The 60,948-nt window shown below is 39.1% G+C and overlaps 1 protein-coding gene and 1 long non-coding RNA gene across 4 annotated transcripts; one reads left to right on the top strand and one right to left on the bottom strand.

Annotated features, from left to right (window-relative positions):
- The first annotated feature begins 13,095 nt into the window (after positions 1-13,095).
- On the top strand, positions 13,096-30,779 carry hic1 (hypermethylated in cancer 1). Of its 3 annotated transcripts, none has more exons than XM_007245897.4 (2): positions 13,096-13,233; positions 21,034-30,779. In XM_007245897.4, the coding sequence occupies exon 2, from the start codon at positions 21,051-21,053 to the stop codon at positions 23,256-23,258; it is 2,208 nt and encodes a 735-aa protein (XP_007245959.2). In that variant the 5' UTR covers positions 13,096-13,233; positions 21,034-21,050; the 3' UTR covers positions 23,259-30,779. The 3 variants fall into 3 exon arrangements, with proteins under 3 accessions (XP_007245959.2, XP_022526296.1, XP_007245958.2); XM_022670575.2 differs by lacking the exon at positions 13,096-13,233 and adding an exon at positions 13,347-14,271; XM_007245896.4 differs by lacking the exon at positions 13,096-13,233 and adding an exon at positions 15,041-15,476.
- LOC111192677 (uncharacterized) lies at positions 16,207-34,496 on the bottom strand. The gene is made up of 3 exons (XR_002650082.2): positions 33,918-34,496; positions 32,420-32,564; positions 16,207-19,446 (listed from the first exon to the last, which is right to left on the bottom strand). It is a non-coding gene; the product is annotated as an uncharacterized LOC111192677 (long non-coding RNA).
- Positions 34,497-60,948: the final 26,452 nt, after the last annotated feature.

Raw genomic sequence — 60,948 nt, 5'->3', positions numbered from 1 at the left:
TCAGCACTGGGACAGTCCCTGAAGAAAAGCGAGCAGTTTGTGTAGAGTCCGTGATCCCTCCAACCCCGCCCACCAAGCACACTTTCTGATTATCCAGGTGGGAGTGAAATCTGAAAAACCTAAAGCACTTCCAACCTGCTCCCCTCACCCCCAGAGGGCCTCCCAGCATGCTTGTCTGCTGACATCACTGCACAGAGACCTGGCAATGCAGTCTCTCTCTCTCTCTCTCTCTCTCTCTCTCTCTCTCTCCTTCACTCTCTGTCTTTCTGCTTCCTGCCCTCATGATGTCACGCGCCATATGGTTTTCAGCGAGAATCAAGCCGGAAAAGAGATTTAGTCGGTGAACTGGAGAGGAGAGAAAAGGAGGAGGTTCGTCAAGGGGTGTGCATAGGACACTGAAAACAAAAGGCTGCTCTTCCCTCTTGCATGTGTGTGTGTGTGTGTGTAATTGTGTGTGTGTTGGGGGGGTGGGGGTGAATGGAGCGAATGGCTGGTGTGTGTACGGCTAATGAGGAGTGAGCAGGCAACAGGCATTAGAGACCACTCAGCGGACGAGCATGTGCTGCACAGATGCCCATCTGGCACCTCTGCACACACCCAGAGAGCCAGCAGCCATCATCACCACCGTCATACTTCACCAACTCTGCACCAGGTCCTTTTATATATATATATATTGCCTCGGATGGTGTCCAGCATGTGTGGCAGTGCTCTGGTGAGGAGTACTGTTGCTTGTCTACAGTCAAGCATGGTGGTGGTAGCATCATGGTCTTGGCCTATGTAGGTGCTGCCAGGACAGGGGAGTTGAATTCCATTATGTACTGTGACATTCTGAAGCTGAGCAACACACATCCACGATGACAACTGCTTTGCTGACGAAGCTGAAGATAAAGGTGATGGACTGGCCAAGTACTTCATTTTTTGCACTATAAGGCTCACTTAAAATCCTTTAATTTTCCCAAAAATCATCAGTGCATCTTAAAATCTGGTACACCTTATGTATGAATTTTACCGGTCAGGTTGTAAGGAGCAGTAAAGCTGCTCCGCTGAAGTACAGCGTTAAACAGGAGTTTCAGTTTAGTTCTCCGGCATTATTGACATTAGCGGCTAACCACACAAACCGCTAGGTCTTTGGCCGTCCGTTCAGAGGTGAGTATTATCAGCCCGTAGCCTGCCACTAACCCTGGCTAGCATTGCTAGAGCAGCATTAGCTTCACCCGCTAACCGAGCTAAGCCCTAGCTCTTTGGTCATTCAGAGGTTAGTATTATCGGCCTGTAGGCTGCTGCTAACCCCGGCTAGTGCTGCTGAAGCAGAATTAGCATTAAATAATCGAAAGTGCTTTGCTCACCCAAATAAATTGTTTACAGGAGAGAAATCTGTTCAGATTAACATCCAGCGCTTGGTTAATTTGTCCAACTCATCTGAAATGCTTTACAGGTCTCGCCCCCTAGCAGTGAGACCTGCTGAATTAGAAGAAAAACATGGCGACACCCTTGTTCTCACTGGAGTCACATAAAATGCGCCTTATAACCCGGGTGTGCCCTATGTATAAAAATAGACCAGAAAATAGACATTAATTTAAAATTGTACGCCTTATAGTGCGAAAAATACAGTATATCTCTAGACTTAAACCTAATTGAGCACCTCTGGGGCATCCTCACATGGAAGGTGGAGGAGTGCAATTCTCTAACATCCACCAGCTTTCTGATGTTGTCATGGAGAAGTGAAAGAGGAATCCAGTTGCAACCTGTGAAGCTCTAGTTAACTCCAAGAGAGTTAAGACAGTACTGGTAAACAATGGTGGCCACCAAAAATATTGACACATTGGGCACAATTTAGCCATTTTCACTTATGGGTGTACTCACTTTTGTTGCCAGTAGTTACATTAAAGATATTAAAAGCTGTGTGCGTTGAGTTATTTTGAGGTCATATCAAATTTACACTGTTATACTGTAGCTGTACACTGACTACGTTACATTGTATCAAAGTGTCATAGCTTACTTGTTTGCCCATGAAAAGTGCCAGACATAAATTGTGGCAGGAATTAACTGTAGGTCCCATGATGATATTCTGGGTTGTTGGAAAGTTCCCTGCTCATCTTTTGGTCTGCTCTCCGACTGAACTTGCTAGGACGTCTTGACCTGGCCATGTTGTCCACTTGTAAATTATTCTGCAGACAGTGGAAAGGCTGATTTCTAACTCTTTTGAGATCTTTTTAAGTCCTTTCCCAGACCTCCCCATCTCTATCTACATCCTTCATTTGGAAGGCCTAATAAGAGAGAGCTACCCCTGTTTACACCAGTTTTTTTAACCACCAAGTGCCAACCAACCTCTAAATGTATGCAGGTTTAATAGACAGGCCATTTGCAGCTGATGTAGAATATCTGATGGGACTGTCCTTTTTTATCCTAACTCACAATAGGCATTTTTATGTATTACTTTTCACAAATGATTGTTAAAAAACATTTTGTTACAGATTTATTTGTGATTTGTGAATAGAAAAATCAAGTCAGATTGAACTCTTTTCTTTAGACCCTAATTTCATGTTCAAAAATAAAATAATATAATTAATAAAATACAAATTAATGCACAATTTCTTACCTGGTTCATTTATTCTGTGTATTTTTGTATTGTATTTTTTACTCTACAGGGTGAGTCAACCATCCTTTTACTTCAGAAAAGAAATATGGCGGCTGTCAAGATTTCGGTCATGTTCCAGATAATAACCTAAAAGGTAGGCCCCCATCACCCATTACTTGCTGAGATATTCAGATATGTAACTTTACCTTTTGTTATTTTGCCTTTCTTTTCTGAAATACAAGGGTGTCCTGTGACTTTTTACTATAAGCACAGCCGGTGTCAAGTTTGTCACATCCCTGAACAATTTGTACTACGCAGTTTTTCCTTCCCATTTTTCTAGAAGTCATAAGGAGTGTTACTACTGCAGAGTTTTTGGATCAGAATATTTGGAGCAGGCACCAGGGGGATTACTTAACTGTAATGTTCATGCCTGTATCTCTCTAGTCTTCCAAACTATCTAAAGATCCTGAACATCCCTGAGGTTTTCAGATTGAACTTAACTGTTAATTCAGTACATTCCACACAGCATTCCAAAGGAAACACGCAAAACACAATGACATTTAGGTTACCAACAAATGTCAGCCTTTAAGACACATTAACAAAAAACTCCCTGCTTAAATCTAATGAGAAGAATTTCTGATACATAAAACTATAGAAGTATTGTAAGTGGACTTAATCCAACAGAGACTGTGGTGACATGTATGTCCCAGACTCTTTAAAAATGGTGGGAAGTTTCTTACAGGGCTTTTTTTTTCTTTATGAAGTAACATACTGAGGATGCTGTTCCAACCATTTTAACAATTGAAACGCTTTAATAATAAAATGTTTTACGTTTTATTGAACTAGTTCTGACATGATTTGTAGATCAAAATTCTTGTTGTTCATTTACGTTACATTGGGTTTTATATGCAGTCATGTGCCCTCTTTATCACATTAAGAAAATAAACATAATGAGCTGATTAATTCATTTAACTTATTCATTTCCGAATCTTGTATCAAAATTCAGAACTGGGCCTGTGCTCTTATGAGTTGGGAGAAAGAAAAGCCAAGAAAAATGTAGAATATGGGCTCTTTAAACAAGCCCCAGTGACACCCTGAGACCAGAAGGCCTCGTTTCAAAATGACATCTGGTAACAATAGATAGCGAAGGAATTTCGAGACAGTCACACCACTGGCGAGTGGTGCACATGCCTTTCCTCCTCCAGTCCCAGTGTGCCCGGTTAAAGCTCGCGCTCACAGAGAGTCGCTATCAATCACGGCCTCTCAATTTAGGCTTTCATCTCCGGCAGACGGCGGGGACTGCCAGCACGGGACGAAGGCGGGCGTCGGCCAGCGTTTGCGCACAAAAGGCTGGGGCGATGCAAATGATCTCCCTGTGCGTGCCCATGCACTAAAGCTGTCTCACAGCATCTCATTACTGTGACTTAGGACAGGGTGTGTGTAAATGTTGGGCCTACTGCTCAATTTCTGGTGAGATGTTGGTTCTCGGGGGGCGTGTCTGGCAGGCAGCAACAGGACGGTGCTCATGTGGTGCTCAGCGCTCCTGACCACAGGAACAGACAGAGTGCTCATCTCACTGCCAGGGAGATTACACTCTGGCCTTAGAGTGGTTAGAACTGCCAAGCCCACCGGACAGTAATCCAGGACATTTTTGAGAGGGGAGGGGTGTATTTACTGCTGCTGATAATCAGACTGATGATGTAGTGCAGTATCAGTGGTGCAGGACTCTGGTGCTATGATAGTACAGCACTGTGTACACATTACCTGCATGTATATCAAATATTAAATCTGGAAATGGTTTTGGCTAGTGCGTGAGGGCAGTGGACATTTATAAAACTGCTAATATGGTCCTCCAATAATAACTTCCTACTTAGATTAAACCATAGTGTGCATTGTCTTATCTGGATGGGATTACTCTCTCAGGGGGTTCTCTTCAATGGGGGTTCTCTGTGATTTTATTCCTGTCTGGAACTCCATGGTCTCCTGGTAGTTTCCACAAAGACCCATGTAAACACAACAGTGAGTGGAAATGGAGGAGCTACTGAACATGATGTCATGTGACTGATAAGGCCAAAAAACTCTTTCAATTTTCAAAAACTTTTTCAATTGCAGTCCAGATGCAAGAGTAGAAGTGTGAAATATTTTTCACAGACGTCCCCCTGAGAAACTAATCCCGTCCGGATAGGGCTTTAGTTGCTAACACTACTGCCACACAAGTGATATTAGTTGAATGGCAACAACATCCCCTGATCAAGGATTAAGGATCAAGGAGAATTTATTGTCCTTCGCATCACATGTGGTACATGAGGTGGAACAAAATTGTGATCTCACGGTCCAGTTAACACCCAAGAGCTGTTGTTAAAATAGATAAATATAGATAAAATAGATAACAAAATAAAAGAACACAATAAAAATAGGTATAACTACTGCCAGACTCCCAGTTCAAAAGCGTGAAAAAACAGCCACAATTTACTGACAATAAGTCGTTTGTACTGTAAATTGATCATGAAGTTTTACCTCAGTGATAGCTCAAAGGATATCTTGTGAGTGAAGTTAAAAACTGGCCTGTGATTCAATAGTCACAATAGTAGTATATTACATGTACTAATATGAATAATAATATTACAGCTACTTTTTAAAGGTTATATAAAAGCCTCTTACAATAAACTATTTTAGATTGTCTTTATATACAGAAAAAATTGCGATTATATAATGATATTTGTTTGGTATTTTCCTTAGAATAATGATTATATAACAGCACAATAAAGCAATCATTCATTTTAAAATGCAAGGACCTTTCAATAAATTAAAATGATATGTTGACAAATTGATATACCATCTCATTTAAGCAAAAATAATTGGAGCCATGTGCATATATTGTTTCATGACAGGCCTAGTTATATATTACATTTCTATTAGACAAAATGAGTGTATTCATCATCTGTAATTTAATGCTTGTGAGCTGCATAACAGGTACAGAATTGTTAAGATTGAAATTTACTTTTGGATTCAAAAGAAAAAAAGGAATACCGAAAAAGGTATTGGAACTGAATTCTCTGGTTCACACTGTTAATCAATTATGAAACCAAAAAAAAGCGTTTAGTTCAGAGGTAGTCCAAAAGAAATCTGTAGTAATCAGATTGTGTTACTCCTTATAAGATTACTAATAATATCTTTAGTCGTGTGTTTTGTGATCTGCATCACATTACAAGTCAGATGTCTTCAGTAATTTAGCAGTCCACCCAACATTAGTACACCAACACTATGACTATGAACTGTAAAAATTTGCTTTAATTCCGGGGGGCCTTGAGTCTTGAAGCCAATACTTGAGTGTTGGCAACCTTGGTGGTGGGGGGGGGATGCGGGGGAGTGTATGGAGCGTCCAGATCCCCCTGTGCTCTGCAGTTCCCAAGCTTCTCTGCCACGACTTCAGGCTCTCGGCCAGGCTCTAATGGAGCAATGATAACTTGATTGGAATGTTATTAGTCACTCCCAGGGCATATTGAAGCTAAATGCTGTGGACCTCCGAGCCCAGTGACCCACAGCAGTGTGAGAGACGAGCGCTACAGCAGAATAACGCACGTTACAGTGGCCTGCAGCACACAGGCAGCAGACGGCACAGCAAATATTTGTGCTTACTCTCTACACAGCCCTCCTCCACCACCTCCCGTCTTCTCCCACCCCGCTTTCTGTCTCTCACTTGCACAGACTCACAACACACACACACAGGCCCACACAAATAAACAAGAGGAGGTGTGTTATTTAGGAGGTGAGGCCTGACTGTTTAGTGCCTGTAACTGTGCGCAACCTGCCCAGTCTCCAGCTGGTTTCCAGCAGCAGGCCACGGGGAAGTCGCTCAGGGCCCTCGGCTTTGTGTTCCAGCGCAATTTTTCATCCACTTAATCAAATTACGGCTTACACCATCAATTTGGAAGCGCCTAACTGTTGTCAGTTCATTAAGAGTTCATCGCTTCACACCAGCCTTAACCCAGATTACATTAAAATGTGTTTTGACAGGTTGGAATTAAAGTCCACAGGACAGTGAAGGCCGCAGGAGAGATATTGATAAGTGCGATAATACTCAGCTGGAGATGTGGCTACACTCTTAAAAAATGTGAATGTAAAAAAAGCTTATTTTCCAGCAGCAGGGGTGCCAGAGAATAATGATTTTTACATTCATTTATCAAATACTGATTTTTTTTTACATTTATTTGTTGCCAATTCTAGAGTTTATTAATTTGGAAATTTGTACTAAATATCACCTACTTTGGCACACTAAATAAGGTAATGTCTACCTAGCATTACTTAGTACATCACACCAAAAATACATCTTACGTTTAAGCTCATGGCATCAATTATTAGAATGCATGGCAGTGTTAAATATTGTCTACCAGGACTTCTTTCCCTTGGGTATTAAATTTTATCTAATATAATACTTGACTGTCTGGTGTTGTAGGACATAAGAGCAAGTTACAATTTCCTATATTGCAAAGTGTGACTTTATGCTTGCAGAAAACTGTACTGAGGAAAGTCTGTGCTGGATTAATTTTCATTTTAATAATTGTACCCACTTTTCTTAGTGTTAACTGACAATACCCCAAGGAAGGTAGGCCAGGTTGGCAAGACTGCACACAGATAGTGAGTCATTATGAAAATAAATGATGCAGGGAGCCAATTGGAAAAATGTACTTCTTGTTTATTGTACTTAGAGATGAACTTAATCTTTACTCCTAAAAAAGTAAAAAGATTAACCCCCAGAGTGTTACCAAAAGGCAGAATTAGCTGTGTACTTCAAATAACGGAATAAACAGTACTTCTATGCTTTATGGCAGTCAGAAACTGTATGCTATTATAGTACATACACAGGAAAAAACGGCTGCCAGAAAATAACATTTTTAAACAGTGGTGCAGCACTTTTTTTGCATATGTATTTTCTTGCAGTTATAAACTGCATTTAACAGTGATTATATCTGCATAACAGCAATTTTGTGTAATATTACAGAAAATGTTGCTATCAAACATTTAATTCTACATTTAGTTTTATTAAACTTCCATCTAAAAGTAAAAAAAAATAGATTCCACTGATACTGTCTTTTTTTGTAAAATCACATGACCTTTTCAATAAACCAGCTATTCTTTAAGGTGATCACACAGAGAAATAAATAATAGTTTTTTTACTGTGCAAGCAGAAAAAAAGAAAAGTGCAATCCACACGCTGGTTAAACAATTACCATGTATTCCAAGTACTCTGTTAATATGTATGTTCCTGTATTTATTTGATGAAGTGGTACTTCCATAACTGTGGTTAAAACAACAATACAGATTGTTCTGGCTATCACTGTCTGAAAAATCAAACAAATATGAAATGAAAATGTCTGTTCTGAAATTTGTGTTCCTTTACAGATCCCCTCACAAAAAAAAGTAATTGGGTTTAGTTAGTAAAGCAACTATTAGTCACAGAATAGAAACAATAAGGGGAAGTTACATATTGCCTATAGATTATTTAGTGGATCTTTTATCGCTCGTAAAAACAACCCATAAACTGACTGTAGAATTAAAATATTTGTCACAATCTATAAACTGACTAAACATCTATATAATGCATGTAATTTTGCCATATAGATTGGATTTGAAAAGTTAAATTTTTTATGTAAAAATCATAACCCCCCATTAAAAGCCTTTGTCTTCCTTGTGATAAGGTAGGCTACCCCTGCCTATCACCACTACATTAAAGACATTTTTATCTTTAACACCTTAAGACTAATAATACATTTTATCTGATACTTACCTGTGTCCTCGGGGAGTGGCAGCATGCGGGCCACACAGCTTTTGTAGCCTTAAGTGAGCTGGGGAAATCTGGGGGGGGGGGGGGTGCAGGGGGGGGGGGTCAGTTAACCTATAAAAAAGAAAGAAAAAATTAATATATTGTAATATGTCTTTTGTGATTTATACTTATCTGTTCTGTCATAGGATTGCATTTTCTATGATTAACTGGTTATGTAAATAGTTGATCGCATTGAATGTTTTGTATTGTTCTGGTCGAGTTTACCCAGGGGTAAATTCTTTTGGTTTAGTCTGGTGAGGCTAAAGGGGAATATAAGGAGGGTAAATTGACGTGTGAGGCTGGATAAGTTTGCCTGTAAACTGTTTACTGAGCTGATGAGCTTAAGAGGAAATGCTATGGACTGGGTGTGCCCTACTGTACAGTATAGCTAGTGGTATCCCATATTCCAGCCGACTCCGAGATCATTTCAAGCTCATTTGAGTTATAATCTCATGGAAAATAAGAGTTTGGAAAAATGGTCAAAAGGTAAGACTATAGCCTTACGTATTTTGCCAATTTTGGTGAAAAATAAAAACAGTTTTTAATTTCTTATTTGATTAAAACTGGTCACAATACACCATGTCCAGGCAATTTACAAGTCATTTGAGTTATATTCTAATGGAAAATAAGAGTTTGAAAAGTGGTCTAAAATGACACCAATATAGCCTTACGTATTTTGCCAATTTTGATGACGTGATTTTTATTGGTTATTTGATTGAACCTGAGCCCAATACACCATCCCTTTGGTGTCATTTTGGACCATTTTTCAAACTCTTGTGTTCCATAAGATAGCTCAGATGTGATGGGAATTTTCTGGATATGGTGTATTGTGTCCAATTTCAATAAAATAGGCAATATTTTTTACCAAAATCATGCAAATTACATAAGGCTATAGTCTTACCTTTTAGTGTCATTTTGGACTGTTTGTGAAACTCATGAGGGTTTTCATGAGATTATAACTCCAATGACTTGGGCATTGTGTTATGTGCACAATTTCATTCAGTCAGGAAATATAAAAATAGCTTTTTATTTTTCACTAAAATCGCCTAATTACGTAACCTTACCTTTTGTTTTTTTTGGACCATTTAAACTCTTCAAACTCTTATTTTCCATGAGATTTTAACTCTAGCCTTAGGTAATTTGGCAATATTGGTGAACAATCTGAATGTACAATGCCCACACACAATGCCCAGTCAATTTCCAGCTCATTTGAGATACTGAGTTATTTGAGTTGTGTTGTCCCCAGTTTTATTGTTTATTTTTTAACAAAAAATGGCAAAAATGCATATTACATGCAAATATACAGGAAGTAAAATTAAACACTGACATGCCATAGTTAAAATTGTTACCTCTGGGAACGGCTTGGCAATGCCCTCACATGTTTAAGTTGTGAGGTGTTATCTTGTGAGTGATGTTGAGCACTGGGTAGCATGCTCATGGTAAGATAACATGAATTAATATGAGTATGCGTGAGGGACATTACATTACTGAAGCTGTGTACAGACACAGTGTCACATCTGTACCAAAAATACGTCACTGAAGATTTCCCTTTAAACTTTGCATACATTTCATTTAAAAAAACAGACCAGACCAATAAAGACATACATGGAATGTACGTCTACTGATTTTTTTTTTTACCGCACTTTTTATGTTAAAAGTGAACTGAAAAACAGCCAGGTGCTGGAGGGCCCACATCTGTCCTTTGTATAGCTCTGCCTATCTGTGTCGCTGAGGTTATCAGCAGTTCATCAAGGGAAACTGGAAGTGAAAGACAATACCTCGCCTTCTCTTAAGCTGGACTCCTGTGACTTTGACCACTCTAATGAAAGAACAGCATCTCGGGGTTTGGAGGGAAAGGCCCTGGAACGGACGCCACTCAGCCGTTAAAGTGATTCAAAGGTCAGGGACTAGTAGTGACAGGAAGAAGCATCTGCCAAGGTGAGTCTCTCTCACTCTCTCCGTCTTTCTCTCTCTATCTCTGTCTCTTATCTTAGTGCAGAACCACACACTCTACACGGTTAAAAGGAACAATAAACCTTCAAGTATAAAAACATAACAAGTGCACAATAAAGATCGCTTTTGTGGGTCGACAGAAGCCTGTCTATCAATTTTGGAGCTGAAGCATCGCTGTGGGGATTTGACTGCATTCATTGACAAGAACATGAGGGAGGTCAAGATGTTGGATGATCACAATCCCACCTGATATCCCAGAAGCACCATTATTCCAGAGAACACAGTTCAATTGCCTAATGCTGGAGGGTGTATACTGCTCTAGCCATTGCCTGCCCAATGCCTGCCCAATCAGGGATGCCTTGCAATAGGCATGATGCCAGTATTTTCATGTAATGTGATTTATTTTTACTGTATCTGAGGTTAGTCACACACAAAACAAACATTTTTTTTGCAAATTCCAGAGCATAGTTACTCTTTAACTAACCTTTCATAGCCTAAAAATAATCTAATCATCAGTGTGCTCTTTGTAAAACTTGCACGTCCTTAATTACAATTCAGGGGAACTGTAAAAGTCAAGATGTGATCTGGAAAACCAAGGAAAGTTACAGAAAGAACGGTTTGTTTGCTTGTAGAATAAACCCTTCTACTTTGACTGCCAAGAAACTCCATGACAATTTTCGTGGAAGAGTAACGAGAAGCAAACCTCACATAGGAAATTAGCCAGTGTTAAATCAATGCTTTTAATGTTACTTTAACATTTGCAGCAACTGTGTACCAGACACTTTTCTACAAAACTCAATATTTGAAGTATTCTTCAGGACATCCAGAAAAGCCAGATGTGTTTTGGAAACATGTGCTGTGGAACAATAGTAAACGAAAGTGAAGCAGAACTATTTGGCCATAATCTGCGTGATATCATGAACCAAATCATACCTCAAAACGCACACAGTGTCCTGACCCAAACCTAAAAAATAGAAATCGACAAATTGTGAATAGACAATGCACAAAAAAATGACCCAAGAATATCTCAGAACGAGAAGCTTCCCCCGCAGACACGTAACAGTATTAGACGTTATACTGAGGTCATTTTTATCTCATCTGACGTCATGACCAATATTAAACCTGAAATTAACTTCTATTGACGTTGGTGGTCAGCTGGGTTTGTACAAAGGAGAATTGGAAAAAATCCGAATACTAGAATTGGAAACTTTAGGCTGATACAAAAAAAAAAAAACATTTTGTAGTTGTGATTTCTGCTAAAGTGAAGAGTACTTTTGCACAGGCCACACTGATTGATTATTTAATTAATTTGTTAATTTTGTAATTGTGCATATACTATATTAAAAATGTTCTGTGTAACATACAGTACCAGTCAAATGTTTCTTTATTTCTTTATTGAATTTATTTTCCACATTGTAGATTAATATTAAGGACATAAAAAAATTAAGGGAAACATATGAAATTACATAGTAAATTAAAAAGTGTTTGGCCTCCACAATTCCCTGACCTAAACCTCATCATCTGAGATGGTGATTTGGGATGAGCTGGAGCATCACAGCATGAAGGATAAACAGCAACTATTGTTCAGCTCCTCCAGAAACTCCTTCATGACTCTGAAAAAACTATTCCAGGTGACTCTCCCTCATGAAGACACTGAGATTAAAATACCAATATTGTGCAGATCTGTACTCAAAGCTACATGTGGCCTAGAAGAATCTACAGTATAAATTATATTCTGGTTTGTTTAACACATTTTGCTTACAAAATAATTCTGCAATTCTGCATAATTAATTCCTGTATAGCTTTATCATCTTCAATATTAAATTTACAATGTATCGTAAAAAGAACAAAAAAAAAAAAACTCATTGAATGAGAAGAAGTATGTATACAGCTCTAACAACAAAAAAATGAGACCACTTAAAAATGATGAGTTTCTTTGATTTTATCAAATTGAAAACCTCTAGAATATAATCAAGAGGAAGATGGATGATCACAAGCCATCAAACCAAGCTGAACTGCTTGTATTTTTGCTGCATCAGGAGTGGCATAAAGTTATCCAAAAGCAGTGTGTAAGACTGGTGGAGGAGAACATGCCAAGATGCATAAAACTGTGATTAAAAACCAGGGTTATTCCACCAAATATTGATTTCTGAACTCTTAAAACTTTATGAATATGAACTTGTTTTCTTTGCATTATTTGAGGTCTAAAAGGGTTTTATTATTTCAGCCATTTCTCATATTCTGCAAATAAATGCTCTAAATGACAATATTTTTATTTGGAATTTGTGAGAAATGTTGTCCGTAGTTTAAAGAATAAAACAAAAATGTTCATTTTACTCAAACATATCTTTAAATAGCAAAATCAGACAAACTGATTCAGAAACTGAATTGATCTCTTATTTTTTAAAGAGCTGTATAAATATTAATTCACTATTCAAATTCACTGCTTCAAATCCCTGTTCTAGATCTCATATCTCACATCATATCTGATGTGTGTGCACTGTAGTGATGTGTCAGTGGTACACTAGTGACCCCAGAGCCCGTTTGCTCACCGGTAGGTGTCGCTATCCGCGTGCTCTGAAGCTGCAGCTCTGCTCTTTCGGTAGCGCCGTGTGCGCTGCGTCCCAACACGAGCACGAGCGACTAGGACGCGCTGCAGCACGCGCGGAATAAACACTTCCGAGGGGGGAGAGAGACCCTGAGAGAGAGAGAGAGAAAGAGAGAGAGAGGGGCTGGGGGCGCGGGGCTGGGGTTGAGGGGGACGGCGCGCGCGGACAGGCTGCCGGCAGAGAGCTGGAGAGGAGAGAGAGCTGGATGGGGGGAGAGTCGCGCGGAGAGAGAGCAGAGGAGCGCGCGGGACATCAGACATGAGTTCGAGGTGCGTAGCTATAGAACTGAAGGGGGAGTGGGGGAGGGGGGTGTATTGTGGGGGGCTGTGTGTTACCTGGGCTGGGTTCAAGTGCGGTGCGCACGCGCACACACTCAGACACACATGCACAACAAGGATAAATACACAGGAAGATGGAGAGAGTTTGTTTGTTTATTAATTTATTTAATTACAAGGTTGTGGGCATTTTTAATATCAGCTTTGTAACCTAAACAATAATACATTATTATTATTATATTGCATTATTATAATAATTATTATGCATTATTATTATTAACAATAATACTACTAACTACTAATAAAAATAATAATTGTTTTAATGATGACAAACAAAAAAAACAATTAAAACAATACTGTATGGATTTCGATATAAACTCTAAAAATAAAAATACAAATATAAAAAGTTAAACTAATAATCAGTTTTAATTAATATTTAACTAACTACTTTAATGTACAAAGAGCTGTTCTGCACTAAACACTATTGTATATACATACTAAAAAAACATACTAAACAATAAATCCTCAGCTAAGGCCTAATGAAGTTAGAGTGAAAGAATTCCAAATTTAATTCACTGTATTGAAATTGAACTCATGTAATATATAGACTATACAGTGTAGATCACAGGTTGGGTCACCAAAACAACCAAACAAAAAAGTGAAAGAAAAAAAAAACACAGTGTGTCCATTGGACTTGGTGTACAGTGACTAGTCTTATAAACACTAACTGTGTAATGTGGATCAGAAGGAGTTCAACCCCAAAATCTAGAAACCCAAACACTGGAAGTTTCCAAAGTGTGTAAATAAACCATTACAGGAGGGGATGAATGGAGTGTCACAGCAGATGTGACGAAAGGCCTGTATTTCAGCACGGCTCACCTTATTCATATTCATACAGCGCCTTCACAGCCCAGGATGTGTCAGAGAAACACGTTAATTTATACATCTAGCTCTCGAGTGTGCGTCTCCCACTGGAAACGTCCAACAGCCGCCGTGGACTTTGACTCGGTCAGTAGAGGAGAGGGGGGTCAGGTGAGTCTGAAATATTAGCCTAATCCTGCTGACTTGTTTTTATATTAGTCCACAGTAAGAGCGCACATTCTGATAGACATTAATTATATATTTATCTATTGTGTATCTTTTTTTTTTTTTTTACACACGAAACAGACGGATAGAGAATTGCGTGGTGTGGACGTGGTGTAAACTTTTAGAGTTTAGCATCAAACTTAGTTTGATAAAAGTTAACGAACGTGTTTTTTTAGTTTGAATATAATAAATGAAAAAAAATAATAAAATAAAAACAAATACTTTAAAGTTGTATTTGTATTTAGTTTTTTTATTTCAAACATTTAATAAAGTTAACAAAAGTTAATAAAGTAGTTTTTATTACTTTTCTTTAGAGAAGACGTGTCTGACGCGGATTTAACATAACCACACTTGATAATTAAAATAAGATAATTAAGTGTTTATTGTTTCTTTATAATAAAGCAAAAAGTGATGGATTTATTCGTAATTCGCATATGTATTAGGCAGGGAATCCTCACAGAAATACTGAAAATACTCAGTGACAGATTAATAATAAAACATACAGGCATCTGCAGACAGGGCTTTCATTTTTTTTTATTTAAGATTTCTCCACGCTCTTCTGTTTTGCCCTTGTAAAAGCCGAGGCCTGTGATATACACTAAAACGCCTGTCTCTTTAAGACGGAGCGACGTGTTGTGCTGCAGTTCAAGTTGGGGTCACTGTAAGTTCCTGCCCTCGATTTTACCTTTTCGTTTTATTATAGCCTGACATCACACACAGGGGCTGAGTCCTCCTCATCTCCACTCGCCTCTCAGGGCTTCCACACCAGCGTTCAGCCAAGCATAATCACAGACATATAGACAGAAATCGGAGGAAACTGATGCTGGAGTCAGCACGCGTTTTTTATAGGAGGAGTGAGAGAGTGTAAAGAGAGGCAGAGAGCGAGAGAGAGAGAGTGAAGGAGAGGAGGGGAGAGAGAGAAAAGGAGGAGGAGAAGAAGTAGGAGGAGAAGAAGAGGGAGGAGGGCGAGCAACCAGAAATTCGTAGCAATTAATAATAAAAAAAGAGTTGGCAGTCGTGCTCGGAAAACTGGCATGGGTTTTTGGAGGCTGGCAGTTCAAAGTTGAGACGTCAGAAATGACTGCAGAAGAGAGCTGAGATGATCATGAAGGGAGACTTAGAGCGGATGGCAGAAGAGTTCGGGCATCCAGGTAAACTCGTACTCGTACCGCACTTTTAACACTGTTTACTACAGCGAGGTGATGCTTTAACACGTTTCCGATATTTCACATCACTGTACGAACGCTTTTATTAACGCGTTGACTTTGTGTGATCTGTATTTTATCGATAAACTCGCTAGGTTATAACTGCGCCTTTTCGTGATGATGATCTTGATCTTGATTTGTTTTCTGTTAAAGCCTGATCTCGATTATACTATATATACAGACAACTGCAGCTTCGTTATTCAGCTAACTGACATTTCTCAGCTGTTATTTTTTTTACACCAATTGGTTAGATAGCTGCTTCCTAAAAGCTTCTTTTAGATCAGTTGAAGTTGACTTTCTAAAGCTTTCTTGTTTCCGCATTTTATTTGTTTTGAGTGCAGACTGAACGCTGGCGTACCTCGTTCCAGTCAAATGGTGTGACTGGTTTATGGTTTAAGATGATAATTGGTTTAGTGGCCTCCAGCTGATTGAAAATGAAGGTGTGGAGAAAAGAAACAAGCCTCTTTAAAGCAGCTTTTTGTCTCTCTCTCTCTCTCTCTCTCTCTCTCTCTCTCTCTCTCTTTCTTTCTCTTCTTTTTAGATTTTACATCTCTGGGTGTATGGGTTTTATATACAAACACACATATAAACACACATGTTCCGGAGGGGTCTAGAATTAACTTACGTTTGGCTAATGGTACTTTAAAATGTTCAGTCAGGATGCTGACGATTGCTGTTAGTTAAGTTGGCTAGCTCATGTGATTTTTACAAAACTAACTTGTTGAACTAGATTGCTAACAAACTTTTTTTTTGTTAACCAAGAAATCTGTACCAAAAAAAAAAACCTTTTTAGACACCATGTGAAAAGAATGATTAAAACTCTTAGTGATTCATAAGATCATAATATAGAAGTTAATCGTGTTTTTTTTGGCAATCTATTTTCTATATATATATTTTTTAGAGACCGTGTGGTAAAAGTGCCCATGTGTTTTAATTCTAAATAATATTTTTTATGCTACGCTTAAAGTGTGATTTATAGGCCTACATGTAAAAATTAGGATTGTGAATTATTTAGCTGATGTGACAGTGAACGTCTAGAAGGTCAGCATGGCACAAAAAGGTCAACTCTCCTGTCAAGAGACAGGTTTCCTGAGACTTAACGGCGGCTGAATCTTCTGTTTAGCTTAGTGGAGAGTTTTAAATCGCTGAAATTAGCCCGGAAAGATCCGCTGGAAACACATTCATCTCCTCACGGGTGACTGCAGAGAAAGTGTGTGTGAATGACCCGGTGCTCTGCTCTGAGAGAGACAGACAGACAGACAGAGAGAAAGTAGATCTTACTGCTGTCTATTATATAAACGGCTGTCCGAGTATAAGATGAAATGTGTTACCTAGTTATAGCTAAATGAAGTGAACATAAGATAAAAAACTGTGTAAAAGTGAGTGTTTGGGGGTTTATTTATATTTTGAGCGCTTGTTACAGCAGTTTGTAGTATTAAATCAGAAAATACATCACCACAGCTTAATACTAATCTTAAATTAAATAATCCTGGATGGATAAATAGTGTTTTAGTTTTAATTCACAAACAAATGCTGCGAATGTGCTTTAAATCAGACTTGTTAGTCTGAGTGAGTTTTTGTGGAGAAGTTTATGTGTTATGTGTTAGGTAGCCTATCTAAGCACAGTTTGGCCGTTTATCTAAGCACAGTATTAACGCTTAGATTGATTTAGTCTAATACGCTTTACTGCATGTTCTAACAGGACATTTATTACAGATATTTCTCTTTAAATGTTTTTTTTTCTAATTTAAGCTAATTTTACATATTTACATAAAAATGCTGCTTTCATCAAGCTGTCAGTTTACAATATAACGTTTATATAGCTGCATATTGTCTTTTGAACTGCTGGCTTGTTGTAAAGTTATAGCTATATGCTTATATTGATCAGCAATTCATTATCAAGGTAAATATGAGAGAGATAATAATGGGGTTAAATCTTAGAGACTATAAAACAGTCTCCAGGATAAATCTCCGTTCTTGGGCGAATCTGTCCCCCATCCCAGCGATGTTAAATCAGAATCCGAGAGTCTGAAGTTCAGAGGGAGGGAAAGAAAGAAAGAAAAGAGAGGAAGTCTGAGAGCTGATCCCCCCCAAGACAGTCAGACCCCCATTCGCCTTGAAGCTGCGAGGTGACAACGCAGACAAAACACAGGACTAATGAGGAGCAGCCCGGCATCAAAATGCGCGTGCAGCAGACCAAATATAGCAAACACACACTCACACACACTCCAGCACACACTCACACACATATTGAAGACATGGGCAATCACATTGATAGTTTTAGGCTACTGCACCCTGACAAAACATAAGCCATATTCACGTTTAATGCCTGGGTTGACAGTTGTTAACTCGCTTAAAATAGCCAGCACCTATTGAAAGCCTGTTTTAGGTAAATTAGTGCAAAAATAATATTTAAGATAATTACAATAATTAAGGTAATTTAATAAGTGCTAATAAAGGGATTGTTAAGATAAGGACTAGGCCATAATGCTTAAATGCACTAGTTATAGGTGTTAAGGGGCGTGATTATTAATGCTTTATTTATTTTAAGCTGTAGAAGAGAAAGGCTGTGTGTAGTGAGTGTTGATAAGAGGTGGACAGGAGTGTTTAAATAAAGCTTTTAAGGTGATTTACTCGCACTCTTATTACTGCAGCACTAAAGGGGAATACACTGCTGTTAAGATTGGATTCTTTTGCTTGTATTATTACAGATCTGTCTAAAACAGAAGATCCTGCTTATGTTGATATAGATTGTATTTTATAGTACGTATATACTAGTGTATTGTTGTGTAAGCAGTAGAACAAATTAGATAAACCCCAAGTTAAAAACCAAAACTGCGCAGCACAATAAAAATAAAAATAAAAAGTTATGTCAGCAGATCAGAGGGAAGCTCTTTCGACTTTTTAGTCTGAAACGAGGGAAGTCTCGAGGAAGAAACCGACTCTTCCATCTTAAATACACCTGCAGGTGAAGAATGACTGAAAGAGTGAGTGTGTGAAAGAGAGATCAGTCTGAAGGGAAAAAACCGAGATGCACTTTATTCTGTATCGCGTCCTTTTATAGTCTAATCTAAATTTACGTACAATTATTTGAACTCTGCTCACAGTTCAGAACATATGGGCGTTCTTTGGTCGCTAGCTATTTTGGAATGGCTAAAAATGCATGCAGTTTTATTAAAATGTATGTTTTTTTATTAGTAAACGTTACTAAAAAATAGGTAGTTACTAACAAAATATGAATAACAATAAGAACAACTAATAATAAAATAATAATAAAACGGAGAACGACTTTTATAAAAAGTTGTGCAGCAGGTGTATTGCAAACTGAAAAAAAAATTTGAACACCATCAAACTTAGCTTCAGAGCATATTTTAGCCTACTCGATGCCTCATACCTGATACAATTTCTTATTAATTATCTATAAACCACTCTTAGGCTAAGACTCTAAAGCTGCAATGTTGTATAATTCTATAATACCCATATTCTTGTTATAGGAACAATTATATAAAAAAAAATAAAAGTAATAATAGTCTATAAGAGTTGCAGATATATTTTGAGTATACTGTTGTCATCGTCTAAATCTGCTGTTGCATTTTTAAATAAATCATGTGTAAAATACTGTTGTATTCATAGAATTGTGTTTTATACATTAGACTTAGAATGCAATTAAAATGACGTCATTTTTTACTTTATTTATTTGTATGTTTATTTAAATATTTAAAAATATTGTTTTGGGCTTAAATGTTATTATGTGTTATTTTAGTGAGAAAGTGCAGGAAAATAGCGCGTATCTGCTGCTCCTCTCCACCAGCGACTTCAGTCCGGTGGCGCACTGGAGACACACGAGCGCGCGCGGGGATGTTAAAGCGCGCTCGCTCGCTCGCGCTCTCACCAGCTTGTATAGCAGTTCCCCGATCTACACACACACACACACACACACACACACACACACACACACACACACACACACACACACACACACACACACACACACACACACACACACACACACACACAGAGAGAGAGAGAGAGAGAGAGCGAGAGAGAGAGTGAGACAGAGGTACAGTCGCGAGAAAATGAGATACGTAGCGCATACTCCGTGTCTCAAACAATTTTATTGTAATTTTGACCTGCATTAAAGAGATCAATTTAAACCGAATTAATTTCCACGGTCTCATATCTGCATATACAAGCTCTCTGTGGTGGAATTACATGGTGAGCTGTTTCACGTTTGAAAGTGTGACTGACCAAGTACTGCCCATAAAAGTTTGAAATCTGAGTTTACTGAACGCAGACGTGTATTAAAATCCTGAAGGTCAAATAAATCCAAAGCTTTTAAATCCAGACTTCCTTATTCCTCCAAGAAGCGTATATACAAAGAAATAAACAAACAGAGGATGGAGTGATGTGGAGAAGGCTATGGCTGTCCTTATTTGTTTAGCTGCTTGTTTCTCATCAGTGAAACCAAGCCCCCAGGGACCTGAGCAATCTCTTTTATCTCCTAGACAGAGTGCCAGTATGAAGCAGTGTTTGAACAATACATCCTGGTAAATTTGTACAGTTTGTTATGTTTGTGTAAGACGGATTAGTACGTCCGACTCAGAGCTGGAACCTTTGGGGGCTTTTTTTTTGCATGAACATCCTGGGTAAGATTCAGAATTTACTTTTAACACTGATAGAAGACTGGTTTCAGAGTCACACTCCTGAGCCCTGGGGTTTTGATAAGATTTACAGTAAGTGTGTCTGTAGTTCCTTATTTGACCGAGCTGAAAGGGAGCTGAGTGTCCTATCTTTTATTGGACACATTTTTGTCCCCACTGGTTTATACCTGCTGTTCATCACACTTGCAAAACCTTCATCTGACTTTGTTTTAAAACTCTGCACACCACCTCTGGAATGCTTTATCGGGAAGACAGCAATATGAAAACACATTTATATTGCCATTTTTTTTCCTCATGCTTTTTTGCTCATTTTTAGCATGGGTTTTGAACATGGACTTACGATTACAAAACCAGAGCTTAGTCTCATTTAGCTGTAATTTAAAAAGTTGTTCAGATATGCTTTTAATTGAGTGCAAATCTTTACTTTTCTGAAGTTCCTCTTATGTCTTATATTCTTCAAAGACCACATAAGATTAAACCAGGGCTGTGTTGGGACTCACGATGTAGCGTGTGTTTTTCGCATATTCCTGTTCTGCCAGCCAAAGACCCGCAGTAGATCCTGGCTCAGGTGCTCCTATCCTGTTCCTGAGTAATGTTCATAGTTAGTCATCTGTTAGAACAACAGTTATTAAAGCAGATGGATTGGCACAACTATTAAGTCCTGAACTGTAGTATCAGTTTACTTTGCTGTTTTCCAGCTCCCCCTCAGGGTTCTGCAGGATTTCTACAAGGTTGTTTTGTAATGTGGGCAATTAAGTCCACCTGAAAACCCAACAGTGATGTGGGACTTTTTTGGGGGAGATCGGTGCATAATGTTTCCATTTTTCTCCCTGCTGTTTCAGGTGGTGGACTGAAGACGATGCTGGATGCCATGGAAGTCCCAAGTCATGCTAGGCACCTCCTCTTGCAACTGAACACACAGCGCACCAAGGGCTTCTTATGCGACGTAATTATAGTGGTGCAGAATGCTTTGTTCCGTGCTCACAAGAACATTCTGGCTGCCAGCAGCCTCTACCTTAAGTCACTTGTTGTCCATGACAACCTTATCAACCTGGATCATGAGATGGTGAGTCCAGGAGTCTTTCGTGTCATCCTTGACTACATCTACACAGGACGTTTAAGCGAAGGTGACCCCACCTCTCCCACAGAGCCCAATATTGGGGCAGTGCTGGCAGCTGCCAGCTACTTGCAGCTGCTGGACTTGGTGGCGCTGTGCAAGAAAAAGCTGAAGAGAACTGGGAAATACCACTTACGGCCCACAGCAGGGTTTCTGCCTTACAGTAAAATAGGTCCCAGTGGGGTGGTGGGGGGGAGGCTGCGTGTGTCCACTCCAGTGATCCAGCCCTGCTTTCCCAGTGGGGTGATGGGTGGCCATACACCACGAGGCCCACAGCTTGATGAACTACAACCCCACCCCCTGCTCCCCCACCACGCTGGAGAGCTTTTTGCCCCAGTGTCCACACAGGGCCCACAGCCCTATACACCCACACAGGCAGCTTTGCCCCCACAGACAGGTCTACGACTGGCCTCCAATGACAGAATCTGCTCACCAATATATGGACTGGACCTGTCCAAGAAGAGCCCTGGCTCCCAGTCCCAGCAGCATCTGAGCCACCACGATGAGGAGCCTGAGGGGGAACTGAGCCACCGCACTAGCCCCATGCTGAGCCCAAGAGAAAGTGCCGGAAAAATGGAGGCCATGCACCGGGCAGGCTCTCTGACCCCACACTCCTTTCCCCTCCTCAATCCACCACTTGCATCACATCACCCACACCTACAGCGCTCCAACTCCCAGGGCCAGGAGCCATACCCCTGCCCCCCCAGCCCTGAGCCATCTGAGGAACCAGGAGAACGTGGGCGGGAGGTCCCCAGCATCTACCGCTGGGTGAAGAATGAACCAATGCCCTATAATGTGGAGGATGAAGATGAGGATGAAGATGAGGAAGATAGTGGGGGCACAGCGGAGCAGGATAAAGAGGTGCACCACCACAAGAATGGCGAGGAGAAGCTGAACCTGAGCGAGGGAGGCTATGGCCGGGGAATGAACTGTGATGGTGAGGATGAGAATGGGACAGGTAGCGAGGAGACAGGCAGCAGCGAAGGCCGGCCATCCCCCCCTGGTGCCCGCGGTAGGTATCATATGCCCTACGAGCCAGAGAGCTTCGGAGATAACCTGTATGTGTGTATTCCCTGTGACAAGGGCTTCCCCAGCTCAGAGCAACTGAATGCCCATGTTGAGACTCATGCAGAGGAGGAGCTTAATCCTGGGGGAGAGCTGGACAGCAGCAATAGCAACAGCACAGGAAAACCTGCCAATACCAATGGTCCTGCAAGCTTGAACAACACCGGCAGCCTCCACAGCCCTTTTTTGGAGAGCAAATCAGGACAAAATCTGCATCCTATGGGTATTGGTGAAATGATTCGTCCATATCGCTGCTCCTCCTGCGAAAAGTCCTACAAAGACCCGGCCACCCTGCGGCAGCATGAGAAAACACACTGGCTGACACGCCCATACCCATGCAGCATCTGTGGCAAGAAGTTCACTCAGCGCGGCACCATGACCCGCCACATGCGCAGTCACCTTGGCCTGAAGCCCTTTGCCTGCGACGCTTGCGGAATGCGCTTCACCCGGCAGTACCGGCTTACTGAGCACATGCGCATTCACTCCGGTGAGAAACCCTATGAATGCCAGGTGTGCGGTGGCAAGTTTGCCCAGCAGCGCAACCTCATCAGCCACATGAAGATGCACAGCAGCGGCGGGGCAGGCACAGGGATTGGAGCTGATGGTAAGCTGAAGATTGACTTCTGCGAGAGCATTTATCCCCTCAGCAAGTATGCGGCCGAGCACCTGGGCCTAAAGCAGGAGAAAGCTTCTGAGCTCCTGGCGCAGGCCTCTCAGCACCTGCTGGCTGATGCCAAAGCCATAGAGAGCCTCTATCCACTGTCCAAACTGACTGCCGAGCACCTAGGCCTCACTCACGACAAGATGGATGTCCTGCCACTGCCACCCATCCCCCAGAGTCTTCCAGCAGAGGCCCGAACCATTGACCGCTACTCCCCCAGCTAGAGAGAGGAGACTGCCAACCTTGCCCTTAAATGCCACGGCTCAGCTGGCCCAGCTATGACGCGTCACTGTATACTGCCCACAGTATTTCAACTCTCACCTCAACTTCATCTGAATCTGCACCTCAGACACAGGAGGCCAGAACTGTCGGCCGTGAAAATGCACACAGACTGTTGACTTCTAAAAGTGCCTTTCTCTGCACATTTTGCAGTATATGCTTTTTATTTTTTTTTTCCTAAAAGGAGAACTGCGTTATTTATAATCCGATCCAAGACATGGACACACTCACTTAACAGTGCAGTATTTATATATAAAAACAACTTCCATTTTGTTCAGCCACCATGCCAGACAATCAATTGAAAACCAAAAAGAGATTTTTTTATTTATTTTTTTGTTTTTGTATGTAAGCAAAGCCAAAGAAAATAGAGCTGCAGTCATAGCCCAAACCTGTGTACTAAGTGTTACTAGTGTATATAGAATGAGACAAACAAGCACATATGAACAATTTCAGGGCTTCTGTCCAGGATGGAAAAGGGAGTCTGGACTAAAGAAAAAAGCCACAACCACATCTTTGGGATTTTATAGTGACATTTTATATATAAAAAACTTTTTGGAATACTGGATATCTCCTGTATCTCAGTTTCCTGCTTTACTGAGTGGCCCAGCTTTTCTATACAAAAGGGAGCAACTATGTGAAGACAGTGTTTGTTCCAGCACTTTGGTAAAGTGATCTAAGCTTTTCTATGCATCCATGCAGCGAATCCCATCAGTGATGAATATCCAGAGTGTCTTATATAGGCTGAATTATTTTTGCAGTCAGAGACCTTCAACCCTTTTGTATTTTTCTACCACCCCCCCACCTCCAAACCCCGACATATTACTTGACATCCAGCCAAGTGTCTTGAAGCTTGTTGTTCAAAAAGTAGCACAGCTCAGCCCTGTGAGCTCACATCTGGGCTATCATTGCACATACTCTGGTCATGACACAGTAACTCGTGTCCACAGCTTTCTGTCCATATGGTGTGCTAGACTAAGCAGGGGCGTTGCCTTAAAAAATCGGGTAATATTTACAATGCAGCCCAGAGTCTTCTCCAGGAGGACACAGCGAACCCATTAGAGAGAGAGCAGCCAACCTACAATAGCAATACTCATAACCAAACAAATAACAAGCGGAACAAAAGCACTTTTCTCCAGATCCAGTGTATATAAACTCTATCCAAGTAGCCCACATCACTTGATAAATGAGGAATCTAACAGCATCCACAGTACGTAAGATTCTATAATCAGAGAATTGTCTCAGAGAGCTGTAAAGGCCCGGTTGTGTCAGTGTTCAAGTTCTGTCCTGGTGTTCTTTCATGGCCAAAGCAGCATCACTGCTTCATGCCTGCACACACTGAGTTGTTAATGTGACAGCTATGAGGATTAGACGCAGGGTGCTCTCTCTGACACCATGAACACAGTTAGGGCTCAGCAGGCTCGCTGCAGCTGCTCCACTCAGGATAAGCCCTGTGAAATCCCCGATTCTCTCAGACTGTTCGCACTGTCTGTCGGCCTGATCCTAGATTTCATGGCTGCTGAACGGTTGCTGTGATCTACACGCTGCCTAGATAACACCCCCACCCCACCTGCCCCATAAACTACAAATAGCACACACCCAAACGTCCCAAGAAGCCACGGATATTGTAGCATTCTGCTTTGCAACATTAGTGAAAATCCTGCCTTAATCTTAAGTCATATTGTGATTACACGGGCTATGTGTTTTTATTTTATTCCGCACCCTAGCTTGTTCTGATAATCCCAACTTAACATAAAGGCCTTTCTCAGTTTTTTCTTTTTTTGTTTCTAGTTTATTTTATCAAAGGGGGGTTTGTTGACCACTAGTGACAATGTAAACCTCAGTAGGTGAATGTGAAGACTTAAGCCACAAATGCACTGTGATAGGACTAATGACCCTTCCAGCTTTAGTGAATTTACTGAACATGTTACAGAAGTATTGGAGGCAACCGCAGTAATCTGCCTTCCAGAGGTTTTATTCTGTAGCACGTCGTCATATCAAGTTGGTGTTTGCATTTTTAAAAAATATATTTTGGTTTTTGTTTTGGTTACTTTTGAGTGAACATTTGAGTGTTTGACTCGTTCTGTTTTTTTTTTTTTTTTTTTTTTTAAACCAAAGCAAAGTGAAACTGGTGCTTACCTCAGGACCTGACCCATCTCAGTATGGGGACACAAAGCTTCAGCAATAGGTCAGCGTGCACACACACATACACCAAAAACACACAAACACACACCTTCTGAAGGGAGAATTGTCTGTCCTTTGTTTTAAACCTGTGGTAATTTCAAGAATATGAAAATTATGTTCACTTTGTCGATTTTATTTTTACGGTTATGTAATTATTAACAATGTTTCTTTACTGAGTAGCTTATTCAACTGTACTTCTGTTCGTATGTTTCCGAACAAAAAAATATATACTGTGGTCAGGTTGTAAAATGGTAAGTTTACATCATTCACTTGCCATACAAGGCAAACTGAGCAATTAAACTTTGATGAAGCTTTGATGATACAATTTGCTATTTCTATAATATCCCTCTCTGTGCACCTGTAAACACTCCAGTGAAGGCTGGGCAGCTTTGAAATCACATACGCACACACACACACACTCACTCACTCGCGCTCACACACACACTCTCCAGAGCACTCACACACTCTCAGAGCTCAGAGCAATGGCAGACGGCAACATCAGTCCTCAGTCCGAGATGTTAATGTTATGCTGTATATAAAATGCTATGTGTTTATCAATAATTCCCCTGCAATGATAAACACTTGGTGGAGTTGGTAAGGGAGAAGCATAGTTTGGAAAGTTGATTGACCCGTCTGTTCGGGGTGTGGCTGAAGGAGCTTCAGCTGAGGCCTTGGCAGAGAAGCGCTGAGGTCTTTGTATACACTGACTATTAAACCACACACAAGGAACCAGCTTGTTTGGGGCCGAGACAGATGCTGCGATTTCCCAACACTCTTTAAGTGGATAGCAGACATCCAGAAATTCCTCCCGACTTAATTTCGCAAAACACACACACACATATACACACACATACACACACACACACGAATGAAAAACAGTCTGGGCACATGGGTTTGTTTGTATCCAGAAGAAATCCAGAGTGTAAACGGGATACAAATCTACTGCCTCGAGGCTCCGAACAATATTGCCGCTATCATAACAGCGTGAGCGGCGGCCGCAGACGTATTAATACACATTGAGGAGATGTGACATACTATTTGAAGTGGATTTCAGTGGTGGGAATATAAATCTCACACTCCCCTTCTCCACCATTCATTAAGTCACTCTAGTGGAGTACCTCTCTCTCTCTCTCTCTTTGTGTCTTTCTCTCTTGTGCTTTACCTCTTCCCCAAAGACAAAACACGAGGGAAAAAGAGAGAGAGAGAAAGAAAGAACTTAAATATGTTCCACTTGTGATCCAGATCTGTAGAGGAATGAGAATGAGAAGGTATCTATTTTCTGAGTTGTGTTGTCTGTAGGTTTTGGGAGACTTCTAGTGGTAACAGGCCCAGAGGAATGTGCCGTATTTGCTTGTGTGTGAAGGTTGACATGCTCGTCTCTTGTCTTGTCTCCATCGAGGCTCTTAAATATAAAGATTCCTGCGTGTTTCTCGTAAGGGATGTGTGGTTCTTTGGGAAAAAAAGATCTCATTTACAAAACATGATTCTGAAAGGGAGCCTTTTCTGGTACCTTTATTTTTAAGAGCGCATGGGAGCTGCTTTGAGAGTGTGAAGAGCACATGTGTTTAATGTTGAGCTGGATGGATAGAGCGGACTTGAGCAGGGGAAGTGAACTTTTGGCTCGGTGGTAGCAGTCCGCAGGATGTGCGGTGTGGTTCTGCTCAAAGCCAGATAGGGAGATGAAGATATGGAGCGAGGGAGTGTTAGAGAGAGAGAGAGTGAGAAAGATGGAAGGAAAGAGAAAGAAACAGTCTGAGCAGTGGTTCTTTAAGTCTCTTAGTCTTAGGTTTAGACTCTTCTCCATTGAGGAAAGGAATGCAACACTTGGCCTTCTTAGTCTAAAACTTTTCATTACTTTCTTCTACTTCTTCTTCTACCTCATGCCTTTTGCTTTTCTTTACGCCGCATAGAGACAGTGTTTGACAGTTTACAGAGAGTCGTTAACCCTCTGGTCACCCTTCGCGTCCTCGGAATGGGCCAAGTGAAGAAAAGCAAAGCTTGAGAGATGAAGTGAAATATGTGGAACAATATACTGTACTAACCATACTTCATGAAGCGGTCCAAGGGAAATATTCCTCTCAGTCTGAGGAAGCTCCTTCAGTCAGAGCAGAAACCAAAGCTTACTGAAGCCAGCCTTAAAGTTTATATTGATGGAATCCACTCAGCGGAGAGAGTGTTCGCAGGACATATAAACAGCCAAATCAAAAGCGGATTACTGCATTACTCCTGCTGTTTAAAGGACGGCCATTGTGGTCCCGATAGTGGCACAATTCCAGTCGGCTAGGGTTCAAGTGGTATAGATCTGTGGTGTCAGCTCAAGGACGAACGCTTGCATGCTGCTGAGATCTTCATATCTCGCCTGTACTCTAGAGATTCTCGAGAAGTTTCTTATCCAAAATCGTGCCTCAATCCTCTCACTTCCTTGCAAGAGTTGGTGCAATCTATGTTGGGTTTTTGCTTATTTTGCAAGCTCCTACCACATTTAGATCTATAGATGTAGATAGTGGACGACTGTGAGGTTTGACTGATTGAGGACTCTTTTAACTAAAAAAGCCTTTTGGAAGCTGTGGTTTGGATGCTGTTTCCCTGCCTGTGTGAAGTCTTGCTACTTAGGAAATAAAAATTACCCCATAATGCACCTGTCCATCTGCCTTACTTTCCTCCCGCTACCTCTCAGCTCAGAGGTAGAGAGTGTGCAATTGAGCATGTGAGTAAAGAGTGCAAGAGAGCGAAAGAGCGATAGAGCCTCGACACACTCCACAGCTTTTATTGCATTCAGCTGTTTCACGTTGACTCGTAAAGAGGGCACATCTTCTGGAGAAATCATCACCTCATGATTGCACTCGCCCCCGAGGCCTCTGACATGTCTCTGACATCTTCCCTCTCTTTCTCTGCACCGCTCCCTTTGCCTCTACCCACTCGCCATCCATTCTCCTCCCAATCTAATCCAGCATTCTTTCTCTTTCTCCTCACGCTCCTCTGTAAGCATCTCCCAAGTGCCCCCTCCCACTGGCTGACCCACCGCTCTGACCACTAGCCCACAGCCGCGCCTTCTGATGAAGTGGCGTCCAGCTGTTCTTCATGCTGAAGAAGACAGTTGTCTAAATGTTTATGCGAACAACTACTTTCTTTCCCTTCACGCCCTGATCGAGTTCCACGGTGAACTCGAAGGCATGTGTTCCTATTCTCTGTGGGGCAAGAGTGGCCAAATAAACAGCAGACTGGCCTATTGTCTCAGACTTAATAACTATCAAAATATACCAGAGCTGGAGATAAAAGAGGGAGTTTTGTGATTAAGGAAGCGCTTGATGATACAAAAGGGAAACAGACAAGGATGAGGGAGAATGCGCTGAGTAAAAAGATGCTTGGCAGCTTTGTCTTCTATTATGTTCTCTAAAAATAAAGGTTCCTAAATGGTTCTTGGCAGATTTGAGCAAGCATACTTATTTAACAGTACTACTAAATATAAAGAATATGTTTTTACATGCAATTGTTCTTAGGACAGTGCTCAGGAACCTCTAAAATCTAGAACATCTTAGCGTCCCTGAGCACTACTTTCATAACCATTCTTTTAAATAAGCATTGATTGAAAAGTTCTTAAGTTCTTTACTGAACCAAATGTAGTCTTAGCTTTGCTTTTAAAGGAAACCTTTTTTGGCACCTTCATTTTGATGGACAGATGGAGGCTAAATGGCTAAGTGGCAACACATTTGAACTCTTGAGAAAGATCAAGGAGACAAGATTAATGTGCTTCTACTTTCCAGTCACTTCAGCAAGCTTGTCAGCTTCTGGGACAGGTTAGGACTCTTCACTGGGCCTCAGAGTGATCTTTAAAGCAAGGACATGGTTTCTTTGTTATAGGAAGCTTGTTTTTTTCGGAGTGGCATTGAATGACAGCATCGTAGCAAGCTGGGTTTTGCATTTCCATTTTAAAGCTTGTGCCCTGAGCGTGGGTATCAGGTTACCGGGCCCTCAAATTATCACCCCATCTTCCCACGCCGGGAACAGGCTCTCCGTGTTCCTGCAGCGAGGAACCGCGGCCACCGATGGTTTCTTCAGCCTGTTTAGATTGGCACATTTGCTCAGCTGTACCCTCTCCAAGCTCCGAAACGAACTGAGCAGGAGGCCGACTGGGCGAGATCAGACAGACGCCGCAGGCCGCATGTGAACGGACAGACAGCGCAGAGCTGCCCATACGTTTGTTTATATTTGTGCGCCGGCTCTAGCGCAGCTTCAGTTCGTCCAGCTGAGGAATTCGAGCGAGCGTGTAAACAAAAGGGTGAAGTTTAACGCGGGGAAAATGGCAGAACGGAGTGGCTGATGTTATCGTGAGGCTGATAGTCATGCATGACCGCACACACACTCAAACACACAGACGCTGACACACGCAGCTGGATGGCGGGCAGCCCTGTCACTGGTCCTCCGTTCCAGATTAGGTCAGATTTAATTAGTCTGCCCAGTTCTTTTTGGAGTGTCGCTTTGAGTTGGAAAAGCCATTACTAAGACACAGGCTGTGTTTCTGACGGCCTGGATCAGAATATCAGTGGGGAGACTGGACGATCCACACACATGCGCATACACAAGCACTTACGCACCCACAGCATGCACACTTACACAAACCCATGTCCATAAAGTTTTACGAATTAGTAGCATATCAACATAAGAGTGAGAGAGAAATAATAAAACAGACAAAGAAAAACAGAACTGTGAGCCAGATAAGAAAGCAGACATGCTTTGAAAGTAGACCTGAATCAGAGGCATTCAGAGACAGTAATTATATTAGGACTTGCAGACAAAAAGGAAGGAAAAAAACTCAGCTGACTGCGGACGTTCCCATTGCTTCCCAGCCAACCAACACACCAGCACGTCTGTTTTGGTTTCAGCGATCACCATTACTTCTTGTTCTGAACTTAATTCAAATATAATACAATTCAATACACCACTTTCAAGTGCTTTCCTGCAAGATTTACGTGACTTTAAAAACCAAAAACAAGCAATACCAATAAAACCAAGCAGTATTTTTCTACATTTCTACATCGTCAATAATGTTTTCATCGTTACAAATTGCTTTTTAGTGAAATGAATGTATTTATTGCATGTCAAATGTTTTATCTTTTTTTTTGTATAAATTTCAATTGTGGGATTAAAATAATGTGTTCTTTTCTTGATTAGGCTTTTATTTGTTTTAAAAGCCGTTGTGAATTTTTTAAATTTTTGTTCGATTGCATCTGTATTCTAAATCAACTTGGCAATAAAATTCATTGCATAATGGTTTCACATACACAGAGTTGTGTCTACCTTATTTTGGGAACATTTTTGCATCATAGCTTAGCATGATCATGAATAGACTTAATCATAAGTGTGTCATAAGTCATGGGACATGAACCAGTATAGTGTCCCATGACTTTTGTCATGGCCCATAGAAGCTAAAGAATTCTGCACTGCAAGAGGGATTTGGATTGTGGGGCCAACTCCATTGAATATGGAGTAGATATTATTTTTATTAGCCTCTTGTCATTTTGCATAGACAGTTCCAGCCAGACACTGTCAGTCACAATCACTACCACCCACTGCACTGTCCACTGTGGGTGGTAATGCCTGACTTAATAATGATATATTCCTGGTACACACCATGTTAAATGTTAAATGCCCAACATTCATTTGGCAACCACTATCAGACCTTGTTTAAACTCCCAAAAAATGATGTTACCTTACCATGAGCAAAACTTCACTCACAAGATAACACCTTACAACTTATACAGGTCATAATCAGTTTATGTACTATCCTATGACGTCTGGCATGTCAGTGTTTAATAATGTTTAATAAAATAGACTTAAAAAAAAACATTCAACTGGTTCTTTAAACAATGCTGCAAAACAAAAAAAATATATAATAGAAATGTGAAAACGTCTTCATAGATTTCAAGAGTTTTTCTTACCTGTTCAAACTCACACATTTCTATTAGCTATGGAACCAAAAGTGTTTTTTTATGGCATCACTTAAAAGACTCATTTGAAAGTCCTTTATTTTTAAGACTATATAAAATTGTACACAAGAAAGTAATTTCCGATTTTTTATGCGTTCATTTTTTGCTTGGAAAAATATATCTTTTTTTTCCTGGAGAGGCAGCCGTGTGTGTGACCTGTGTATAAGGGCTTGTCCTGGAATCTCCTCCAGCCAGTTCAGTAACAGCACGGTGAGAAGGCCACTCGGAATGGAAAGGGGAAATTTTTTGAATGAATCTCATAAATTACAAAAGGTCTACATGAAACACTAACCCGATCAATTACCCTGTCAGCGGGGCCCGAGCAAGAACAGCTCCAAACCTAGTCTGAGGACAGCATCGCACCCACATCACACACTCAGGCATACACTAACATTTCCTGATTAACCATACTGGAGAACTGCTGAAACAGATAATGAACATATCAGAAACATAATCGTGTTCAGCACTCTGCCACGTGTAGCTTATTGAGCAGAGAAAGAAAAAAAGAGAGAAAAAAAAAACTGTCCAATTTCAAGAGCTGTAATGAAGTCATAAAAAGTTTATAAAAACAAGCAGAGGCAGACTGGAGGAGAGATTCCAGGAGCTTCAGCAGAATAAATGTTACAAAACGACGGCACTTAAAAAGCCGCCTGTTAAAGAACCACAGCCAAGAGCCTGAAAGTCAAGGGTTTAGGCCTGTTTAATGCAGATTAGAGAGAGGGTGTTTAGGAAGCTAGGGTACTGCTGTTAGTGTACGGAAAGTTTAATTCAGAGAGTGAGATTAAGATTTGCAATTACACACACACACACACACATTAATATGTATATTATATACTGTATATATGAAAAATATGTATAATAAAATAAATCAATAAGGTTTTCATTGTTACGGACTTGGGCCATATCCCATAGAAGCTAAAAAATGATCCTGCACTGACCTGAAGGCCTCCTGCATTAAATGTGGATGTAATTTCTGCTGCTAGAGATGCTTGTCTTTTCACACAGACAATTCTTGACAGTTGTCACTGGTCACTCACTGCACTACAATGCCTTCTATGACATATTCACAGTACACACAGGACCCTGTGGACAAAGGAATGTTAAATGCTGGGGCTATTTTGGGGATACCTAAAAGTAAGGGCTTTTTGGTCTGTCCTTCACAATACACTGCAAAAAAATATTGAACTTTCAAATGAACCTGATATTATTATTATATATTTTTTTAGGAGAGATTAATTCTTAAGTAATATGATCTCATAGATACAGGTCTGGAAAAAAAAAATTAAGAGACCACTGCAATTTCTGAATCAGTTGCTCTGATTTTGCTATTTATAGGTAGATGTTTGAGTAAAATGAACATTGTTGTTTTATTCTATAAATTACGCATAGCATTTCTCCTAAATTGCAAATAAAAATATTGTAATTTAGAGCATTTAATTGCAAAAAATAAGAAATGGCTGAAATAACAAATAAAACGCAGAGCTATCAGACCTCAAATAATGCAAAGAAAACACGTTCATATTCATAAAGTTTAAAACATTCAGAAATCAATATTTGGTGGAATAACCCTGGTTTTTAATTACAGTTTTCATGCATCTCCTCCACCAGTCTTACACACTGCTTTTGGATAACTTTATGCCACTCCTGGTGCAAAATGTTTTAAAAGGTCTCTTATTTTTTACCAGAGCTGTATATCTGGAGTATTTCTTTAAGCGCTACTTAAAAAAGTCATAAAAAAGAGATGGTGTAAAACTAATTCCCAGTAATATAAGAGTGGATAAATATAATCAGTAAAATATGGAGAAAATTACATTTGCTATAAGGCTGCAGATCCCAAAGTTTGCAAACTACGGTCAACATGGACAGTTTACATGAAGACTACGGGACCAGATTTTACTGAAACCCATTTTGAATAAAGTAATACTCAGAAATCACTTATTTTATTTTATTTTCAGGCATACTCCATGTTAATAGTTTCTTGTTTTGCACACTTGTTTTCTGAAAGAAGAGGTGAAATAGGTATGATAATTGTGCAGATATATAGCCATTAATAAATAAGAAAATGTATGTTGTGACCATCAACTTTTGGATGTAGTCACTGGAAAAACAAACAATTTAAAAAGTGTCTAAGTATACAAAAGAAAATTACCATACAAATTTAGTAAGTAAGTAATTTTATAAACAGTAATACAAAAGTACCATAATTAATAGAGCTAAAACATCTTCAAAAGGTTTATATTGTCATTGTCCAATAAATGTGATTTTATATGAAAAAGCAAAATGCTGTAAACTTTGGAGGAAAGTTCATGGAAAATAGGAGTTTTCCACATACATTTAGATTATTTCTATTGGTTGGTATATATTTATTTATACAGTGTACACATGAATATAGATGAAAAACATTTCATGTATTCATTGAACAGCAGTGATATTCACCTTCTCATCCCGTCCAGTTTCTTCCAAAACGAAGGGTAAAATCAGGGAGTTTATCTCTCTTTTCTTTCGTAGGCTCTGTAATACATGCTGGAAACTTGCTTAGAGGACGTGACTGCGACAAAAGCATTAGTGAGGTCAGATACTAATGATCTAATGATAAGTTCAGGATCACAAACGCTCCTCCAACCCCTGCCTATAATATAGTGTTTTATCACTCCAGAGAACTCAGTTTAATGCAGGGGTTTTCCTTTACTGTGGATGCTTGGCACTAGAGGTGGTGACCTCAGGCTAGTGTGCAGCTGCTCTCCAGTTCTAACTCTATTGTAAAGCGTGGGAGTTTATAATAAACTCTTGCTTTGTACCAAAGGATGTATCTAACAAAAAAAAATCACACTAGAGCAACTGACTGGACTATCAACGTCGTTTTAATCCAGTTTGCAAGCAGGAACAATCCACACACCACACAGAGAGCTGCAATCACACCACAGCAAACAACTCAAAACCCCCACCGTGTCAAAATAAAAGACCCCCAGTATAAATGATGCATTAACACAAAACACATAATTACAACTAAACGTATTGTCTCACTTTATTAAGAAAGTTTTTCTACAAAAAAATGTTTTTCTATATATTTTATGTACAGAGAAGTCTATGTTGCATTTCAACCTATGTATTCTAAATAAATAAGTTATATATAATTCAGGGATTTGTCAAAATAAAAGACCCCCAGTATAATTGATGCATTAACACAAAACACACAATTACAACTAAACTTACTGTCTCACATTATTAACAGAGTTTTTCTACAAAAAATGCAGTTCTACCTATGTATCCTAAATAAATAAGTTAAACATAAATTAGGGATTTCACAAGTAATCATTTTTACTAGTTATTAAAAAATAGTCGACTAATCTTCCAACTAAACTTCCGAATCCTGAAGCAAACAGAAACTTGGGAGTTTGCTTTTTGTGCCATTTTATGCTGATTAATTACAAGAACAAATATGTACAGTATTTCAAATGACAAAAACATGGGCTAAATTATTTTTCATATTCAGTGATTATTACGCTTTTAAAGACAAACGATGAAGAACACACTTAATAGTCCAGCTCCATAGTAAAATATGTTTATAAAGTGATCTAACAATCTGCTATTATACAATTTAGAAATCCTGACCAAATATACAGTACCATTCAAAAGTTTGGACACACCTTCTCATTCAATGTTTTTCTTTATTTCTTTATTTAATTAATTTTCAACATTGTAGATTAATATTAAATATAAAAAAAACGCTTATGGGACACATATGGAATTATCTAGTAAACAGTAAAAATAAAAAGTGTTTGTACTCCACAATATTCTGATCTAAACCTGATCAACTGAGTTGATGATTTGGAATGAGCTGGAGTTTCACAGCAGGAAGGAAAAGCAGCAACTATTGTTCACCACCTCCAGGAACTCCTTCAAGTTGCTGAGAAAACCAGGTGACTCTACCTCATTAAGACACTGAGATTAAGATACCAAGAGTGTGCAGATCTGTCCTCAAAGATAAATGTTTTTTGTTTCTGCATTGGTCTTGCAAAGCTTTAAAGTCTTCAATAATACTAAATGTAAAAAGAAAGAAAAGAAAAAAAGAAGAAAAAAGAAAACACATTAAAAGAGGTGTGTGCATACTTTTGACTAATACTGTATTTAACACATCCCAGAAAGAGGCATTGTAAAGTAGTGTAAAAAGTAGGTGAATTAAGGATAGTTGGTACAGTTTTTGTTTGCCATTAATGTAAAAAAAATAACCAAACAAACAATCAAGCAGAAACGTTTTTTAAACCGTGTATAGCTTAACTGTCACATTTTACCTTATGTTCCAATCACCCCTAATTCACTATATGTCACCCTTGTATATAAGAGTGTTCATAATTGAACATAGCTTATTTCCAGTTGATCCCTATTTACACCTCTCCATTAGCGAGTGTTGGTCTGGTTAAACGTGGAAAAACAGTTACATGCCTATTAGAATAAACTTATAAAAAAGCATTATATTTAAAAGGAGCTCTTAAGCAAAATTAGAGAGATTGTAATTTTGTAAGCAGTTGTAATTCACCAAATAGTGTGAAGAAGGAAGCAGCTGAAATAACTTAAAATAATAAGAGTTGAGAGTTCTTTTTTAGAGAAATTGGTGCATTTTCTTCCACCAAAATAAACTTCCTTTCAAGTAAACTTTAAAATTTGTCTTTTTAGTTTAGTTAAGGCAAAAAACAAATTTGTATTTAGAGTTTAAATTAAAAATACTTTTAGTGCTTGTATTTTAGTGCTAAATCAGAAGCCTGCAATGCAGCTAGCTAACCTAGCTAGCTAGCAACTAACTAACTTAGCTTTTGTTATTGTCATCAGCCTCTCAAAACTGTATTTTGATTTATTTACTACATTTCAACATGAATAAAAGATACAAGAGTCAGAAATGAGGCTCTATTACCTCAGTTTTAAATGCTGACAGATGAATTTGATGCTCATTAGCCTAAGTGACTGTAGCCACTTAACAATTTAGCAAGCTTCTCGCTATTAGGGTGGCATGGTGCCCAGCCTGGCTCTGCGCTTTAGCAGGAACTGTACTGGCTGTGAGCCCATCCTGCCACTGACTGTCATCATTCTGAATCAAATGCCAGAGGTCTGAGGTGTCTGGTGTCGGGCAGCTAGCGGTGCCACTGCGCGCTTCAGGCTTGCTAATGTCAAAGGACGTGAAGGGTGAGTGGATGCCCATGGAGCTCTGCTGCCATTCTGGCTTGTCAACATGTTCGCTACATTTGAACTTCTTCAGTAAGGGCACTGGTACAAAAAGCAACATGTGCAAGCCGGCAAGACCCCCATCCATCATATTTAAAAGACTTAAAACTACACACAAACTATATTTTCCTGTTGAATTGATTTGTTTTCATTTGCCTGCATTTGTCTATCCTGTTACGAAAAGCTAAATGACAGGGTGGACGATTTCAGCAAAAAAAAAAAAAAAAAAAAAAAAAAAAAAAAAAATATATATATATATATATATATATATATATATATATATATATATATATATATATATATATATATAATTAAACATGTTTGACCTAGCAAAGCAAACTTTTTGACTCTTTTACTTCATGGTGACTTTGCTCTGTTTTAAAGATAAATATTTTGAAGATTTTGATTTTCATATTTTACCATGACACAATGTACAGCCTTACTAAATATGGAGACATATTATAAATATAAAGCTAAATTCATATTTTATTTTATTAGTAAACATGCAGTAAGTGTCTTCAGTTCGTTGAATATAACAGTGGTAAGGTTGTGACCTGTTTGATTACAAAGGATTTTATTTTCTTAAGGGCCCAGTTATCCCATACAGAGCTAAACAAACAAATGAAATGGCTAAATTCTTAAAAATTATAATCATAAGAGACCACTTAAAAATGATGACTGTCTTTGATTTTACTATTGAAAATTGAAAACCTCTGGAATATAATCAAGAGGAAGATGGATGATCACAAGCCATAAAACCAAACTGAACTGCTTGAATGTTTGCACCAGGAGTGGCATAAAGTTATCCAAAAGCAGTGTGTAAGACAGGTGGAGGAGAACATGCCAAGATGCATGAAAACTGTGATCAAAAACCAGGGTTATTCCACCAAATATTGATTTCTGAACTTTTAAAACTTTATAAATATGTACTTGTTTTCTTTGCATTATTTGAGGACTTTTTTAAATAAATGCTCTAAATTTGGGAGAAATGTTGTTTGTAGTTAGAATAAAACAACAATGTTCATTTTATTTAAACATATACCTATAAATAGCAAAATCAGATAAACTGATTCAGAAACTGAAGTGTTCTCTTATTTGTTTCCAGAGCTGTATTTATACTTATAAGAATATCGTGTTATTTAATCTCTTATTATGCAAGTACCATGCAATAAAACAGGCAGCACTGCAGACATGGCACCCCCTGCCACACACACACATAAATTAAAACTGTATAAAATAAACAAAATGTACTTTAACCTAAAGTTTGAGATTTCTTTATATTTGTAATAATGTGTTAATTCACAGCATTCACAAATCTTGAAAAATGTAATGTTGCACAGTGTTTGTATATATTTTAAACAAACTATGCTGTAAACAAAAAAGGCATGTTATATTGATAATGACCCATATTTCGTACTTTTTGGTAAATATACAATGCCCAGTGTCTGAACAAAACTTTTAATTAACATAGTTTGAATTATACTGGAATCCATTCTTGGTATTTTAATATCCTTTATAAGTGAAAAATGTTTGGTTATTTTCCTTTAAATTGACTATTTCAGAACTTTCAGAGAGTCTTGTTATGACAATGATAACAATACGTAAGAAAAAGAGGTGCTAAGTCTTCTTTATCCTGCCAGTGTGAGTGTGTGTGTGTGGTATCTGGAGAAAAAGCAGATGACCTACCACTGACAGGCAGCAGGGAACAGGGTGGTGGAGAAGGGCAAGGGTGCGTATTGTGCTGACGGGGCCGTTACCCTCACAGCAAGGGGCAGAGGCTCCATCCGAGCCAAGTGAAAGGGTACACACATCCTGCCAGCACAGCACAAGCTGCATAGCTACTGCCCAACACAAGGAGGGCGTGGACACATGAAAAATTTCAAGGAGGGCAACCAAGGTTGTAGCTTTTACCCCAAATTAAATCTATCATAGGCTAGTAAAAGCTTAATAAAATAGTGTTAATATAGCATGGGTATGGTACCCTCTGAATAAGAGGATTAATGAAAGGTTGGCATTCATAACACATGTCCATGTTGACCAGTCTTGGGAAAGTGTAGCTGTAAGGTTGTGCACCAGTTTTGGTATAGATTGTATCCATGTTAGGTTTTGTGATGTTCAGACAGGCAAATCCAATATGATCTTAATAATAAAGAGTTCTTAATCCTAAAATGAAAAGGAAAAATCTAGTCTCTCCATTGCTTTATTAATTACAGTAAACATTCATTTTAAAGTTCTTAACAGAACAGTTCAAGAACACCTGCCTGTAAATATGAATGAAATATAAAGTTTGTATATACATACAGCTCTGTAAATAAATAAGGGACCACTTAAAATAACACGTTTCTTTCATTTTACCAATTCGAAAACCTCTGGAATATAATCAAGAGGAAGATGGATGATCACAAACCATCAAACCAAGCTGAACTGCTTGAATTTTTGCACCAGGAGTTACCAAAAGCAGTGTGTAAAACTGGTGGAGGATAACATACCAAGACACATGAAAACTGTAATTAAAAACTAGGGTCATTCCACCAAATATTGATTTCTGAACTTCTTAAACTTTATGAATATGAAATTGTTTTCTTTGCATTATCTGAGGTCTGGAAGCTCTGCATCTTTTTATTATTTCAGCCATTTCTCATATTCTGCAAATATTTTTATTTGGAATTTGGGAGAAATGTTGTCTGTAGTTGTTGTATTAAATAAAAATGTTCATTTTAATCAAACATTTACCTATAAATAGCAAAATCAGAGAAACTGATTTAGAAACTGAAGTGTTCTCTTAATTTTTTCCGGAGCTGTTTAGCTGAAATAATGAGTGGGGGTCTCCTTTTGACCATTAATTGTGCCATTAATTAAGTGATTTTACAGTTGCACACAAGTTGTCATGTTAGAATAAAATCATGTCTTTCTAGAGTTACAGCATACTCCTGCAATCTTTGGTGTGAATTAGATATAATGGCAAATCATTTCTCATCTTAATGTTAAAAATAAAAATACAGATTCACAAATTAAAATTATGCACTCATTTGTTGCAGGAAGCAAATGGGCATGCAGATTCATATACAGTACATTAATGGAAAATGTGCATGTTAACATTTGTAAGAATTTTAGTTATAATGTGTTACAGGAGTATAATCTCAAACTATTGATTATGGTGGTAAAATTTACATTGCAATATATGGACATTGACGAGTTGTTGAGGTTAAGACTCTGTATACAGTGAAATAAAACACAGGCTTTAAGTGAAAGAGTGTACAATGTCAGTTTTCATTTGAGAGTATCAGAATGAGCAAAAAAGTTTAAAGTCCAGATGTGGCATTTGCATCTGGAGTCTTGTGCTGTTTTCTTTCAACAGGAGGACTAAAGAAGTGTCGGTAATGTAAAGCATGCTATCCTGGCTGAAAAATCAGAAAAAAATTATTCAGATTCCAAACCGCAGCAACAGGTGCGTTACAAAAACATCTATTCGGCTGATTGGTAAAAATCAAGATTTGCACAGCTTTACAGACCACTGAAGATGACCGGAGCTTCATTGAGAGACAAGGTCTACCTGAATGAATTACATCATTCTGCTGTTGATAGATGTTTTCTTTCATAGCAGATGCTGTCAGGTTAAACAAGCTTTAAAAACTTGTGCAGTTGTGAAAATCTCATTTTCTGTAAAAATATAATGATTTCTGGGGACAGTAAAAAATGTAGCACACAGGAAGTTATGTAAGAACTGTAGTTTTTGGCAATGGTATTTCTGAGCACATAAACCATTCTGTCATTTTTTTTCTGGCAAATTATATTTTGTCAAAATAACTTGGAATATCATCTTGCTGAAAAAAAGATTTTTACACCAACTGTAACTGAAAGTTAAAAAGGTGCATTAAAATTTTGGAAATATAAGTTTTGCTTGCTTGTTTGTTTGTTTTAAATTTTTTTACTGTTGTGAATGTTATACTGTTTCACTGTTGTGAAAGTTATATATATAAAACAATTAACATAATATTTAATTCATATGTTATTAACTGTCCATTTGTTTTACTTCTTATATTTTCATCAGACCTGTAAAGTACTTAAAAAAGGTACTTTAGTATCCATCATTTATCATTTATTGTAACAGGCCACTTGCTATATTTACTTCATAAAACAAAACAAAATATAAAAATATAGTGAGTGAAAAAACAACATTGGTGATTCTGCATCTGAGTTACTGTGTATCTGGTTTGGGATTTGTTGATATCATTTTACCGCTATACTGAATACTACTATTTTTTCTGGATGCTTGTGTTTGTTTTGTAGGACTTTGGGAAAACATGGTATAAATAAAGAACTTCTGGCCCTGGACGTTTGACTGTCCTGCCAAACAAAAGTTCTGCGCATGAAAGCATTTGTAATCTTTTACAAAGGTTCAGCTTAAAACATGCAACTGTTCTTAACACTTTTATCTATTCTCTCTTTTTTTTTACTGTGGAAAAATGTATATGTTAAACATTGTTTCAACTTTTTTGGAATTGGGGTTGTAACAATTTAAATGATGAATTTAAATAATCTTAATAAATGTAAAAAAAATGTTGTGTTCAGTTCAATCAGTTGTGAAAATAAATAAATGTTAATAGAATATATATATATATATATATATATATATATATATATATATATATAATTAGCATTCTAAGAGGAAAAAGTGTTCAGTAAATACTAAACATCTACTAACTAAATATCGATAGTGAGGATTGTGTATATGTACAATAACAGTTTTACTTTCTGTTATAATTATAGTAACGTTGTATATTAAAATGATTTCTATTATTTATTTTATGTCTTATCTCTCTCTGTCTCTCTGTCTCTCTCTCTTTCTCTCTCTCTCTCTCTCTCTCTCTCTCTCTCTCTCTTTCTCTCCCATGATGCAGTATATATTTCTGTCCTTCAGCTGGATGAATCAGTTCCTCTTGTTTTGGTGTACTAAGCCATATGAATAAGTCATGGCTCTGCAGTTTCTCCTGCTGCCAGTTCAGTGCTGCCAAGGCATCTGGCTCAGAGCAGTGCAGCAGCCAAAGCTATCAGGCAGAGAGAGAGTGAGTGGCTGAGAGGAGCGGTGGCTGGAGATCAAGAGATCAGCAGTGAATACAGAGAGGGGTTTAAATGACAGAAACTAAAGGAAAAACTAGTAAATAATAAAAAAAAACTGACACAAACCTTCATTAGTTAAGGAGGAATAAAGTATATGTGTTGTGAATCACCTGTTCTGGAGAACATCTACACTCATTGTGGAGAAACAGAGCAGCACCTCTTATACACACACAGCTAGTTTTGGTGAGTATCTTCTGTAACTAAGACACATTACACATTACAATCCCCTGCTGCTATGGTAGCCTCCAGCTGCTTATTTTACTGAGTGTATTTAGGCATGGCTAAAGCACTGACAAAGTACACTCTGGCACTGACACTGGGCGATAAGGCCTGACTCCAAGCTGGTGTTCCAATTCATCCAATTCAAACTTACTGGATGAAACTGAACAGGTCTAGTTTTACTCCAACAAACTCCACAAATTATTTCCAGAGCATGCTTTGTGTATGGTGGAACTGTGGTGCTGAGGACAGGAAAAGGCCTTCCCTGAACTTTGGCTACATAACTCTGTAAAATTTCATTACCTGCTGGAAATTAGAGTCCAAAACAGCACAAAAGCATCCCTGCAATGTTATAGTAAAAATGTCCTGATTTATACAGACCATCAGGACAATACTCGCCCATATACTGCTGCCATTTAAAGTCTTTATCTTGCTATGCCTGACCTATCCCTGATTAAAAAACAAATTGTGGGATGCAGTTTGACAATCAATCAACAACAAATCAACAAAAGCAGTGTGTAAGACTGGTGGAGGATAACATGCCAAGATGCATGAAAACTGTGATAAAAAAACAGGGTTATTCCACCAAATATAGATTTTTAAACTCTTAAAACTTTATGATTATGAACTTGTTTTCCTTACATTATTTGAGGTCTGAAAGCTCTGCATCTTTTTTTTTTGTTATTTCAGCCATTTCTCATTTTCTGCAAATAAATGCTCTAAATGACAGTATTTTTATTCGGAATTTGGGAGAAATTTTGTTTGTAGTTTATAGAATAAAACAAACAAAACAATGTTCATTTTACTAAAACATCTACATATAAATAACAAAATCAGAGAAACTGATTCTAAAACTGAAGTGGTCTCTTAATTGTTTTCAGAGCTGTATACACTGTAAGTGCCGGTCAAAAGTTTGGACACAGCTTTTCATTCAATTTTTTTCATTTTTAATTATTTTCCTACATTGTAAATTAATAAGGAAGTGTTCCAGATTATAAAGGAACAACTTAAAAGTGTTAAACAAACCAAAATACTCTGTGAAGCATTTAGGTGCTCTTATCTGGGGTGATGCTAACTTTCTGTTTCTAAGCTGGTAACTCTGATGAATTATCCTGTGCCACAGAGGTAACCCTTGTTCTTTCTTTCCTGCGGTGAGTCGATGAGAGCCAGTTTCAACATAATGTTTTTGATGGTCTTTGCGACTGCACTTGAGTAAACTTTCAAATAAATCCTATTTTTTTGGATTAAACAACCTTAATTTCTTAAAGTATTTTTTTCTTTATTTTGTTGAGTAGTTCTTGCCTTAATATGGATTACAACCTTACTCAAATAGAGCTATTCATTGTACACCTGTAACTCTACCTCTTCACAACTTTACAACTGATGCTCTCAAACACATTAAGAGGCAAGAAATTCAAGTAATTAACTCTTGACAAGTTCAGCACAGCTGTTAACTGAAAGCTCACAATCCAGCCAAGAAATGCAAAGCTGTCATCTAAGCAATCTGAGCTGCCTAATTTGAATGGAAAATATAAAACTTATTCTGCTTTGTTTAACACTTTTTTGTTTCGTAAATAATTCTACATGTTTTAACCACAGTTTGGATGACTAATATGCATCTTCAATGAAGACATTTAAAAATAATAATAATAAAAAACACTCAATAGAAAGTGTTAAGAAAGTTTAAACTTTTGTCTGGTACTGTATATTTTTAATAGCTTTTTTCTTGATTTTATTCACCTGTTAAATTAAAATACACACAAATTAGAAGGGGTGTCCACAAAGCATTCAGCCGTATAGTGCAATATCATTTTAGGATGAGAATTAGATATACTTACAATTTTAAAAGTGGTGCATATGTTATCTAATTAATTTTCCTAAAGTATACAGTAATTTAGTGTTTAAAATTGACTCAGCTTTTATTTTCTTTCTTTGTGGTTTTGTATCACTATGATCGTATGAGTTCTGGCAAAACTAATCAGTTTAATAAACCAGAGAGTTCAGATCTTCTACTGCGTAAACATAAGTAAGAGAAGTGCGAGCGTGAGGTGCTTGTGTAAGTGTGTGTATTTGTGTGTGTATCTGTGTATAGGGTACGGGTGAGAACTGAACCATGCCACTTCCTGCCACACAGCTGTGGGTATCTACCTACATACAACCACCCATCCTGTGCAGCAGAGGTGTTAACACAAACGAGGGCATTATTTCTTAGAAGAAGCCACACACACGCGCACTTGCACACACACACACACACATTTTTTTTTACAAATCCACATTCTGTATATCTCAAGTAGAATACAAATGAGCTTTTCCCCCTCTCTCTCTCTCGCTCTCTCTCTGTCTCTCTCACACACACACACACACTGTATTGAAAGAGGGTGATGAATAAGTGATGTGCGAAGCTGGAAGCGCTGCTGACGAGCAGTAGATTGGGAATAAAGAATTAGAAGGGATAGAGTCCAAAGAGCCTGAGGTCACAGGAGCCAGGGGAAGCACTGCTTGTGTGAGAGAACAGTAGCAGCAAAGACACACACACACACACACATTAAAGAACTTAGATCCCCCTTAAAGCAGCATGGGCTGTTCACAGCTTGAGGACTAAGACTTGACAAGAAAGCAAACAAGTGTCATGTAGGAAAATATAGATTGTGTGTGGTGTGTGTATGCGAGAGTGTGTGAGTATGTGAGAGTGTGAGTGTGTGTGTGCATGCATGATGTGACAGTATCAGTTAGAGGCAGTGTTGTCTCTGTTGGTGTAACACTCTATCGGTGTGAATTCGAACAGGCTGCTCCCCCAAGATCAGTGAAGCAGGAAGCTTCAGTGCCCCACTGTCCGGATGGAGTTACACCACCAAGCACACAGCATTAAATCCAAAGATCAGCAAATAATCAGGTTTACACCCCACCCACCCCCATGTCCCAAATGTATTTGATAGCCTATACATTTAAGGTATATATAGTTACATATACAGGACTGGTGCTAGACTTTGCTAGATTTTGGTGACCTAAGAACAAATGCTTTGTGGTTCCCCACACAACAAATCAATATGTTAAATTATTTTTTATGCAAAACCAATTCCACATTTTTATCTAAGGTTGACCTATGCTTAATCCATTAACAGAAAAAAGCAATGTTTCTTCAGGAACTCATTGGTCTCATTTGATGACCCTTTGATTTGTTGTTTTTAAAGTGCTGCAAAATATGCTTTATTCAATTCAATTCGATTCAATTTATTTTCATTATACTGATACAGGGTTGTACAGTAAAACGAAACACTATTAGGCTAGATCTCCAGTGCAGACAAAAACAGTGTAAGACAGACAGAAACAGTGTAATTAAGACGGTAAGTAAGAGAACAAGTGCAAGACAAAAAACACAGCGTAGGGGCAAAACGTACAGGGGACACAGACAATAGATACAATTAATATTAGTATGTTTATGTTTATGTGTGATGAGGTACTCTTAAGGTAAGGTTAAAGTGCAGTAGTGACAGCGGTGCATTATATATAGTCCATATGTGTAAAGTAAGTAGAGGTAGGCCAGGTTGTTTAAAGTGCAGAGTGCATACAAGTGAATGTAAAACCAAATAGACCTTTTTTTTAAAGGTTTTAGTTCCCATTAGTCCATATTGCTACAGTAATATCACTTGAAACATGAGAAAGAGATGTTTACAAATTTAGCAGTGTGATATGATAACCCTTTGATTTTCATGGTCTACACCAACCAAAAAATGCAATTTTCTTACATTTTCCATCCCATTTATTCACATTCTTACAGTATTATTACTTGAGACATAAATAATGAATTCTATTACAAGTGTTCTTCAGGACGGGTGTTAACTGATAATTTTTAGATTTTCCTATTTTATAACAGTCTAAATTCTGGTGTGTATACAACCAATTATTATTTTTTATTTTGCCATTCCATTACTCCTAGTTCCTACAGTAATATAATTTACAATATACATAATTAATACTATGGGAAGTGTTTTTCAAGGTAGTAGTGTTTTCATTTGATAACACCTTGATTTTCTTTTTTTATAATACTTTATATTGTGGTCTATACGTAATCTAAAGTTTAAAATGTAGTGGATTTATTCTGAAAACAGGTGTATTTTAATTTTAAGTAAGAGGAAGGTCTGCATTTCCAGAACGTTACACTGTTCTACTGTTAAGTAGTTTTCTTTCTGGTGTTTACTTGTTGATTAAAGCTGGTTAAATAACTCGTTTCTGTTCCCTTTTCAGTTTGTGCATGTGAAGCGGATACTAAAATACACGGTTTAGACACATGCTCCAACTTTCACACAGATTTTTTTTTGGCAAATATGCTCTTTTTGCGTTGATTTTTGCATCTCTTAACATGCTTTACGTATTATGATTACTATTATTATGATGATTTTTCACAAGCCTGATTTTTTGGTGCCCCTTAGGCGAATTTTAGCACATTATAAGCTTCAAATTTAAAAAGCATAAAAACTACACTGAGATATTATAATCAAGTAAAAACAAATTCCAGGCACCACAATACATAATGATTTCATTGTCCCTTCCAAACTACACAGATTTATCAGTGGTTAAATGTTTTTAAGCAATAAAATTAATTAATAAAACACCACCATTTTTTCAATTGTGCACTCCTTTGAAAAGATTGAGAGAAAGTGGCTAAATCCCTGTGCTCAAGGGACAAGGGACAATAGTCAATATTGGATGCTGGTGATCTTCAGGACCTCAGGCGGCACTGCATTAAAACCAAGCATGATCCTGTACTGAAAATCACTGCATAGGCTCAGGAATACTTGTGAGCACAGTTCACTGTGTAATCCACAAACGAAATGAATTGTGGTGTAGTGAAAAATGATAACAAGTACATGGTTTTGTCAAACAGCCCACCTCCGTTCACCCTCATCATTCAGAAATACAGCGCTGTTAGCTGATGCTCCCAACAGACATTTAAAATGAGGCACTGAGAACTTTGAAAGTGCACAAGTAGCTTAGTAAAAAACACTAATTATACACACAGTTATTTCAGGTAGTTTTCTAGTGAAAATTTGACAACAAGCATGAAAGAATAAGTAGGATAAGGGAACAAATCTAAAAAATTAAATTCATTTAACACAAGTTTATTTATATAGTGCTCACAAGCAGCTTTACTGAGTAAATAGGTCCAAGCCTCTTATGAGGCTGCAGGCTACAGAAAAATATATGATAAAAAATGATCCAAAAGCTTGTGTAAAGAGAAAAGTTTTGAGTCCAGATTTTAATTGGGAGATTGTTTTCTAATATTAAATAAATTTAACAGGTAACCAGTGTAGTGATGAAAAAATAAAAGTAATGTGGTCAAATTTTCTAGCTCTCAAAATTAATTCTGTGGCTATTTGACAAAAATTTGTACCTGTTTACTCATGTTACACTAGATACCAAGTCCATTTCACACCAGATTTCTCCTTTAAAGCTGCTTCATGCATGGAAGAATCCATGTTACCGTATTCTCTCCTTTTAATTACATATTTATTAGATGTAATTCAGCATCCCGGCTGTTTTGGAACTGGGACTGTAGTTTCAGTGCGCGGTTAAAGAAGCACACTTCAGCCATTGCCTGATTGATTGTGTTTGGGTTAATGGAAAGAAGAAGTATTAAAAATGCTGTGAAAAATGCAGGGCAGGGCAGACCTTATCAGCTACAGCATCTCTCTCAGTCCTCTGGGTGGTGTGGCTTTGGGCCCAAAGGGTGTTGGTCCCTGCGAAACGTGTGACTGTGATCTGGATGTTACTTCTTCAGGCGTACACACAGACACCTACACAAACACACACACACACACACACACAAATTTCAGTACACTGGACGGCAGGCGGTGAGGCAGACGCTGTCCGTTACACACATTCGAACAGAGAGGTCCATGGGAGAGCATGAGAAAGAGATTTACATTATCTCCCTGAGATCTGACAGAGACGGGCGCGGTGCTGAAATTTACGGAGGCCCAGACGTCTGCGACCCAAATTAATACCGTAAATTTCTGGCAGTAAATTTGTAGTTGCAGGACATGTTGCTTTAGAGGCTTATTAAAGCAAGTAGGACAGAGTGTGCAGATCAGCATATGTGTGTATGTGTATGGGATAAGGGAAAAAGACAGAGAGTGTCTCTGTGCATGTGTGTGTGTGTGTGTGTGTGTGTGTGTGTGTGTGTGAAAGTTTGTAAGTAAGAAGAAGTGTGTGTCACAGTGAAAGAGATTAGTGCTCCCATTAGTAAGACTAACTGGCCAGTGTTTGGGTGAGAAATAAACACACTGAGAGCGATAGTCCCCTATGAATTCCACTGTCGGATTTGTCTGTGCCGCTGATAAGGCTCAGTGTGACAGCACACACCGCTCTGTGTGTGCGTACAGGCATTAAGTGTGTGTGTGTGTGTGCCCAGACACTCAGATTAGAAGCTGGACTTTGTCTCTCTTTCTCTTTCTTTCTCACTCTCACTTTCTCTTTTTTCTGACACTCGCTCATTCTCTCACTTCACCCCAGTAAACTTCAATACCATGGTCATATTTGGTCTACAGCATAAAAAAAATAATCTTAAGTCACAAAAAATAATGTCAAATGTCACTATGAAACCAGATGTCTACAGAGCACTGTCAATTAAATTAAAATGTAATATTCAATATTCAACCCCTTAAAAACCTGATTTTGTCAAATTTCTGCCTGATATTGCATGCCTAAATCTTGAGAATTACCATTTGCATCTCAAAAGTTGTTGTTGACCATCAGTAAATTTTGCATTTCATTTGAAAATCATGGGACTATTGTCTGGAGGAAGAGTGAAGAGACACAGAGTCCAAGCTGCTTGAGGTCTTGTGTGAAGTTTCTACAATCAGTGATGGTTCGGCGAGTGTTGGTCCACTGTATTATATCAAAATCTTACAGCGCTTAATGCTTCCCTCTGCTGCCAACTTTTACAAAGATGTGGATTTCATTTTCCAGCAGGACTTCCAGCACACTGCCAAAAGTACCAGTTGGTCTTAAATATAAATATTTTCTTTAATTTTCTGAGCTACTGACTTTTTTAGGCTTTCATTGCATTGTTGATGTTGATGATTTTTTCTTTTTGAACACTATCTTTACATTTTTCTATTGTGACAACTACCACCAAGAGAAAAAGTCACATGACTGCAACAGTTTTCAAGATGCAGCAAAGGGTTAATTAATTTGCTGATACATTGAGTTTCAAGATTGTTTGGGCTTTTCTTTGCTTTTTTTGGGTCACCATCAACTTCCTCAAAACACTCTCTGCATTTTTTGGATTTCATGGTGATCCAGTAATTTCCAGTACAGAATCATGCCTGTTTTGATTTTTGTTTAGCATCCCAACTTTTTGGAATATGTTGGGTTATGTGTTTTATTGTGAATAATATATGGGTCTATGACATTTACAATTCATGCAATTCATTGCATGCTGTCAGTTTTCACCTTTTTTGGGAATTGGGTCTATGAATTCTTCATCGCTCCCCCACTGAGATGCAGCAAAGGCAGTCGCCTGAACAGAAACATGTCAATGGACGTCCAGTTTTGGGCCTGACTTAAAAGAGACTCACAAAAAGACCAAAATGACCAAAATGTGGAGTATAGTTGATGAGGTAAGTTATTTTGGCGGCTACCACAGCTAAACTAAACTATAGTCAGTCTCCTGATCTACATCCTTTGAACACTCTCTGGGATTTTTCTCAGTGTTTGAACTCTTTCTCGCTCTCCTCTCTCTCTCTCTCTCTCTCTCTCTCTCTCTCTGTCTGTTTCTCTCATATGGCCTGCTTGTGCCCTTTCCGACTGTGCACCAACAGTTCCTGTGCCAGCCTCAGCTTGTGCCTCACTCTCTTTCTCTTTCTCTCGCTGCTTCCCGACGCTCTCACTCTCTCCAGTTCCCAGGATCACATGTCTTTCAGTTGATCTGTTCAGCTGTGGTAAGAAAAAAATCTCCACTCACACCATTTAGACATTTTAGACACAGAGATCAGAATCAGAAGTTGTTCATGTGTGAGATGAAAGCAGAGAGAGAGTAATCGACTGAAGGAAAGAGAAGAGAGAAAGTGAGAGTTGAAAGTGTCAGGGAGAGATGCTTGGAGTTGAAGTGTGATTTGTGTTACTCTCTGAGTCTGTGTGTGTGTATGTGTGTGTGTGTGGATGGGAGAAAGTGTGAGCTTGTCTCTCATGTGCTAAATAAAAGCAGTGAAGGAACGAAACAGGCCTCCATGCTTAGAAGGAACTGCACCGTTAGGTAAAGTATCGTATTTGGCAATCATAGGATGTATGAGAATAATATGAGTCACTAGAAGAACGTCCACAGTTTCAAGGCACTGGTGTGAACATCTCTAACTGGCTTCTGAGGGTGTGTTTGTTTGCGAGGGTGCGGGGGTGTATGTGTGTGTGTGTGTGTGTGTGTGTGTGTGTTTGTGTGTGAGAGCATCTTTAGCCGTTCTGCCCCAGTTTACTGGCAGAGGCCCCAATGTCTGTGCTACGAGTCACGTCCCAAAGAGAGAGAGAGAAAAAAAGAGAGAGAGAGGGGGAGACAGAAAGAGAGAGAGACACACAAGCTGCAAGAAAGTGGGGGAGGAAAGAGGAGTGGGCGTTAGGGGCACGCGGAGCAAGACACAGGAAGTAGATGAAGATGAAGGGATTGAAGACAATGAGTTGCTAGCCTAGATTGGACAGGAGGAAGAGGAGGATGATGAGGAGGAGGAGGAGGAGTGTGAGCAGGGAGGAGAAGAGTAGTAAGATGGCAGGACGAACGTTGGAAGTGCTAGATTGGGCCCTGGAAATGGAGCACTCTATATGTGTGTGTGTGTGTGTGTTTGGCACTAGAAAGGCAGAGAGATAGTGCGGGTTAGGCTGGCCGGACGTGTGTGTTTGTGTTTGACTGAAGAGGGATGTGAAACACACAGACCCCTCACTGGCTCAGCTCATGGCCTGGAATAGTGCCATCACCACGATGGACATGGACACACACACACACACACACACACACACACACAAACATGCACCAGTCTTGACATTCTGCCTTTTGCAACAAACAACCATCGTTTGAGGACTTGCAGTCACACGGACTCTTCTCCATTAACCCCATAAACTGCAGACTTATTACTCACTTTGAAAGTTTGACCAGTAATACCAGTTCTATTATTCATAAATGGATGCAAAAAAAAATAAAAATAATAATAACGTGTTCCTTTAAAACAAATGCTACAACGATGCACTCAGTGTTTTGAATACTGTTTTGAGAACTGAAAAAAGTGAAAAGTGAACTAAAATGGACAAGTTTTTTTTTTCTCTAGGCAACAAAACAGAAGCGTAATGTTAACCATGTCCAGAAGCAGCACTGACGTCTCTGGGCTTCGAGGCATCTGGTATCGGACCGTCACACAGTGGAAATGTGTATTGTGGTCAGACTTATCAGTTCCAGAGCTTTTTAGAAAGAAAGACAAAGACAAAAATATCCATCTAGGCTTTTATCAGCAAGTTCTTTTTTGTAGAATTAGCAACATGAAACACTATAAAAACACAGAGCTGTATACTAGCTGTATATGATTTCAACAATTTTACCTGTTGCAATGTTTTAATTCCAAAATGTACAGATATAAACATTATTTTTTAAGATTAGACTCAGGTAACAAGCACAATTTCTGAGAGATGTGCCACACTGAATGAATTTAGCTACTACAGTATATCAGTATATTGACAAACATTGAGGTGCAGGGCAGTGGAACTACTATCCAATGCTTTCAGGATGACTTGATGAATCGGGGATGAGGTGAGATGGTGATCACCAACATCCTGACCTCAGTAATGCTCTTGTCTCTGACGGAAATGACAGTTACTCCAACAAAACCACAGGCTAATCAGGCTACAAACATTTTTATACCCTTGTTTAATGAGCATGTGTCCCAATAATTCAGTAATCAGTACAAAACTGATATTGCCATGTGTTGTATTTTTAAAATCACTAACATTCAGTGCCTGATAGCGATGAACAAATCAACAGCAATGGCTCAAATCTGCTTAATATTTAATTTCCACATTTCTGTGTGTACAAATTAGAAATTAATAACCAGTTCAGAGGGTTTGAAGTGATGATTTCAATCATGTATTAACATGAGCGAGGAACACACTGACCCTCAGAATTAAGGAAGGGGTTAATTCCATAACGCAAGAGGCATTATTTAGAGCTGAAAGCCCGACGCTGGCGCAGGATGAACTTGACTTGGGATCCAAACAGAAAGCAGAAAGATAACAGCTGTCTGTTTTGCAGGCCTGCGCAGGAAAATGAAATTGCTCAAGGTCACGGCAGCATCCCAAAACAGGATGACCCCTGCTCGAGTTCAGGCGTGCTATCTGGCAGCTCCTGTGCTGCGATGCCCCGCGTGTGGCACCAGGAAGCCGCAGGCCGGACCGTCCCGCCTGAGCCACTCCTAAGGTGCGTAGGTTCGGGGAGGGGGGTGGCGGGGGTGCAGGGCCAGCAGCCAGCTCATGACTAATCGCTCACCTATTTATAAAAAGGCCACTAAGTGGAGAGAGCCGAAGTGGAGGAATGTAAACGTGCCCTGCCACAGACCTCCACTTCCTGCCCCTCAGCGGACCGTCGGCGCTCCGTTACGGCATCGTCCTTCTCAGAATACATCAGTCCTCCGCCGCTGGACAATTCCACTCCTCCGAAAGGCACTTCCTGTCTCTGTGCTCCAGAGGACAGTGTCCATGAGTGAATCTCTGACCTCATGATGAGTTGATTACCATGCCTTAAAAAATGATTCATCCTTTACGAATGAAAGTGTAGAATTATTAGGATTTATTTCTATTTAATTCTTTATTTATAAAAACACTGAATGCAGAAAGGAAAGGACTGTTTACACTGTGTGTCCCAAATCTTATCTGTAAAGGTCCAACAATGGAAGCCTGCAGGTTTTCACTCAGGCTCACCTGACTCCACTTGTTTAATCTGTTGGTCTCAGTTTTTAAACAGTTGACCACAGCGGAGTCAGGTAAGCTCTGGCTTGTTTAGACTGGAAAACCTGCAGCCACACTGACCCTCTGTGGAACACACTAGATAACACTGGCTTACAGAGCAGGGGAATACAGACAATGAAGACAATACATCCATTCTTTTATTTTGGTTTGATTTATACATTATAGCCTGAAAATTTCATTTTGGTCAAAATATCCAGTCTCTATATATTATATCTCTTATATTAACTATTGTTATAGGCACGTCTTGATTGAAGTGAGATGAAGAAGGAAACAGGTCTGTTTAAATGATGTTTAACTGATTCCATTCGTACAATTAAAAAAAAAGTTGTTTATTTTTTATTTTGCCACTTCTATTCAGTATTGTTTTAAATACTTAAATACTGGAATTTGTTATACATAATACCTAAAATATGTTTAGCCCCAATGTTATTTAATTTAGAAAGTACACCTGAAGTTCTTAATCAATACTGAATGTTTTTAGAATTACACCACTAGCAGTGCTGTGCCAGTTCACATTGAAAATAAATTAGTTCAAAGTTCAGTTAATTCTAATTTAAAAGTTCATTAAAAAAACTGAACTAAGTTCACAGTCCCAGAATTAAACTAGTTTATGTTTATTTGTTTTTTCCCCTTAAATATTCTGCCATTCTCTTTCAATAGCACCACTTTCTACCCAAAATCACTGCTACTCCCAAAATAAATATATCATTTCCAGCCTGCTGTTATTAAATAAAAGCCACACGCGATATAGTCAACACCACTCAGTGCACAGTGATTCATCAGATGAACCACTTTAGAAATAAAATTTTACCTACATGAAAAAATCACAACCCAGATCTAGTTTAGTTGAATGGCTTGTAGTTGAATTTTTTCCATAAATGTGATATTTGAAAGAAATTCTGAATGCATGTCTGAAAGAGTTAACAACATTGTAGAAATCTACCATGAATGAAAATGAAATATTACACATGCTTGCATATAACTGAAATTGTTTACTGATTTTGGTATAAATATGGGTAGAATACTTTTAAACAATACTGTTACACATTCCTTGGCAACCACAAAGATAATAAGATATACAATACAGTGTATGATTATTCATTTTAGGTTTTTATGTGTTTTTTTTGTATAACTTTTGCATAATGTATTTTTTCATCACACAGTCATTATTATATATATTTTTTATTTTAATGCTCCAAAATGAATACAGTTGAATCAGCACTTTTAGGTTTATGCAATTATAAAAAAAATCCCAATAACAGATGTTTTACACTTAGATCTGATGCCTTCTCCTTTACCCGTTTAACTGTTTGAGAATCAGCCAATCAGCTGCAGCAGAGACAAGCGCTATAGTATTTTCATGAGTGTAGTTGGGGGGAGGAGGAGGGTTAGTGTTACACAACAAGGGTGCTGTTCACCATTGTTTCCAGTGTGTGAGGCAGAATTGTGTCTGTGGATTGTATATGCGTGTATGTGTGTGTGTGTGTGTGTGTTAGGGGTGGAGGTGTCAAGGGCGAGTTATATTTAGAAATTCGGCACCGTACGAGTTGATGTGCACCTTGTTTTGTTTGTTCCTGTGATTATGGATACACAAGACTTTGGATGGGTGATAAATATGCAATAAAGCAGCTGAAAAGGTAGATAGCATCGCTTTCTCTTGTCCAGCCAATCGCTCGTTCTATCTTTAGCTACACGCTGTGCGCACATGGCCTGTCTGCAGGGTCTCAGTTCCGGCAGTAGCTTATGTGTGTGTGTGTGTATTGTATGTTTGTGCTTGCGAGGCTGGCAGTGTTAGGGTTAAGTCCGCCTGCTCAGGGCCGGAATGTCTTGGCCATTTCCTGCGGGCTGCCCAGCCCTGACCTGCTGGCCCGGGCCAGGCCGCACACACACGTAGACAGCTGACCCGCACTTCCTGTCAGACAGCAACACCCCCGCGGCTCCTCTCACACACACGCACACATACACGCACAGTGTCCCCAAAAGCATCCTCACTCGGCCCAGCCCTTTCTGTGCAAAGTCCAGTGCAGTCTAGCCACTACAGCACTACAGGTGCACCACCCACCTCCATTGAGTCGCATGCAGGTCAGAGGTCACCCAGGCCTGCTGCCTGGCCGATACCGCCTCCCTTCTCCTGTGTGTTTGGACGCGCTCTCAGCGGGCGCACTTGTTCCAGTCTGTGGCCATCTGTGTCCGAGCCCAAACGGAAGGTGTCAGGAAGTCGGACCACAACAATAAAGGTGAGCCCGTCTATTCTACTGCTTGTGACGGCCTAGTCCAACTTTCCTCTGTAGTCCCTCGTATGTGAGTGTGTGTTTGAGAGAGAGTGTGTGAGTGTGAGTGTGTGTGTGTGGGGTTGTTGTGAGTCTGGTTTGTTCATCAGGCCCACGCCACTGTGTGTCCTGGCGGCACCACGTGCGCTACGTGTCCAGCGCTTGCGTGTGTGTGTTGCGTCTCTTGTATGTTGCGTGTTTTGTTTCCGCCCATACATGAGGCCTGATGTCAGGCTCCGCAGGGGGCACTGCAGGAACCCTGCGTGGGGGGGGGGGATTAATGGGGGGGCAGTAGCTAGGAGTCATATGACCGAGCTCATTTTAGGTGGATTTGGGATGGGGAGGGGGGGGGGGGGGGGGTCGGGTGCATCTGAAGGCCAACAGTGGCTGCAATAAAGTCTGAGAAGCACTGTCTGAAATGAGAGCTCTCGCTGACTCTCTGTCTGTCTGTCTGTCAGTCTATCTGTTTCAGTTAATATATCACAAGCCAGTATATCCCCTTCTTAATTTGTCTATTTAACTGTATATCTCTTAGTCTATGTCAATTTTTTATGTTAGTCTGTCTGTTACTCAGTCTGGTATCTATCCTAGCTTATCTACATCTCAGTCTTCCTCTTTCCCTCTCTCTCTCTGTCTATCTCTTAGTCTGCATATCTTTCAGTCTTTTTATATTGGTCTATATTTAATTATACTGTCAGTTTCAATCTATATCTCTCTCTGTCTGTCTAGCTCTCAGTTTGCATCTTTCAGACTGTCTGTTTCTCAGTCTACATCCCTCTCAGTCTCTCTATCTTTCAGTCTACATCTCTCTTAGTCTGTCTACCTCTTATTCGATATTGTTTTTTAGAATATCTATATTTTATTCTACATCTTTCTTATTCAGTTGATCACAGTCTATATCTCTATCTCAGTCTATATCTTTTTCATTCTGTTAGTCTGTATCATTCTTCATCCCTATATTTCTATCTCTCAGTCTTTATCTATCTTGTATCTCTCAGTCTGTGTTTCTGTCTCTGTCTCTGTCTATGGGCCCTATCTTACACCATGCACAAAGTGTGTTGCAATGCTCATTGCTATTTTACACCCCGTGAACAGTCGATTTTCACATATTTCGCCTGTGTCCTTTAAATAGCAATGGCGCTTGTGAATATATCTACACTGATGGGTGTGGTGGTCTGGAAATGAGGTGTGTTCAGGTACATTTCTGGCGTTTTGCTATCTTGGCAATGGAAAACACAGGTGTGTCACTGACCTAGGCAGATGTCAACAGTCAGGCATTCATTGCTATCTTGGCAGCGAATTGTCTCCAACATGCGCACACCCCAACTTATTATGCACATGGACATGCAGGGGTACATAAACCCATAGCACGTGCCTGTTGGCAGTTATGCAAACTTTTACTTCATCAGTAAACATGAATGAATGAGTGTGAAAGCACAGGTCAGTTTCCTCTGCTGAGAAGAGTTGGACAGGTCCAGGTAGCTGCACCCTAGAAATAGCAATCTGCCACAGTCAGAGTGCACCTGGCTGTTAAAGTGAATGGCAAGTGAAACATTGATTTGGTTTATTGCATGTTACGCCCAAAACCCACCCATAATTAATTAAGAGAATTAGTATATGCCTTTTCGGCATTTTGAGCCACGCAAGGTATACATTTCCCGTTGAAAGTTGACAGTTTGCCTATATATTGCCTATATTTTTGCCTATATAAAAATAGGGCCTTATCTGTCTGTATCTTTCTTTCTCTCTGTCTATTTCAATATACATATCTATATTTTTCAGGCGACATCCATGAGTCTACTTCACAGACTATATTGTTTAAGTTGTTTACAGTGTATAGTTCGTTCTTAGTCTATATCGCCTTCATTCTCTTAGGCTCAGTCTATATTTTTGTTTATCTTAATTTGTCAAACTCATCAAAATACCCTATGCTGGACAACCAGTTGAACCAACTTGACTGGCTTAAACTGATCTGTCTGTTTTTTGAGCAGGGTAAGATTGAATATATGAGAATACGTATTAATAGAATAGTAGAATACGTAGTATGGTTTAGTATGAGATTCAGTTTGTGACTCCCTGAATTTGATAAAAAATTTAATCTGTGGAACAGAGAGCTCTTTTTTAATATATTGCTGAATTCTGGACTTATGGCTCGTGGGAGATGATGTAACCGTGCCTACAGCATAGAAAACTAACTGAATCTCAACACATCTCTCTCTCTCTCTCTCTCTCTCTCTCTCTATCTCTCGCTCTCTCTCACTCTTTCTAACCTGCAGAGTACGAGTATAGAGCCCTCGCCTCATTGAGCTCGGAGCTACTGCACCGCAGCCTTCGATTCCGCTGCCGCGTTTACGGGCTTCACATATTAACACTCATGTTAAACCCAGCGAGGGGTAAAGCTCGCCCAGCAGCTTTTGGAGCACACTTTACTAACTGACCTCACATCTGAGTGCCACACTTAAATACTCGCAGCCAAAACCCGAGCCGAGTGTCACCAAGAAACAGCTACAGGCTGTAAAACACAGCCTCGCTCCGGGAGAACGGCCTGCACAACACTTCCACAAGCACCTCTTTTACCAAGTGATTTGGACTCGGCTTGTTTGCTCCACCCAATTATTTTTATTCTAACACAATCCCCGTCTCTCTCTCACTCTGCCACCCATTCGGCCGAGACCCGCACGCTTATTAACCTTTACCGCAGAGAGACGCTGCTCGGACATGATAAATAGGTCCGGGTAATGTGTGGCAATTATCAGGCGAGGACCAACCTGCGCGCAGAACACCGAGGACGAGCGTAAATCTACCTCCATGTTTCAGACGACACCGGGCCCTGGACTTCCCTGAGTGTGTAATTAGAACCAAATGCTGGAGCGTGTGTGAGCGCGTGAGTGCATGTGTGTGTGTGTGTTTGCTCACTCCTCCATCCCTAATCAGAGAGCCCCCTGGAGTATGGTGTGAGGGGGCTCACACGCTGCTCATAAATCTCGCTGCCTGGGGAGGACCTGTGTGTAAGACGCATGCTGATAAGAGGACCGTCTGCACAGAGCTGGCTCACACACTCTCACACACACACACACACACACACACACACATTACTAATGCCACTTACAGAACATGCTGTACTCCGCTGAGATCCACAGTTTGGTTTCCATCAACGTTTTTGTGCATTTTAAAAACAATTAAATTCATATTTGCTACATTAGGATTTTTTTACATTTTCCATAACTGGTTTCTGACAAATCGTTCCATCATATTCCTCAGTTTTTCTTTAAGGATCAATGAATCATAATATTTTTGATCCCCTATAAAAAAAAAAATCTTTATATGTCACAGGTGTTACCAGTCACGAAGCAGTACAGACGTAATTTAGTACATTAGTAATAAAAAATGATGAAATGATAAAATGTTGTAAATAATAATATATTGAAACATTACATAAACGAATTAAAGTTAATTAAAAGTGTAATCATTAATAATATATTAACTAATGTCAATTAATCATAAGTTGAGACATATTAGTTAATGTTCTTAAGCATTAAAATTTAGGAATGCTTTTTGTTGCAAGTAGGTTAATTAATGTACTCCTATTGTAAAAAGTTTTTGACCAACCTGTGCATAAAAAAAAAATCTGAATTTCTTTGAATTTATGTGTAGTACCATCAGATCAAATTTGGACACACCTTAAATTCAGTGTTTTTTCATTATTTTAAAATATTCTGCATTTAAGATTAATACTAAAGTCATTCAAACTATGAAGAAAAAACAGATGGATTTATTAAGTAAATAATACAACAATGTTAAACAAACCAGAATATATTTTAGATTCTTTACAGTATCGCCTCTTTTTAGATGACATCTTTGCACATCTTGGCTGGATTTTCTCAGTCAGCTTTATGAGGTAGAGTCACCTGAAATGTTCAGCTTTCAGGTATACAGTGAATAGCCATATTTGAGTAATGTTCTTAATCCATATTATAGCAAGAACTACTCAACTAAGTAAAAAATACAATTACTTTAAGAAATGAAGATCAGTTGCAAGGACCATCAAAAATGTTATGATGAAACTGGCTTTCATCAGGACCGCTCCAGGAAAGGAAGAGCAAGAGTTCATCAGAGCTACCAGCCTCAGAAACCACACGTTAACAGCTCCCCAGTTAAGAGACACCTTGGTTAGTTTAACACTTTTAAGATGATTCCTTAAGTGTTCCTTAGTCTGAAATACTTCAGTATTCATTTACAGTTTAGAAAGTAGTTGTGCAGAAATAACACTTAACAGTACATCCACAGTGTCGTGTGAAATACATCATAGAAGCATTACCACCCATAGTGCATTGCAGTGGGTGGTCATGATCGTAACTAGCGCCATCTGGCTAGAGTTGTCCATGTTAACTGACAGAAATCTAATCCACATTTAATGCAGGGGGCTCATACAGTATCTGTTCTATGACTTTTGGCATGCCACTTTATAGGGGATATGGAATTCTTTCTTTATTTTTTATTATATGTTTCGTAATAAGTTGTAGTTGTGTTTAACTAACCCCATGGTGTGGAGGCTGTACACTGAGAATGACATAATTCATAACAGTTTTATACTGTTCAGATAAAATTCAGATATTAACATTTACAAGCGACATTATAGAGAGAATACCAGGTAATGAACAAAAAGCATGTTCTTATTGCAGTTTCTGTTTTTAACAGAAAAAAACAACTATGCCCTACATAGTTTTTTAGATTTACTCTTACGGCTTTTCCATAACCTGTTTTATAAGGAGAAAGGCGTGTACATAATAAATACAGCTACTTTAACACTTGTAATTTATACTGTTTATAAGAACAGGTTTATATGGGTATATGGTGGCTTAGTGGTTAGATTGTAGATAGTGGTTGTTGGGTTGTTGCTCACAAAGTTGTTGGTTTTGTACCCACATCCTCTTAACTGTTACTATTGGGCCCTTAATCCTCTGCTGCTATTCTGTTTTACTTGTTGTGATTTCTTTTACATACTTAGATGAAATGCAATTAATTAATAAACAAATGACTGTAGAAAACATGGATACTGTGGTTTCATTTCCTTCTGTTCTGCAGAAATTAAGATTTAAGCCAAGTTATCCATCATGTCAAATTTGCAACATGTTTCCTGGATACCCAGTATGTCTGCTAAATGTAATTTTTCAACAGTAAAAGTCCAGTTCCTAAGTTTGTCTACAGCTCAGCTACTCCATATATTAATGGCTAATCTTGAAATGTGTATGAAATTTAATTTAAATTTTTACCCGAATTTACATGGCCAATTGCCCAACCCACTCATTAGGACTCCCCCTATCACCAGTGATGCCCCAACACACATTAGGAGGGTGAAGACTAGCACATGCTTCCTCCGATACATGTGAAGACACTTTTTAAACTGTTGCTAATGCAGCTTTGCCAAGTAGCATCACAGCGCATTGGAGGAAAGCGCAGCGACTCGGTTCAGATACATTAGCTCACAGATGCCTTGTGCTGAGTGACATCACCCTCTGGAGTGATGTGGGGAGAGGCCAATTGTGCTCTCTCAGGGCTCCTGTAGCTGATGGCAAGCTACACGAACAGGATTCAAACCGCCGATCTCCTGGACCACTCAGAGCTTCCAAATTACTATTCTT

The sequence above is a fragment of the Astyanax mexicanus genome, chromosome 18, assembly GCF_023375975.1.
Source record: "Astyanax mexicanus isolate ESR-SI-001 chromosome 18, AstMex3_surface, whole genome shotgun sequence".
Classification (NCBI taxonomy): domain Eukaryota; kingdom Metazoa; phylum Chordata; class Actinopteri; order Characiformes; family Acestrorhamphidae; genus Astyanax; species Astyanax mexicanus.
Note: the sequence above shows the minus strand (reverse complement) of the source record. Positions and strands in the feature narration are given on the sequence as shown.

Coding starts and splice junctions, on each gene's coding strand:
- hic1 (XM_007245896.4), top strand. CDS start 15,425: ATGATCATGAAGGGAGACTTAGAGCGGATGGCAGAAGAGTTCGGGCAT. Junction 15,477..21,033: donor AGAAGAGTTCGGGCATCCAG/GTAAACTCGTAC, acceptor CTGCTGTTTCAG/GTGGTGGACTGAAGACGATG.